The sequence below is a fragment of the Nuphar pumila genome, chromosome 4 (genome assembly GCF_984573655.1).
Source record: "Nuphar pumila chromosome 4, dmNupPumi1.hap1.1, whole genome shotgun sequence".
In the NCBI taxonomy this organism is placed as follows: domain Eukaryota; kingdom Viridiplantae; phylum Streptophyta; class Magnoliopsida; order Nymphaeales; family Nymphaeaceae; genus Nuphar; species Nuphar pumila.
In genome coordinates, this window is record NC_143252.1 from 10,929,559 (window position 1) to 11,001,647 (window position 72,089).

Here is a 72,089-nt window from a genome sequence, read left to right on the forward strand (position 1 = left end):
GTGATGGTCACTATGAATGGATCGTGATGCCATTTGGATTATTCAATGCTTCATCTACTTTCATAAGAATCATATATCAAATTTTCTGACCTTACATTGGCAAATTTTTGGTCGTCTATTTTGATGATATTTTCATTTACAGTCAAACTGAGCTCAGACATATGAAACACTTACGTTTAGTGTTCAACATCCTTAAACGAGAGCAATTTTATGCATTCATAGATAAGTGTGTCTTCTGGGCCAATGAAGTTTTGTTTTTTGGTTATGTGGTGTCAACCTCGGGTATATTTGTTGACCCTTTGAAGGTCAAGTCGATTCGAGATTGGCCTGTGCCAACTTCTATCACTGTCGTTCGCAACTTTCATGGATTAGCTTCTTTCTATAGGAGGTTTATCCCGCATTTCAGCAGTATAGCTGCGCCATTGACTGATTGCATCAAAGAAAAGACTTTTCAATGGAATCCGAAAGCTCAACAATCTTTTGAGTGTTTGAAATTCTATCTTTGTTCGACGTATGTGTTGGTCTTACCCAATTTCGAACTTGCTTTTGAATTATCGTGTGATGCGTCTAGAGTAGGAATATGTGTTGTTTTGAGTCAAGAAGGTAAGCATGTTTCTTACTTTAGTGAGAAGCTGAATGAAGCTAAATTGAAGTATAACATCTACGATAAAGAATTCTATGTGATTGTTAGAGCCTTAATGCACTTGAGGCACTATTTGATTTATCGAGAATTTATTCTTCATACTGACCATGAAGCTCTCAAATACGTCAATGGTCAGCATAAATTGAATACCCGTAGAGCCAAATGGGCCGAATACCTGCAAGAGTTTACTTTTGTTCTGAAGCATAAGGCATGAAAGGATAATGTTGTGGTGGATGCCTTAAGTAGAAAAACCATTCTTCTGTCTACCATGGAGTTATCAGTTTGGAGTTTTGAAGAATTCGCTTCGTTATATGAGTCAGACAGTTATTTTTCAAAAAACTTTAATGAAGTGAATAATCATCCTCATGATAATTTCTCTCTAGTCGATGGGTTTTTTATTTAAGGGCAATTTGCTTTGTATCTCAAACTGCTCCCTGAGACATCGTTTAATTTTTGAGATACATAGTGAGGAACATTTTGGTCATGATAAAACTATGCAGTTGGTTTCTTCAACCTACTTTTGGCCCCACATTCAAAAGGATGTGAATAAATTTGTAGAAAAATATCATGTGTGCTATATCGATAAAGAAAACATCACCAATGCAGGGTTATATTTGCCTTTACCTAATTCTGAGAAACCTTGGCAAGATATAACCATAGATTTTGTTTTAGGGTTACCTAAGACCACTCATGGTCTTGATTCTATTTTTGTAGTCGTCGATTGATATACAAAAATGACCTGATTTATTTTGTGTCAGAAAACCATGGATGCGTCTCACATTGCAGATTTATTTTTCAAAGAAATTTATAAATTACATGGCATTTCGAAAACTATCACTTCTGATAGGGATGTTAAATTTGTAGGGCATTTTTGGTGACAATTATGAAAAAAGTTAGGAACCAACCTCCAATTTGGCACTGTGCATCATCCGCAGACTGACGGTCAAACTGAAGTTGTTAACCGGTCTTTAGGAAACCTATTACGAGCCTTAATTAATGATAAACCTAAGATATGGTCACAAATACTTGCACAAGCCGAATTTGCTTTCAATAAGTCTGTGAATCGTTCTACTTGATTTAGCCCTTTTACTGCTCTTTATAGTTTTAATCCATGTTCTCCTGTTGATTTAGCTCTTATTCCTATTGTTGGTTCTGTTTTAAATTATGTTTAAGATCGTATTTCTTTTCTGCAAGATATTCATGAACATGTACATTTGAAGCTCCAAGACAACATAAGTATAAATCAAGTTACGACAAGAAGCATCGACATGTATTATTTGAAGTTGAAGATCTGGTATGGGTAACTCTTACTAAAGAACGTTTGCCTCCTGAATTACATGGTAAGTTGGTGCCTAAGCGCATTGGTCCTTGTGCAGTTACTGACGTCATTAATTCTAATGCTTTCAGGGTTCAGCTGCCACCTCAATTCAAGACTTCGAACGTGTTCAACGTCAAACACTTGGAGAGGTACCATGGTGATGTCGGGAGCGAGGAGCCGACTTTGAGGATGAAGCCTTTTCAACCTGGGGGGGATGATGCAGAGCATCCAGAGGTTCAGAGTTCAGAAGCAGAGTTGGAACCCAGTCCAACTCTCCAAACCCGATTCGGGCATCGCTACCCGAGGCGATCCACCCAAGTGCAAGACATCTCTTGTCTTAGTGGATGCACAATTTAGTCGATGCTCGCCTTGATCCTTCGCTTGATTCCATTACGCTCTTCATGGAATCACATTTTGGACATTTTGTTGTCAATCCTTATTTTATGTAATTTTTATTTTTATTTTTTTTATTTTTTTAAGTGTTGGATTTTACGAATCCAGATAGTTCTAGTGCCCTGTAGAATTATTTTACAGCACTAGAGGGTGTATGGGGTACTAAGGGTAGTTTTCTTTTTTCTGATTTAAAAAAACCCAATATCGTGAAGGGTTTTTAGAGCAAAAACATCATTTGGATCTTGGATCTTATCCAAAATCCAATTTAACCCAAATCCTAATTGGCACCACTTTGAGTTGGACACATATAACCCCTTTTTGAATCAGTTTGACCGTAGGAGGTCAAAAGGGGCTATTGGAGAAGCAATGATAGTCATTTTTTAAAGGAGCCCATGCATTGGGCAAGTGGGCGGCGACTTGGGGAAGTCCACCTCCTTTTGTGCATGATTGGAGCAAGTAGGCGACAACATTATGACACCTTTTTGAGGGCTTAAGAGCCTCATGGTGGTCGACCATGGGATGGTGGCTTTTGTTTTGAGAAAAAAAAAATCGAAAATGGAGGGAAGAAGAGAGGTTTGAAGGTTGAAGACAGTCTCAGTATTTTGACCGTATCTCCCTAGATACTAGTCCAAATTACATGATTTTTAGCTCGTTGAAAAGCTAAGATTCTGCTCTACAAGTTTAGTTTTTACCACTTGGCTTGATTTGGCTCACTTAAGCCAGTAAAGTCCATGAGAATTTACCTACTGACGACATCCAGGATTTTTGTGAGGGAGTGTTGTGAGTGTTCTTCTTATTTGGTTGATAAAGGACAAGGAGTTTTGTTTTGTGGAGAGCCTTGTTGGTGAAAGTCACGAAAGCTGCATCCCGAAGGAGTTTGCACCTTCACCCTACTCATCACTTGGTGAAGGATATGACAACTGCACCTTTACATCTTTTCTCTTGTCATCAATCGAGCCTTGTTTGATTTCTCGAACTCTTGTTCTTAAGTTTCGAACTTGTTTTTACTTTCTGCTATTTTTCGTAACGTGCAGTTGATTCTAAATAATTAGAGGATGAAATTTGATGTTGCTTATGTTCTTAAGAGTCATTGAAGTTGTTCTAACATTCTGCAAAAATCGTGATTGTGTGTCACCATTTCCTGTTGAGAATCGGGTATCTCGGTTCTGGAGTTGTCAGAGACACCTCCAAAGAAACAACCGTATTTGCCTCAATACTGGTCGTATTTCAATGTTATTGGGATTTATGGAAAGCTAAGACAATTGTCTACAACTTTATAGTTGAGGCCATTTCGTGAATCGGTCGTATGAATCTCTGAAAATAGTTGTCAAGGTGTCGGACTGACAGAAGTTCACTGTCATATTTCTGTTACATAACATACATGGAGGTGTTCTGTATTTCTTAATTATCTGGAGTTTTCCTGTATGAAAATTCATTTTGTTTAATTCTGTGGAAAGCTAGGACCTAGATCTAAAGTTTTCATGTTTTGAGTTTTAATTGAATATTCGTTTAAGTGCTTCAAAAATATTAATCTCTTTGCTGTTGTTGAATATTTGAAGCTTAATTCCTTTGATAATATCTCATATCATTTTTCAACTTCAAGATTTTGTAGAGCCTTGTAGAAAACTCAAAAAAATTCAAATTATATCTCGTTAGAAAGGTCTAACTTTGGCCTTTGATTTCTCAGTTGAAAGTTTTCACAAACTCTACTGTTTGCAAGGCAAAAAATCCTTTCAAATAGACTATCCACAGAATTTGGACGTCTGTCATAGGTTCATTTGTCAATCCCAGTTTCGAGTCCGTAGCTCGGACACCTCTAATCTGAATCTCGTATTTTCGGATTCGTTTGAAAGTTGCACGAGTTGCGCACAACTTTCATTTGTATCACATCTGTCGAAACAGAGTGTTCGGGTCCCGAAATTTTGTTTCTCAGAGTCTTGTTCGAACTCATTACCGTACAAGCTTCCGCGCGTATCAAGATCCGTTTGGATCTTGGATCGTAGATTGATGCATACCGAGTCCACAATGGTTATTGCATTATTTTAGCTACTGTAAATTAGAATTTTTGGTTAGAAATTTAGCTATATTTGCAAGGTTGGGGGTGACAAAAACTTGGAAGGATCACCCCCTAGATAGGAACCCACGGCTAGATGGGTGATTTTGTATACAGCTTTACTGTAAATTCTTTACAATTAATGAACCAGTAGGGTCAGCTTAACCCAGCTTGACTATAATAAAAAAAAAACAAACATATGCCCGTATGACCATCACTACCATGTCCGTCCATCTCGAGGTGCATGGCTCATAAGGGCATTCACTGTACATACCAGTACTGAGCAAATAATACAGCAAATATAGCAAGTCCCCACCTAAAGATTTTGGTGACTACTGGAAATTTCTTCCATACAAACTCTCTCAATCATTCACAAAAGACATAATTTTAATATTTTTAACATGATCAAAATAGCCAAAGAGGCAAATCGTTTCTAAGTCATCTATTCTTTATTGAATGGTTAAATAAGTCCAGCAAATGAATATCTTGGATGAGCCCACCCCTTGAAAAGGATGGTCAAGATTCACCAGCCCTGCATTTATTGTGGTAAAATAGAAATGACATATCTGGCATAACTAAGGGTGTCAACGGGTCAGGTTGACCCAGACCCGATCCATACCAAATCCTATAGGGTTTGGGTTTGGTGATAAATAAGAACGTCCAATTAGAATCCGGTTTGGACCCAAACGGTCCAATTAATATATGGAGCCAGGTATGATTTATGAAATTTCATACCAGACACGGGCCCGACCCAAGTTCCAACTAAGATCCTCAAATTTTCAAGTGAAAAGGATAAAAAATATTATTTCACCTGGTATGGTTAGAGTCTGATTCATGTACTCCGTATAGGATCCGGGCATGGTTTCTGTTATGGTGAGTTTGATTGAACCAGAGTCCAGACCCGGTACCATCAGGTCTGAGTTTGGTTTCACATGGGTCAGAATCAAACCCGACCCATTGACACCCCTAGGCAAAACCGGATTATTATGATCCATGGTCCACATCACAGTTTTTTTTTTTTTTTTTGGTATGATGAGGAACACTGGCCGAGAACTAGGTCACTTAATGGGCCACACTCTCTGAGAGGTAAACCCTTGGTGAAGTCACAGAGACCCAAGCCAATACGGAGCCTACCAGTTAAAGGCACCCACGTACCCGGTGGGAGTCAAACCTGGGGCGAAAGGGTCAGCACCTTCTCCCCACACTCGCTGCCACTCCAACCGGGGTGGGTGTCACATCACAGGCTAATATAACATTAGCACTTTATCATCTGTTATATTCAAATAGAACCATGCATATGTTTTTTTCTTCTTCTTTTTTTTGAAGAGGAGAAACCCTCATCGAGAACCTGGTCACTTAAAGGATGGGCTTACCTCCCTGCAAAGTAAACCCCAGGTGGGGGTCACCGACACCCAAGCCACCAATAGTCCCTAGGGATAATTTTCCATTTGGATAAAGTCTTATAGCAAAGAACGCACACCTTGGGAATCAAACTCTGGATCTCCTTCAACTTGAAAGCTTTTAAGCCAACCCACCTAGCCAGGTGTGCACAGTCCTTGCTGTCGCATATGTTCATCAATGATCATGCACCAACCATGGACATTTGTCTTTATGACATACCCATAAAATTAATTGATACTTAAACTTTCTAAAAAGTGGGAAGTCTGACTGACACAGCTGAACATGAGGTGGGGCGTGTTTCTCTCTCAGCATGACCACCATGACACTGCCAAGAAACCAAGGCTACATAACAGAAACAAGCCCACACAGCCAATGACCAACAATAATGTAAAAGCGTGCAGTACCAGCGATCTAACAAATAATTGAAAATAATAATGTGAGACAGCCAATGACAAATACAGATGAATTGTTTTTCACTGCGTAGTGTATTCCATTCCATAAATATTTACTCTTTTAACATTTTTGCACAAATTGTGAGCTCAAAAAGGATCCTAACCGCACCAATCAAAACCATCTGCCTCTTTCTCTTTGAAGCTCAAAAACTTTGGCCTACTTATAGAAATCAAAGTCCGTGTCTGGCTTCTTGACGTTTGTTCTATAACCCTTTTCAAAATCCTTAGGCAGAATCACATACCGGTTCTTTCGCACAGCATGCATTCCAGCTTCCTGACATATTGCAGCAATCTGCAGCAAATCCACAAGATCAGGCAAGTTGTTGATAAGCAATTGAAAATGAACATAAGACACACTAATATACCATGATTCTCAAACCAACGGAAGAGACTAGAGACATAAGACTTCAAACATGTCTGCGACCAAGAGTGCATGCACGCAAATATGTGTGTTTGTGCCTTGTGAAGCATCTGACGTTAATAAGTTCACTGAATTGTTTCAGTCCTACAATTTGATAGATACCATTTTAGGTTTTGCGTCAAAGCCTTCATACCAAATATATAAAAAGAACATATACCATTGGATAGAAAAGCTCTATATTTACAGAGCATAATAAATTCTACTTTATGAATGATGAATAAGGTACCCTTAACAATTAAAGGTACCACAACGGTATTTCAGGAATTGTGAGGGCGGCAGAACAATTTGATAAATTGTTAATATCCACTAAAGACTCATAATATAATATGTTTAAAAAGTGACACTTTACCAAATATCGCACTCAACATAATAAACAAAACAGTACAGAAAGTCTCCACGTACTCCCTCTACCAATATCGCACTAAATAAAAAAACAACACAGAAAGTCTCCACATACAGGCCCGACAACCTATAACATTAAAAACAGAAACAAAGAAGTATCAACCATTTTTATGAAATACCAAAAATATATAAACACCCGATGACAATGGTAGATACCCAATATATATACACAATTATCACTAAAAAAAAGCTTAAACAACAGGATAACAAGCTAAAACACAGGGGAAGAGATATTGAATAGAGCCTGACATTAGCATATGCATGTTGACTAACTAAATCTGAAAAAGATGTGGGCCATTTACATGGTATGCGTAGACATGACTAAAGAGACACATAAAATAGAATACATGCGTGACCCACCACAAAATGAATGATCTCACAAGAAGATTGTCAAAGGAATGGAACCGATAACACATAAACGAATGATAAGTAAATACTTTTACACCAATTACAGCTATATGCAATTTTATTACCTTCCAGAATGAAGAAATCAAAGGGAAATAAGAAATTAGTGTTATCCAAGTCTACAAGGTTATCATAAAGTGTGTACCTCTGCAGCACTAATTTTGTCTGGACGAGAAACATAATCTTCTAAATCAACCTCATCACTTAAGTTCATCTTAGCAGTGCAAACCTGTGCATGTCAAAGGATGCAGGGTAAGTGACATAATAAAGTTTTCCAAGTTTTAGTCACTTACGTTGAATGAATCAGCAAAGAAATTCGTTTAACAAGATTCATAATCACAATAGCATTATCATGATCCAATTAAGAAAGAAGAGGATCATTTTATTGGTAGTAATTAGTAATCAGGCAGATAAAAAATAAACCATATAAAAAACTTGTGTGTAGGCAAATATTTGGTCAAAGAGCTGTATCTATTAGACGTGTCCAGCATGGTTTATTTGTTAGGATAACACTTTTGGTTGTGTTTCCAATAAAACACAAATTTTTGAAGCATGAAATTTTGGTAAATTTGGGCTGGTGATTTTTGAAACACTTGAAGAAACATGCTTATATGTAACAATTACATGATCCAAAACAATCTACTAATCATGTAGATCATATCTGTAGGGTCTGATCCACAAAAAAACAATCCTTTGAAAAATATGAAAACATGAAAGCTTCTAGTAGATAGGGCATCAGGTCGATCTGACCAAATATTAACACTACACAGACACAGAACAGGTGGAAGTAAGATAAATGAGCTTTTAGTATACAAAATTTGTGATGAACTGTTCATATGCACCTAGCTTGCATGACTATAAAAAGATATTTATGCCTACAAAGCACAAAAACTGTCCAACGATAAAAAGCTGAAAAAGGATCGCATATTAAAACAATCAATAGGATGAACAAGTTCTGAAAGCCTGCTGTGCTTTGACTGAAAAATAGCCCAAACAATAGACTTCATATCTATTCAAAACTCATGACTGACCTGGAAAACAAGCCTCTTTTGCCGCCTATCTGGCAAAGGGAATTCAATCTTTCGGTCAAGTCTGCCAGGACGAAGAAGTGCTGGATCTAGAGTGTCGGCCCTGTTTGTTGCCATGATCACCTTTACATTCACTGTCTGGTCAAACCCATCCATCTGCAGAAACATTTAATTAGATGCAAAACTCAGTTTTCTGCAGCTATAAACTCAAAATGGTGTTAGCAAATATACACATGCATGAATAATCATCATGCATATAAGGATCACACAACCAGATGCACCTGAACCCTAACATATTTTGCATGCCCATATCAGATGGACAGGTTACCCAACCCCTTATTGCTTTTTAATTATGACACACCTGATTTAGGAGCTCCATAAGAATTCTCTGAACTTCTCTATCAGCCCCTGTCTGGGCATCAAAACGTGCAGTTGCAATAGCATCAACCTCATCAATGAAGATAATAGCAGGGGTATTCTCTTTTGCTAGGCGGAAGACATCCCGGACCATTCTTGGACCCTGCATACAAGAGCAAGTTCAGTCAAGACTGATGACATCTTTGCAATATGAACCTGGTGATATGAACCATGGAGATGCATCAACAAGTTAGAGTGTTTCAATAGTACCTGGTGATATGAACAAAGTTTACTTGTTTTATTGATTATGACTTTTCGCATTAAGCATTTCAAAAATATAATCATCAAGCCTTGAATTAGCATGCACCATTAACAACACTTCAGATAACTAACATAGTCCTTGAACGATTGCCGCTAATGTAGTCCTTGAACAATAGCAATCAAGGTTATCTATTCACAAAAGTTTTACTGTGATGCAATTCCTTGCAGTTTATATCAATACAGGGTACTGTGAAGCTCTAGAAAATTCCCACAGTAAAAAAGAACAAAAAAGCACACGAATATGTCAAATGCAGCAAAATCCAAGATCATTTATTTCAGTAAATTCATACAACAGGAAGATATGCAGATCCATGGACCACATTAACATCAAAATTACCATGTACATGAAGGATCAAGCCACATAATGTGTTGATATTACTGTGGAAACAAAAAAAGTAATCATTATGGTAATGTACAAATAAAAAATCAGTTTTTTTCTGCACACTCCTTAATAATTACCATATACTCCAGATCCAAGTTGCCTGGAATATTCAAACATGCATTTTGCATAGTGAAAATGACGTGCAATGCAAGTTTGAGCTAGGTAACCATAAAAAATGTCACGTCTGCTTAACCTCATTGTGCATTTAGAATTCAAAACTCCAGGCATATACAAATAGCTTTTCAGATAATGTGTCTCCATCATTATAAGAGAAATATTTGAAAGGATCAAAGAATGGTTCCACATAAATGGACTTATTCCAGAATCTAATGCTTAGGCAAGAGAAAGCACAAGTAACACAATAGGCATACCTCACCCAAGTACTTCTGAACAAATTCTGAACCAACTACACGGATAAAGGCTGCAGTTGTGTGGTTTGCCACAGCCTTGGCAAGCATGGTCTTACCCGTACCAGGAGGCCCATACAGCAGCACACCTCGAGGAGGATCTATGCCTATTTGCTTATATAACTCATGGTGTGTTAAAGGCAGCTCAACAGCCTCACGAATTTCCTGCTTTTGTATGTCACAGCCACCAATGTCCTGTACAAACATAAGAAGTCCTGTCAAGATCTGAAAAGAAAATGGAATCTTGAATCCAATTGAGGTGAAAAAAGAGCGGGTATTCGGATGAAACCTAAGCAGCCCATCCAAAGGCCACAAGAAACATTTTAACAAAAACTATCTGGAGTATGCTGCAACAGAACTATTTAGCAAATCATACAAACAAACAAGACACCATACTTAGGTCCTTCTTGTGTTAACTTACATAAAACCACAAGACAAATAACTGCAGTTAAACCTAACAAAGAAATATTAACACAGATTGCAAACACGAAGCACGGTCACTGTACTCATAATCCTCAAATTTTCTGGTTGCATAACTTGCATTCTCAAAACCTAAACTGGTCTGAAGAGAACTGCATAGAATCATTGAAATTATTCCATATTCCAAGGAAAAGATAAACCAAGAATAATGACAATAAACCTTCTACAATCAAACAAAAAAAAGAACAAAATCCAAATAACAAGGGAATTGCCTTAATCATATAAAATCTAAAGCTGCTTCTAGACTTTGTTAAAAAAATTACAAAATAAAATAGCAAAATTAGCAGAACACGACTTGGTGAATGAGATGAGGGAACTTACTGGTTCTAGTAGGTACTTCCAAACAAATGAGTCATCATATTTCAATATTGTTACAAAAACAATGCATTTATGATGGCAATTTTCATTCTCTGATTTATGAAGAGCTGACTGGATGGCTTCCCGAATGCGATCGAGGAGGTCGCTTTGAGGCTGAGTAGACGAAGCTTCCTCCTCTTGTAAGGCCGCCAATTCAGCCTTTCTACTTAGTGTGTCGGCTACGACATTGGTCTTCCCAGGCTTATACTCCAAGACCATGTTAAACTCTTCTAGGAACTGTTGTCATCTACCCTGCTTAGGACTAAGCTTCTTCTGAAAGTAACCAGTGGCTATGTTGTCCGTCTTGACGATAAATTGAGATCCCAGGAGGTAGTGACTCCAAACCCACAAGCAATGCACGACTGCAGTCATGTCTTTATGCACGCAATATCGCCGCTCCACATCCTTCAGTTTGTGACTCTCAAAAGCAATGAGATGCTCATCCTGCATGAGCACTCCACCGATTGCAAAATATGAAGCGTCTGTGTGGACCTTAAACGTCTTCGTGTGGTCGGGCAGACTCAATACTGGATCACACTTAACAACCCTCTTCAACTCTTTGAAGGTTGCATGACATGCATTCAACCAATCCCAATTTTGATCATTCCAAAGCAAATCTGTTAGAGGAGCACAGACTAAAGAATACCCCTCTATGACTCGACGGTAGTAATTCGTGAGTCCCAATAATGACCACAACTCTGACACAGAGGGAGGCTTCCACTCAACAATGGCATGAACCTTCTGTTGGTCCATCCACAACATGTCACATCCAATAACATGGTCCAAGAACTCGACTTTCGCTTGTCCGAATAGAAACTTCTCTCATTTCACATATAAGTAATTGTCCTTCAACAGTTGAAACACAATGCACAAGTGACACGTGTGATCTTCCAAGTTCTTATTGTAGACAATGATGTCGTCCAAGTAGACGACTACAAACTAGTCCAAATACGAATAGAAGATTTTGTTCATGAGGGTCAAGAAGGTTGCAGGGGCGTTCACCACACCGAACGACATAACTAAGAACTCATATGCACCATATCTTGTCACGCACGTAGTCTTGGTTTGATCTCCTTCTACGATCCTGACCTGCTAATATCCTGATCGCAGGTTTAGCTCGAAAACACACAGGCCTTGTTTAGCTGATCGAACAGGTCTGAAATCAATGACAGTGGATACTTGTTTTTTACCATCACCTTTTTTAGCGCCCGATAGTCCACGCATAACCATTGGGACCTGTCATGTTTCTTTTAAAAAAATACGAGTGTGCCAAACAGTGCCTTTAAGGGACGAATGATGTTGGAAGCCAGCAAATCATCTAACTATCTTTGCAGCTCTTTCAACTCTGGTGGAGTCATGCAGTATGAGGGCATAGTAGGAGACTTTACGCCTGACAAAAGTTCAATCTCATGATCTACTTCCCTTCGAGGAGGCAATCTCTTCGGGAGCTCGAAAGACATAAATTCCTTAAACCCATCCAACACGGGAATCAGTTCAGACGGGGTGCCTGCTTCCTTCAGAGGTTTTGCTTCTCAGAGGGCCACCAGAAAGGTCTCATCTCCCTGCTTGATGCCCTTCTTCAACTGAATCGCGAAGATCGTCCGCATTTGTGAAGTGTCAACAGGACAAGCAAGAACCATACACGGGCATCGCTCATCCATAACAAACACCATGTTCAACTGGGGTGAGACTGAGGCTTTGTTCGCCCGCAAGAACTCCATGTTGAGGATTACCTTGAAATCGTTGAGTGGGGCTACCGAGAAACTGGTTGTGCCCAACCAATCACCCATCTTGAGAGTCACATTCTTCGCATTGTCAAGGATTGACTTTGCTTTCAAGTTTACCACTTTCATGCAGCTCACCTTCTTCGTGGAGTTTAAGCCCAACCGCTTTGCCACTTTTTGGGAGATGAAGTTGTGGGTGACACCTAAATCGACCATGGCCTGTGTGGACACTGCTTTCACGACGACATCCACGTGCATGAGTGCCTTGCTGGATGAAGGCACTTCAACACTCGATTCCTTGAGCATCAATACTCTTTGTAAAGCGCTCATCCTTGGTTGGTCCTCTGGTGGGTCTTATGTCTGAGCTGTGTTCACATCCATATCATCATTTCTGTTATTTCCACGATAGTTCCTGTCTCCGCAATACCATCCCTGATAATTTCGGTTTTGGTTGTCCTAACGATTTTGCCTGTCTTCCCGACTATCATTTTGTTTTTTGCCCCTAGAAGTTATATTCTTCAGTTGTCTTCCTTTGAACACTAGTTTTCGTTGAAATTTTGAGAGTACTTCTACAGCTGCTAAGGTGCTAGCAAGTTTTCGAGGTTTCTGCTTCTGCAATTCTTGCTCTGCCCAAGGTTGTATTACCATCATGAAATGGAGGAGGCGATCTGTCTCTCCCGTATCTGTAATCTCCAACATAAGGGTTGAGCAGGTCTTGAGGTAGTCATGGATCGACCCAAGTCTATTTCAGGCTCGTCATCTTCTTGTATGCCAGATAATTAGCGTTCAACGAAAGGAAATGACTTTTCAATTCTCTTTTGAAATCATCCCATGGATCAATGACGCAGAGTCCTTTCTTTATGTCGTTGTATTTTCTTCGCCACCAGACAATGGTGTCACTAGCCAACCGCGTTGTGGCGGCTCGAATCTTAACCGCTTCATCCTCGATACAACTTGATTTGAGGAGTTCATCTGCCAAAGGAAATTTTCTACTTAGTGTCGTGAGCACCATTGAACTTCTTGAGCTCGGGAACTTTCGGACGGTTAGTCGATGTCTCGAGTGCACCATGATTGTTGGTCGTTGACCAACGTTCCAGAGCTAGGATTTTGCGCTCCAAAGCTTGTTTCTTTTGTTCCATCCTTACCCCTTGATCCCTCACGGTGTCAAATTCGGCAACGATGGAGTCTACTCTATCTTTGAGCAACACAACTCTTCCTTGGAGGTCTTCATTCACAGTTTTGAGCTTGTCATCGAGCTTTCGATAGCTGACAGAGGCTTCAAACATTGTAACCTTCATCTCCTGCATATCCCGCAGGAGTCTTTTCACCAATCTCTCTAACTTTATGGATTTTGCCGAAGGAGTTTCTCAGGCTTCTTCGGTGGTAGACATCTCAGTCTCATTTCCTTTCTTGCTCTTTGGCTTCGGTGGTATCACCACACCAGAATCTCCAGAATCCAACACACACACACACACACACACACACACACACACACACACACACATATATATATATATATATATATATATATATATATATATATATATATATATGTAGTATGGTCGTGTCATATGAAGCATAACTACATTGTGTCTCATTCTGCATCAGTACCTATGTGACAGTCCTCAACTTTCACAAATCTTGACATAGCACCTATTATGCTATCATGTCATAAAGTTCTGCTCCCACTTTTGCAATTCTTGATCCAACACCTAATAAGTTATCATGACAAAAAAAAGTTATGGCTTTCACTGACAGTTTTAGGGGAGAAAAGGTATAAAACCTTATTGCTCGACATACAGATTCTATTGTTTTCATTCTACCCTTTTGTGTGTGACTAGACCAAACTCTAAAATCACTAGTTACAACTTACAAGGTTCCTCTCTTTTTCTTTTTTCTTTTTTTTTGAGAGAGAGAGAGAGCTTGTTATCTTCCCATTCCCAAACTTTTTTCCTCATCTGTATTCATCGTGTTGTTCAATCATTCAAAAATATTTAGTAGGTGCCAAGGCCTCACTCAACGCCTATGACACAAACTTGATTTAGATCCCTAGTACGACAACCAAAGGCAAGCAAACGACTGCCCCATAATTACTAGAACAACCTACTGCAATAAGTCTGCAAAAACCACACAAAGACATCACAACTTTATCAAAACAAATGGCCCCCAGGAGGAAAAAAATGACAGTTGACTGCAAGAAGCAACAAGTTGTTGTAGGCAAGAGATCAAATCCATGAACTTCGTCTAGAGCATCTTGGAGGAAGATGATCAATTGAAGCAGAAAAAACAAAGATCCATCCTATTTGTCACTAACCCACAATAACACAGCTGTGTGCCCAGAGTGGGGACTGGTGGGGTGGCTGAGCATTGTAAGCAATTATCTATCTCAAGAAACAAAATCTGATGATAGGCATGTCAAGTCCACATTGACATAATTGAGCCTTCTCCACTTGAACTTCACTGTAAAGAAAGATCTCTTTCAGTAAGAACTGGCCTGGCCTGATGAACTGCTGTACTTTGTTGGAATGCTGATGAAATCTATGTAAAATGAAGACATTTTTTTATTCCATGAAAGAAATCCAAGCGGATGCAGTTAACCAGCAAATTCTGCCAAGCCTACACATGTATATCCTAGACTACAAAAGGCAGAAAGTGACTTTCTTAGCCTACCCATTGTCCAAAACGAGCACAACCAGTGTCTCCACTACAAGTGTAGGCTACACAGAGACCAACCCTTAGTTGCACCACGAAGCAGGCCTTAAATTAGTAAGTAGTTTATAATGTTGCTACATCAAGAACTGGCCATGAAATTTCTAACATTATATTCTCCATGACAATAGAATTAGGCACATTAACAGTAGAGCTAGGATGTGTTAACAATAGAACCTCGGAGAATGAATTTTGATGTACCTCTTCTAGCAAACAAATTGAGCATTTGCAGTTCCTATGATTCTACTCCTACCAACAACGAAACTGGGATGATAATTCTAGATGTTCTGTTCTTCCTAATTAGAAAATTAGAGATTGCTGGCTGCAACCGCAGATGCACTGACATCCCCAGTAAGAAGAAACAGTGGCAGAACCTGAGTTTGGCATCTAGTTTAATTCCAAGAAGGCAATTTAAAGCGTGCAGTTTCCCACATTTCACTAATCTAGACAAGAAAAGCAAAGGATCCCAATGTGATTCCAAGAAGTAATCTAAAGATTCTGATTTACAACATTTGTATCATTCCAACGACAAACTAGAGTTTATGTTCTGGCATCATAATCCTCCCTTAACAAATAATGGGCTTCTCGATTTCTATCATATTAACCTTCCCAAAACCAGAATCAAGGGTTTCAGTTCCTAACATTACAAACTTCCTAAATACAAAACAACAAGTCACAATTTCTGGCATCACAATCATCCAAAGAAGAAAATTAGGGTTATTTCAACTCTCACAAGATAATTACACTTCGCAATCCCCAACACTCCAATCTTTGCAACAAGAAAAACCTAGTGTTTTTCATTCACAACATTCTAACCTCTTCTCAAAAATAAATCTAGAACTTGTAATGTCTAATCTCCACAATCCCGATCTCCAAATACTAATACTAATACTAGTACCAACAACAACAATAATAAAATAACAACAACAATAACGAGTTCCAAATTCTCAAAATAAAATCAATGTAGTAATAACGAAATCAGATTTGATCTCCCCAACACAAAATTAGGGCAATTTCCATCCTCCAAATCATTCCAACAACAAATCCAGGGTCTTCCAAACCCTAAATTCATCCACACACACACTTTCTCAATTCCTACCATCATTACCTTCCCCACCATCAAAAGAACCAGAACAAGAAAAGAAGCAAAAACAACAAGAAGAAGAACCATGAGCAAATCGCAAAAAAAGAATAAACAAAGACAAAAGAAAAAAGGAGAATTAGGGTTTCGCGGCGGATCGATCAAAGAGGGCAAGAAAACTCACATTGTAGGTGACGTCGGGCTTCTCGGACTGGCTGAGGAGGGAGATGGAGGAGTCGGCCTCGGGCGGGAGGACGTCGACGAGGGCGTTGGAGTGACGGTGGAGGGCTACGGAGGCAGAGGGCTTGAGGAGCTCGCGGTTGATGGTGCTAAGGATGCGGACGTAGTAGTTGGACCCCGTCGTCGACCCCACGATCCCGTTGCTCCCGTCCACCATCTCCATGAACTGCCCGATGACGAGCGGCACCGACTGGATGCGCTTGACCTCTTCCTGCGCCCGCAGCAGCTCCCGCTTCAGGTTCTTCTGCTCGTCCTTCACGTACTCCTCCTGTATGTCTATGAACTCCAGCTGCCGCGCCAGCGCCTTCAGCCGCGAGTACAGATCGTCTTCCTCTGGAGAATCCCTCGAGTGGTGGTGGTTCTGGCCAGACCACGCCGGCCGGGGGTCCAACACCATCGCCGAGGCGGCCATCTTCTTCTTCTTGTTCCTCTTCTCTTTCTCCGGTGGGTCGGAGATCGGAAGGGGTTAGTTCTCTTTGATTTTATTCTCTTTTGCAGGGTCGGTCGTTGGGAAAGGCGACTATCTCAACTGAACTCTGATTTTGGTGTAAATATCGCAGATGTTTTCAAAATATCTTTATTTTAACGGATGATCTTATGCACGATAAGTTGCCTAAATAGCAAGCTATTGTCAATCAACGTAGCTCTTGTTTCAAAAAATTAACGGGATATTAACAGAATATTTACGTGATATAAGACCGGATAAGTATTTTTTTGTACTTTTGTTAAGTTTATATTTGGGGAGATTTTAATAAATGACAAAAAAGTTTAATTTATCGTGGCACTTTTCCCTCACCGAGAAATTCATACTGTCTAGGTATGTTACACTATGTCGCACGGATACTTCATTCCTTATTTTTTATATACAAGTCATATTCAAAACTTCATAAAAATGCCCCCGTTTGCCATTAGGGGTGTCAACTGGTCAGGTTTGGTTCGGACCCAGGTAAAACCAAACTTGGACCAAATTTTCGGGTATAGTATCGGGTTCATCACATCGATAAAACCATATTTTTATCATTTTTATATTGAAAAATTGTGGGTCTTAATCGAATCTCAGGTCAGGTCCGGTATAAAATTTCACCAACTATACCTGGGTCAATGTATTAATCGGACCTTCGGGTCAGGACCCGAGTCTGAATTGGGTCTTCTTATTTATCACCGTACCCGGACCCTGTATGGTTTGGTTCGGGTCTGGGTAAACCAGGCCCATTGACACCCCTAATCCCCATATCTAAGGTCCTATCCATGTGACATGCTTCATTTTTTTTTCCTTCACTCCCTCCATGACTCCATTTTCCTTAATCCCCTGTTTCTGAAATTGATTCCCCAAACACATTTTAACAGTCCTTTTATTCTCCTTTTAAGATGGAAGGTAGGAATATAAACCATTAGGATCTAGGTTGGATATTTGAATGAATCTGAATCTGATTAGTTGGAATCAGTAGCCAAAGTATGATCCAAATCCAAGTAAACCATTAGACTTGTTATTAAGTTTTGCATCCGAATTTGAGCATGGGATCGAAGAAAATCAGAATCAGAATAGATGTAAATTCAATTTTTGAAGTAGTTGGATCTGGATTCAGCTTTAACTAATGCTCAAATTAGGTCAGACTCAGTAATGTCTAAATCTGATACATTTACATCCTTAATGGAAGGTGATTTCAAAGTTATTGCATGGTTCTCTAGCCCATAGTGACTAAAAACCCAAATGGGATACGTGAAGTGAAAATTAAAAGTGGAAAGCATGATGGGGTTGTGAAGCGATTATCCAAGAGCATGATAAATGAAAAGAAAACACAAAGAAAGCAATGGACAGAAGCAAATAAGTAATGACATGAATACTAAGTATAAAATAATATTAAACTAATATGCAACATTGTTATAAAAAATTTATTAATTCAAACATGAATAATGTAAGAAGTGAGGGAGAAGCCAGTGGGAAGTAACAAGAAGTAAGAGGAAAACATTAAGAAAGCAAAAGGAGAATTAATTTGGGAAAAGAGAGGAAGCAAGTTTCTCTTTAAGAGGAATTGAGTTTTCCAAAGCTTCTCCTCCTTTAAAAGAATCGAGGAGCTTTCCCCTTTCAAAGAAAATTTTCAAAGCAAATTTCTTTATATAGCAAGAAGCTTCTGATAACTATGCTCCATGATCTCATACCCAAAGATTTAGAATCCTCTATTTAAAAATCTAAAGATCTAATGTACATGACTCGACACCAAATCAGATCTTCAAATATGAGATCCCCAATCAAACACCCCTCATAAATGTTTTGCTTCACCAGTTGGAAAGTTGGCAATTTGGGAGGAGGGATTTGCAACACGAGATTCAAATTCTTTTTGTATTGCAAGAAATTGGGTGAGGAAAAAAGTGGTTAACAAGTATGGATTAAAAACAAAAAAACAAAAAGGAAATTATAGAGAAGGTTTGGGTGCAATTTAAGGATCCCTTTTGCTTCACGGCATGTTTGGGAAAAGTTTTTTTTTGACACAAGAAAAATAAACCACAGTGAGGTTGATGAAAAATTACTAAATTCTGACTCGAAAAAAAAAAATCCATGCATGAATCTATCTATTCCTCCCTAGAAGTAATAAATGCTAAGATAAAGAGTGATCATGGGGAACCTCTAGAAAACCCTACACCATATCGACAATTAGTTGGAGTTCTCACTTGCTTGTCAATTATCAGACCTGATATTGCGCATATTGTTCACGTTACTAGTGAATTCCAATATGCGCTTACTTCTGCTCGTATGAGTGTTGTTTTGCGTATAGTTAGAGATATATTAAAGATTCTATTAGTAAATGGCTCTTTTTATCATACCTCTCCCTTGATTTTGATTGCTTACACTGATTCTAATTGGAGAGCTATGTCACATGGGTGCAGGTGAGGGGTTGCGACACTTTCAAAAAACTTGGGTGGGTGCGGCAAAAATATAAAAACAAGAGTGGAGAATAGGTGCCTACCAAAGTTAGGAGCCTATCGCCAGTGAACAAGGGTTTTTGTAGTATTTTTTTGCAAATTTGACCTCGTGGATGAGTTCAACATGGTTGATTGGATAGGAAACAATACTTGGATTGTGTTTTTTCTATGAAAAACATGAATGTTTTAGCTTGAATATTTATGAAAATTATAGACCATCGTGGAATCTATTCAAGATTCTATTCCTATAAAGTCAAGGATGTATAAGACATCTATATAGTTATATTTGAGAAAAACATAAAAAAAAAATACTCTTCAAAAGCCACGTAGACTAGCAGTAGGCATGGATCAAAAGAATGCAACTACACCCTACTTATAAAAACAAATCATATTTAGATCTTACAAATTAGTTTTTCATGTTTGTTTTTGATATATTAAATGAGATTGTCATGTTTGTTCTACACTATAATAAATTGGATTTTATATAGATCAAATTATCCAAAGCATTTCCTAGTTGGGTTTGATTTTAGATCTAATAGGTTGGCTCCAAGATCGCTATTGGTCATGGTTTAAGATAAACCCAATTGTAAATGTATTTTAACATATGAGTATTTGATCCAATGTTGAGTCCACTAACTCCAGTCCCACTTTCATTGATATATATCTTATTAAGTTAAATTTGACGATTTTCAGGTTGCCAGATGTGCCAAACTTTATTCGTCACCAGTATGCCATGTCACACATGCTGCGATGGTGCCTTGGTGACACGGCAAAAAAAATACCCATGACAAAGGAAAGTTGCCTACACAGGCTTACATGCATATGTGCTTTTTTATCATTAAAACTTTTAGTGGCGGTTGCGACCACTCTACCTTTGGTTCTTTTGGCTGTAGTTAGCACCTGCAGCTAAAGAGTTTTTTTACACATGCACGTTATGCATTGTGGGTTGCCCATTATCAATGATAGATGGTCCTAGTGAGTAGGCTCTTGTAGGCAGCTACTCTCTCTCTCTCTATATATATATATATATATATATAATCTAATTGTATTTAACATTAAATTAGATAAATTCAATCATATTAAAATGACTAAAATACTCTTAAAAAGTGGTATTTTAAAATTATATAATTATTTTAAAAAGTCAAAAAGGTAAATTTGATAGATTTACAAAGTTACTTTTTTGAAGGTGTTTGACTTTTCAATTCTCTTCAAATTCAAAAAGACCTATAATGCCCAAAAAGTAGTCATGCATTTATTAAAGTATCATTCTTTTAAATATATTTTAGTGATTTTCATAAAGTTGAATCTATATAGTATTAAACACAAGTAGTTTAATGTTAGATTAACCTATATAAGAATTAAGGACAATGGTGGAGCAAATTGTAACATTTTGAAAATGACTAAGGTCATTATTGGGGTTGAGTGTCATTTATTATATTGTTTACGATTTATTTTTATAGAAAATACCCTTATCACACAACTTCATGCAAAATGACTAGATTAGTTTTTTTGCTTTTTCTTATCTTTTTACTAAATTTTGATGGTTTTAATGTCTTTACTTTTAGGGTGGCACAAATGAAAGATTGTTGACCCATTTTCACTCCTATGATCGCCAGACCAGCTCCACCTCTAGATGATCAACCCTTCTCGAAAATCAAATATTACCAAAGACTTTTTGGTAGCGTTCAGTACCTCACCTTCACTAGGCTTGACTTATCTTACAGTGTAAATTATGTTTGACAGTATATGCATGCCCCTACAAACTATCATTTCAAACTTGTAAATGCATCTTGAGATATGTTAAAGGCTCTCTATATCTAGGAATTTGTTTGCTAGCACACAACCCACATGTTTTGTATGGTTTCTTTGATGTTGATTGGGCTGATCCACTGTTTCTTGGAGTGCAAAAAAGCAACCTATTGTTGCTCGTTCCAGTACAGAAGCAGAGTATTGGTCCCTAGCCTCTGCCGCTGCTGAAATCACTTGGATTACCTTCATTTTACGGGATCTTGATGTTTTTATTTCTCAAGCTCCTACATTATATTGTGACAATATCTATTCTCTCCATATGACAGTTGACCCAGTTTTTCATAACCATTCGAAACACATAGAGCTTAATTATCATTTTATTCATGAAAAGGTGGCCCAACAATAGCTTATTACTTATACTATGATCTTGATCCAGCCAACTAGCATGACCAAATCATCTCCCTTCTAATGTGGAAGATGGTTTAAGAGATAAGACTCATCATCTCCCTTCTAATGTGGAGTTAGGTTTTGGAGAGAAGATTTAAAATCTCTCTTTCTCTCTTTGAGAGATAAGATCCGTCATCTCTCTTCTAATGTAGACATTGGTTTGGTAGATAAGATACACACTCCATCTAATGTTTGTCATCTCCCATGCAATGTGAAAGGCAGTTCGGAAGATAAGAATAAAAGAATCTCATCTAATAAAGATCTTGCTCTACCTAATATACGTTCTACACAAGAGGTCGACCTATCCAATGAAGCTTCTAGATCACATTCAACGGTTGGCATGCAATCATATCTAGAAATGATAAACACCAAAAGAAGAGATAGAAGTAAAACTATATCCCAAGGTGTGTTATGGAATGTCAAATATAAAATAAGATATCCTGGGTCCATAACACCAAGAGTGAAAAATAGTATTTTGTTCATTTTCCATGGATGTAGGCAAATATAGCTGAACTATCTCTCTCTCACTAATCCATCTCAGGGACGACCAAAACTTGTTTATATATATATATATAAAAGAAATCATGGATACCCTCAAGTGTACCATATCCTCTAGTAGAGAACACCTCATGTTTTCTTGTGTGCTTTTTTTAAGATCTAGCCTTATATGATCTATATAGTTTGGTTGGTCAAAAACATGTTTTAGACATGTCGACTAAGCTGATTTTCTAAGGGCTACAAAATTCAACACTATGCAATACGCAAAACTTTACTAATAAGAAAATGTTATTTTTACATCAAAACCATCCAATCCAAAGTGCATTTTCTAATAAATGGACCATGCTGGTCCCATTTGTATGATCAAATTGGTCAAATAAAGCTCCAGAGAAAGTTGTTACTTGTTGCATACAATACAAAGTAAAGACATGGAGTGCTTATCATTGTTACCTTTCTTACACAAGCCAACCCAGCAGGAAAACACAAAAAAAAGCAAAACCATGCATACACAGGCTGCCATGATCAAGACATAGAGAACCTCCTCCTCTTTGGCTTCGCGATGTTGATGCTTCCGCTGGTGGCGCTCTCGATCTGCGATGTGTCCTTTGATCCATGTCGGAACGGGTTCAGCTTCCCCAGTGTTTTCGACATGGATGAGAAGAACGTTGGCTTCTTTGATGATTTTGCCGATGACGACCCCTGGCTCTTCTGCAAATCCGACATGAATGTCTTCATCTTCTCCAACTCCATCCGCAGAGCTTCATTCTCTCTCATCAGTGAGACGTCCGCGTTAACTTGGTTCCTGATCATGGTGGCATCGGAGATCTTGGGGTCCTCACACCTAAGCTTGAGTTGGTCATAGTACAGAGCATGTAACACTACCTGAACAGGGAGTCTCTTGTTCTTTGAAGCATGCACCCTTGCATCGTATGATAGGTTGAGGGGATCCATTACACTGCAGACTTTCTCTCTCTCAATTTCATCTAGTCCAGGATGTGCCTGTTGTTTTGTATAATTTAATTCAAAAATCATAAACCAATGTCACAAATCTTGTTCATGAGAAAAAAAATCTAGTTTTTCTTTAAGAAAATCTAGAAATATATGCATCTACATAAAAATAAAGAAAAATACATATATAATATGAAATATTAAAATTTGTTTTTATCACACAAAGGCTTGGGTGTTGGTGACCCCACTAAAATATTACTTTTTACATTGCAAATTTTTGGATCTTAATTGGCACTGGGTCAAATCAGAATCTAGGATAAAATTTCATAATCCATGCCCGATCCGTATATTAATTAGACCTTATAGGTCCCACTGGAATTTCTAATCGGGCCTTCTTTCTTACCAATCCAGGATCTTACTGATAGCTAAGGGTGGAGCCAGGAATCTAAACTAGGGTGGGCACAAACTCATAGTTAAAAAAAATTAATTACTAATAAACTATAGTAACAAATGTTAAAAAATTAAATAGTTATTTTAAGTGTTACCTTTATAAAATCAAATGTCTACATTACAAAAATAATTGGATGGTCAAGCTACCTTCATAGAAGTATAGCTATATGAAAGACAATAAATTTATACACAAAAAAAAACTAAAATCCTACTAGAAATAAAGCATAAAATGATGATAATTGCTAATTGAAAAGAAAAAAATAGACAACCCTTAAAACCCTAATTAGACATTCATGTCATTTGAACAACATAAATTAAAAACCTAAATCCTAGCAAAATTCCTATTGATACAAAAAAATTACTAATTAATATCCTAACCAAAATCAAGCATTCATTATTCAGAATTTCACTCATAACGGTAATTGAAAAAAAAAACACAGAAAACCCTTAAATCATAACTAAACATTTATGTGACTTTAAAAGAACGAAAACAAAATCACAAATCCTAACAAACATCATTCATAGATATCTTAATTTAAAAAAAAAACTAAAAATTCTGTATTCATAAAACCATGTTTAATGGTGATTGAAAAAAACACACTCAAAAATACCTATGAAGTCTAATTAAATATTCATGAAATTTGAAAAAACAAAATAAAAACCTTAATTCCTGACAAAAGTACAAAAATTAAGGAGTTGATAACCAAAATCAAGTATTCATTAATGAAATCTTCCTTAATGATAATTGAAAAGGAAAAGAGCACAAAAAACTCTTAAAACCCTAATTAAATATTCATGGCATTTAGAAAAATCAAAATAAATACCCTAAATCTTAAAAAAGCATTGATTTATGGTAATTAAAAAAAAACTCCTAATATTCTAACCAAACTCCAGCATTCGTTATTCATGGAGTCATCCCTAACCCTAATTGACAAAAAATCACGAAAACCATTAAAACCCAAATTAAACGTTCATGTTATTTATTAAAAATTAAATCAAAACCTTAAATCCTAACAAAGACCATATATTATAGGATAATTGAAAGAAAAAAAAACTAAAATCAAAACCCCATCAAGCATTCATTCATGTAAAATGAAAAATAAATAATTAAAAAAAGAAAGAAAGAAGAAGAAGGCATGACACTGGCCACAACCAACTCTGAGCATGGACTCATGCCTCACAGCCTCAGTCCTCGTGGCCAATGCCCATCCCCTGATCGTATCAAAGAGAGAGAGAGCATTGTCAAGGGGCATGTGTTTTTGGGTTGGGTACTGTCTAAACCTGGCCCAACCCAAGGTGGTCACTGTGCAACCCTGACCTGGACCTCCTGTTGGGGATTCTCGGGTAAGGTTGGTCTCACCCTGAATCCTATGTGGACTCCGCCCTTGCTGGTAGGGCAGGGAAACAGGCCGAGCCAAAAAGAACTTGTTCAAACTCATAAAATAGGCTCAGCAAGCTGAATATGAACAGTGCACTCAGCTCGACTTGTTTAAACTATTCAGGTAGTAAAAAATATATTTTACATATATTTTTACTTGCATGATTTTGTAACCCTATTTCTTTCCAGCTAGCAAGTAATGTATTTTCTTATATAAACTAGCCCACTCAAACTCAGCTCGTTTTGCTTTGGGCTGGTTATGAGCTCTAACTTGGCTTGGCTTGCCACTTAAACAATTCAAGCTCGTCTCCTAAAGCTTGTTTACCGGCCCTACGGTTATCGGATTAGGGATGGCAGTGGACCAGGGCGGAGGTGCAGGACAAGGTCTCCACCCCCGCCCCATCTCAAAATACTGCCCTCCATTCCTGCACGGGTTTTGATTTTAACCTTCATCCCGGCCTCCATCCCTGATCCAAACGGGGCGAGGGGGGACGGGCCCTGTTTTCTCTCGATCCACTGCCATCCCTAAAGAATAATCGGGGGTAGGGCAAGGTGGGGATTGGAAACACGGATCGGGTAGAAAAAAGAGTAAGTCCATTCCCGCAGGGGTTTTGATTTTAACCTCCATCCTCGCCTCCTCCGTCCCCGATCCAAACCGGATGAAAACCCCTCCATCCCTTTTTCATGCCCTCCATCGATCCTTATATCGGACTTGGTAGTTGACACACTTACATGCGGGCCCATAGTTGCTAACTGTAGGGGCCCACATTGGTTGGCGTTGATTGTTCGATTACGTGATTGAGGGAGGCAAAACCCCTACGATTACTTTGATACCAGTTTGGTGATAAGCCAAATTACCGACCTTGAGGTAGATGTCGACGGCGCGGTAGAGGTCATCGTCGTAGGGGCGGGCCGACTTGGGGATGAGGACGGCCAACCCCGTGAACTTGGAGATGCTGAGTCCGGCATCGGTGGCGATCTCGGCCAGGTATCCGTCCACCGTCTTTGCCACCCTCTGCATCGCCGGCGACGCCTCCCCTCTCAGCTCGTCCATGCTCTCTCTCCGCTCCCTGTCCGTGAACGCCGACACGATCCGCCGGACGCTCTCGCCGTCCACCACCCTCTCCCCGTCGTACCCCATAGCAACAGCAACTAGGTCCTCAACCCCAACGTGCTCTAGCACAGCCGCCACCCGCCTCTCCAGCTCCCCCCGCACCGCCGCCGGGCAGTCGAGGAACACCGCCGCCCGCAACAGGCAGCACAGGAACGTTGCCGGAAATGTCGTCCTTTCCGGCGGCATCGTCGCCACGATCCCGTCCATCGCCTCCCTCTGCCGCCTCCTCCGGTCGGAATCGTCGTCGTCCGCGCCGCCAAGTCGAGGGGCCGCGATCCCGCCGCGGACGAGTTCCCGGAGGGAGCGCTCGGCGTAGGTCATGACGGCGGCGGCGAGTGTTTGGGGCTTGATCCCGCGGGACTTGAGGGACACCATGAAGCGCTTGTAGAAGTCGACGGCCAGGATGGAGAGCTCGTCCATCCACCACCCGACCGGCGACCGCGTTTGGAAATAGGACTCGTTGTAGACCTGAAAATAGAAATAAGCAACAAGAGAAGGGCAAGTGTTAAATTCAGAAACAACAACAAAAAAAAAAGCAAAAATAATTATTTTATTCCATAATCGTCCCTACCTTTTTTAGGGTACCAACAACATCCTACCGTATTTGATTTCTCAAAATATTCCTTACATTTCAAAATCTCAGGACAATTGTGCTCTTATTTCTCTTTTCTTTTGAGAATGGTTTTGTCATGAATTACCAAAAAAAGTAAAGATGATTTTGAAAAATGGGATAAGGGAAGGATGGTTTTAGGTTTGCCTTATAAGAGATGCCTTCATGAAAAAAGGAAAAATGAAAAAAAAAGGAAAATGATATCTGAACTAATGAGTAATTTTAAAACTTAGAAGGAAGCAGAAAACATAGGAATTCATGCGAAACAGATCTAGTGATCGGGGCCGAGTACTACTTTATAGATGAAAGTAAGGGGTACATGCATGGGTTCGGTGAATCCTTGCATCCTATTTTCATCACTTGTAGGTATATGGGTGTCAACGGGTCGGGTTTACCCAGACTCGACACAAACCAATCCCTATAGGGTCCAGGTATGGTGACAAATAAGAAGATCAGATTATGACCCATGTCAGGACCTGAAGGTCCGATTAATACATGTATCTAGGTATAGTTTGTGAAATTTTATACCAAACCCAAGCTCGATCGGAGTTAGTTTCGATTAAGATCCATAAATTTTTAATGTAAGAATGATAAAAAATACTATTTTACCGGGTATGATTTGGGTCTGGTTCATGTAGTTTTTATCGGGTTTGGGTATGGTTTCTCTTATAGTAGACCCGATTAGACTCGGGTCCAGTCCCAATACCATACCCAAAAATCTGGTCGAAGTTTGGTTTCACCTGGGTCCAAACCAAACCCCACCCGTTGACATCCCTACTTATAGGTATGGGAGGTGTTAAGAGGTCAGTTTTACCCGGACCCAACCGAAACCAAACCCTATAGGGTCTAGGTATGGTGATAAATAATAAGACCTGATTAAGACCCATGTCCTGACCCAAAAGTCTGATTAATACATGGACCCGGTATAGTTTGTAAAATTTTATACCAGACCCAGACCCGACCCGACCCAAGTTCCGATTAAGACCTGCAATTTTTCAATGTAAAAATTATAAAAAAAAAATATGGTTTTACTGGGTCTGATTCATGCAGTTCTTATCGAGTCCAAGTATGGTTTTTTTTATAGTAGACTCGATTAAACCCAGTTCCAAATCCAATACTATACCTGAAAACCAGGTTCAAGTCTGGTTCCACCTGGGTCTGAACCAAACCCTACCCGTTGATACCTCTACTTGTAGGTAGAGCCAAAAGAAATGACAGAGGCATTTGACTGTCCCTAAACTTAAGGGTGAATTTTGGCTGTGCCTCCACCCAATGTAACAAGCATAGTCGATATTTGGAAAAATAATGCAAAAAAACATAAGGACGTGGTTATGTGTTTGGGGAGTGTTCAGCCCTTTAATAAGTGGGCCAGTACACTGGGGCTCCCTCTTTAATAGAGGGGACGCCCCCACTTTCTTTGTAGGGGTGTAAGGTGTTCTGCCCCTAACACTGGATCTGCTCCCCAAAAAATGTGACATATTAGGTCACCATTTCAAACAGCAAAATACTGCAATATTTTTAAAATATCATGATATTTTTAAACATTATAATATTTTTAAATTTTTGTGATATTTTCATTGAAATGTAAATACCATGACATCCATGTTTCTATCGCTTTTTTTTTGTGTGAAAAGAAATTTTTTATTTGTATTTTATTTCTTGTTATGTACATATTTGTCTATTTTTAACTAATTTTTTTGGCAATATTTTGCTGAAAATTTGTGAGGAATATGAAATTTTTTTAATTTATCATGAGAATTTACCGGTTATTATTTTGCAGTTTTAAGGCCAAGGGTAAGCCCTCGAAGTTTTACGCTGCCAGGAGATTATAAGTATGACAGACAGAGCCAGTGCAGTTAGGTCTATGATCCTGGGGTGGTTTTTCCGAGTAAAAATCATAAAAACATTTGACACTATGCCTTCACCTAGCTATTCTGCCAACTTGATCGTGAACCTAGTTAGCTCATGGCTCTTGCCAAGTCTAAGCCATGAGCTTTGCAAAGTACCATTTTTAACACTGCAAATGCAAGTAATTAAATACAGACAAATAATCATACCTTCAAGCTTGCGACCTCCACACACCTCTGAACAATTTTCAGTTCTTCAGCCATGGGCATCAATTCCTCACAGCTCTTAAGCACAGCAATGGCGTTGGAGAAGGTGGTCAGTGCGGCGTGCATCAAAAACTCCTCCGTTCGAGAGATCAAGTTGCCTTCGGCATATTTCTCAGACATTTCCAGATACTCCGCAGCGCAGCGCAGTGCAGCCACATTCCTCACAGTGATCTCAAAGTTTTCTCCATAACAGAACTTGGCCGCCTTCTCGAAGATCTCCGGCCCACCAGGGATATCCAGCAGTTCGATTCGCGAAAGATCAGGCTCCGAGGTCTCCATGATCAATTTCCTTATGTAACCACTCTTAGCCACCAGAGTGAACTATAAAAGAGCAAGCAAATTGATGTTACAAGCATTCTTAGAGAAAGTTGGATATGTAATGCAAGTATACAGAAATTTTTTGGTATTTCCCAAACGTTTCTGAAACACAGTGTTTGCTGTTTTCCAAATGGTTTTCTTGAAAGCATGTTTCCCACTCTCTTATAGCATTTCTGGCAGGGGCTTCGCCGGAACCTTGTGTTTGGATGGCCGGAACCCAATGGTATAGTTGTATAACTGGTAGGGGACAGACTAACCCCAGCTTGCCTTTCAAAAAAAAAAAAAAAATCTGGTAACCCTGTCTCATAGTAAGGGATGTGCATGCACCCATGGGTTTGGATCTGTTGACATCCTTTTGGCTTGATGACATTAACAAGTCACCCCAACCAGATGAGCAGAGCCCTTGCATCAATCCACTTTCACAGTTCTCACACGAGATGCACGGTTCCCAAGTGAAATGTGTGGTGGAGATTGAATATAACCATTGATCGGTTAATATGCAATATGACCTGATCTGATTTGAGTAGGATAAAGGTCCAGATGTAGATCCAAATCCAAATCTAATATTTAAGAAGCTAGTGAGAATCCAAAACCAGACATGAACTAGATCCAACACATTGCATCAGGATTGGAAATTTATATGATACTGAATCTGGTATGGTAAGAAAAGGATGGAATCAAGAAATTTATATGTAAAAAGGTTCAAACAATTTGGATTAAGACCCGGGTCCTGACCCGAGGGTCCAATTAATAGATGGACCCGGGTATAGTTTGTGAAATTTTATACTAGACCGGGGCCCGACCTGAGTTCCAATTAAGAAATGACAAAAAAAATATTATTTAGCGGGTATGGTCCGGGTCTGGTTTATGTAGTTCTTATTGGATCCAAGTATGGTATCTCTTACAATAGACCGGATCTGAACCCGATACCATACCCAAAAATCTGGTCCATGCCTTGTTCCACAAAGGTCCGAACCAAACCTGACCTGTTGACACCCCTGCCCCTGTCGTGACTCCTTTTAGGATCTCAATGCTGTAAGTTGTTTTGATCACACCCTTGGGGCAAGGGGAGACCCCTCCAAGTTTTAAGCTGTCAAAACAGCGACCCTAAGTGCAGCAGGCATAGCCAGGGCAGCTAGGTCTATGATCCTGGGGTGGTTTTTTCGAGTAAAAAAAAAATCAGCACATGATGGATTTAACATGTTTGATAGAAATTAATCTTTTGATCGTATTTTTATTTTTTTATGACAAACATGATTTTTAAAATTATAAAATTTTTGTGTTTTTACAGCTGTTGATTTTTTGAATTGTCAAAAAATTTTGCAAGCAGATTGAGGTTCAATGATTCAAGGATCTTCACTTAACAAACAGACCATTTGGGTCATATCTATGGAGTCAGATTTGATCAAAACAGCTTGCAAGAATAAGATCATAGTTGGGTGTTTGTTATGGGATAGGGATGACTGGATCCCGTTCTGCATAAAGGACACAAAACAAAAAACAGTTCCCTAAATTTTACCGTGACTTTGGAAAAGGAGAGCAAAATTTTTTCCAATCATCAAGCTTTTATCTGTGTATAACAAATATCAGTCTTGGCAAGAAAATCTCAAGATAGTTTTAAAATTTTATTTCTCAAACAATAAAAAAAATCTTGACGATATTAAATGTAGCATAAAAAAATAGTGAAGGCAGTGGACCGGGGGGGGGGGGAATGGGGTCCTGCCCCGCCTCCCCCCGTTTGGACCAGGGATGGAGGACATGAAACGGGGATGGAGGTTAAAATAAAAAAACCCCGAGCGAGGGGATGGAGGCAGGGATAGAGGGTAGGATTTTGAGACGGGGCAACGGTAGAGACCTTGTCCCCCACCCCTGCCCCAGTCCACAGCCATCCCTAGAAAACAAAATTTTATCAAATAAAAATAACTCAATAAAAATACCTAAAATATGAAATGAGATCTAATAAAGTATTTGATAGAATTTCATTTTTGTCTTAACATGATTATTGTTTTTTGTGAATGTAAGCAGGTTTTTCTAGCTTAGATACATGTATAAATGTCAACATTTATACACATAAAGAGAGCTACATCACAAGGACACAGCAAAAAGACAATGGACAACGAGGATAAAGAGAGAGAGATGTCACAAGGACATAGCAAAAACACAGGACATTAAGGAAAGAAAGAGAGAGATGTCACAAGGATAACAAAACGACACGGAACATTGAGAATAGAGAATCACAGAGAGAGAGATACATGTCACGAGGACACAGCAAAAAGATACTGTGACATTGAGGAGAGAGAGAGAGATGTCACAAGGACATGGCAAAAAAGACCAGAGAGACTTGTGTCATAAGGACACAGCAAAAAGACACCGGACATTGAGGAGAGAGAGATATGTCACAAGGACATAGCAAAAAAGACGAGAGAGACTTGTGCCATAAGGACACAGCAAAAAGACACGGGACATTGAGGATATATATATATATATATATATATATATATATATATATATATATATATATATATATATATATATATATATATATATATATAGAAAGAGAGAGAGACGAAAGAAATTCAACATTACCACCGCGCATGAAGATCAACAAAATGTTGAACCCATGAACTGAACAAGAGCAAAAGCCAAACAAATAAAGCAGAAGAGAAAAAGATCAGACAGACAAGACAAACAAAACGAGCTTACGCAGGAGCCGCAGGCCTAGAGGACGGCAAAAGAGAGGGAGCATCAGTAGAAGGGAGCAGAAGATCACTAAGATGCATACGTAGGATCGCATAAACATCTACCAAAATTTTATGCACCAGGTTATGAATGTTAACCGAAATTTGACAAAAATGAGCATTGTTTCGCGCCATCCAAACAAACCACCAAGAGGTAAGCAACCACGTCCGCCAGATCAACTGTCACCTCGTGTTACGCCTAATACAAACAGGGCCCAATATCAGATCTAGAGCAAATGACTCCTCCTTAACAAATACTTCTGGATGCCTCCAGGTCCTGCTAAAGAGTTCCACAAATATTGGGCAAGACCAGAACAAGTGAAACGTACATTCTTCTGCAGCATGACAAAGCACACACCAACTCGGGAGTTGAATGCCCCCCACTTCTTTAAATTATTGTGGGTCTGAATCCTATCGTACAAAATTAGCCAAGCCAGGACTCGAGAACGAGAAGAAGGGCCCTTCGCCCAAATCACATTCTCGGGTAACCAATCAGCCCCCAGGGGGAGCAACGATCTATAGACTTTTGAGGTGAGGAACTCTCCGCTTGGCGCCAGCGTCCACTGCAACCACTGACCAAAATTTTCGGAGTCCTCAAAATAGTCTCTGAAGAAGGCTAAAGCCTTCAACCACGATTTACGCAAGTGCGAGAATGCCATACCCTTGGTTCCCAGACGAACCGGGATAAGAACAGGAGCCCCATATTTAGCAAGAAGCAAACGAGCACAAGGGTTATCCGATTGGTGGGCCAACCAAAATTGCTTAGCGACAAGAACAATGCTCCGCAGTTTGGGTGCAGGAATGCCTAAACCAGTCATACGCCGAGGTAAGACCACTGAACGCCAACCAATCAAGTGATGCTTACCCTTGAGTTGACACCCAGACCAAAGATAACCTGTCAGCAAGTGCGTCAACTGCTTCTCTATTCCCACAGGCATCACAAGCATAGACATGAAATATTCTGGGATAGTGGAAAGAACATGTCTGACTAAAGTCAGACGGCCAGCAATAGAGAGATAAGACGATTGCCACGAAAGTAATTTACGCCTTACTTTTTGAAGCGTCGAAGCCCATGCAGTAGAAGATAGGTGCTTCACTTATAACTGCAACCCCAGGTACGTTATAGGCATGTCAATAGTAGTGCAATTAAAAATCTTTCTCCCAGCTGCAAGCATATTGGACTGAACATTGAACATGGTAAGAGAGCATTTGTTCTCATTTAGAGATAGCCCAGATAGAGAGAGGAAGAACTGAAGGATAAGCTTGAACCTAAGCATCTGTTGAATATTTGCACGACAAAAAATGATTATATCATCAGCATAAGTAAGAATATAATCAGGAAAATTCAAAACATGCAAAGGATCAATGAAACATGATACCGCAACTCGCTTAAGCAAGACCACAAGACCCTCAGCAACCACATTGAACAACAAAGGCGAGAGGGGGCACCCTTGCCGCAGACCTCGCCCCAGCTTGAATCGGTTCTCTCTAACACCATTGATATTTAACATGGCCTGGGCATTTGAGACCATCTCCCTTATCCAACCAGAAAAACGACAACCAATACCAAAATTTGCTAACATTTGAAATAAGAAGGGCCAATGCACGGAATCAAAAACTTTATGAAAGTCTAATTTAAGGACAAAATAAGGTTGACCGCTATGCTGCAATGAATGAACAACCTCAGACGCTATGATGAACGAGTGTTGAACCCTCTTATTACGGATGAAGGTGAACTGAGAGTCTGAAAAAATCTGGTGAGCCACCAATTTCAAACTATTCTTCAAAACCTTGGCAAACATCCGATAGAGAGCACTCATAACTGAGATTGGGCGGAACTGAGAAATATCAGTGGCCTCATCATCTTTTGGATTGAGTGAAATAATAGCTACATGAAAATGATAAGGCAGTCTGGAGTTACAATAAAACTCATCAAGCATGCTCACCACATCCAATTTAACACAGTCCCAAAAGATTTTAAAAAAGTCGACATGAAACCCGTCAATGCCGGGTGCTTTCTAACCCAACAAATCTTTAATGACCCTAAAAATCTCATCTTCAGAAAACTTCCTTTGCATAGATCTAGCTTGCTCATGCTGAATTGACCCAACAAGGACATTACCAAATACACTCTTCACAGTTAACGAAGCCGAATATAAAGCCTGAAAATATAGCAAGACTGCCAGATTAACGTGTTGATTGAGATAGGAAACACCATCAATGGAGATAGAAGGAACGACCTTCCTTCTATGACGATGAGAAGCATATGAGTGAAAAAATTTAGTGTTGCCATCATCAGCCGCAAACCATTTCATCCTAGACTTCTGCTTCCAACGAATTTTCTCTTTGACCCTCCAACTTTTCAAGAGCATAGTTAATTCTAAGGACCTGGCCTAGAGACTAAGAAGTTCCAAATCAGAAAGAGAGCCAGGAAAAGGCATAGGTTGATACAACTCAGAAATCTCATGATCTCATGATCTCATGCAACCATTTGCTGAAATTTCTCAACATTACGACTATGAAGTCAAGCTTTGATATCCTTAGCTAGAAAAGAAAGCTTCTTTTGAACTTGGAGCGTTGCCCAATGCTCATCAGAAGGTTTGTTCCAAGAATTAGCAATAATCGAGAGAAAATCTAGCTCCTGAAGCCACCATTCTTCAAACGCAAAGCTTCTGGTGGGATGAAATTCACCGCCTAATGAGTGATGATCTGCCCGTGATCTGAGATTGAGGGAGCAAGCAACACACACTTAACATCGGGAATAATGTCCAATAAGTTAGGGGTGATAAAGACCTTGTCAAGAACCCTACAACACGGGCAAGACCGCCTATTTAACCAAGAGAAGAGCTCTTCGGTTAAAGGAATAAGGTAGAGGAGATGCCGATGAATAAAGTTTTGAAAACCTCGCATAGAGGGATTATGAATGATGAGGTTATTAGAGTCATGAATCGAGAGCAAACAATTGAAATCCCCATAAGAAGGTGACACTCTGCGCTGAAAACGACAACTCTATCTAAATCATCCCAAAATGCAGGTCTCATGACGATGAGATTAGGGTCATAAACAACAGAAACCACTATTCTTCTACTAACTGCTTGCAAGTTGAAAGCAACAGATAGAGAAAAAAGACTCACATCCAGCTGAGATAAATTTAAAGACTGTTTCTCCAAGATAAGGATACTTCTGGCATGATTGACAGCAGACTTAAAGAAATAGTCAGCTCCCCGCCAAATGCTAGAGGCAATCACGAGCGGGATGACCTCCATCTTAGTTTCACATAAAGCAAGTAGATCGGGCTTCTCCTCCCTAACCCAATTAGCCAGAAACAAGCATTTCGAGAGACAATTTAAGCCCCTAATATTCAAACAAACAGTCTTCATGACACAAAATTTGGAAAAACCCGGGGCTGATGGTACCGAGATGACCTTCTTGGGGACCTAACATCGGTAACCGAAATAATTGATGAAGGCATCCTCCTTCTTCGTTGACCATTTATGATTTGTTGAACACCTCCGACACTAACAGACGACCTCGAGTGACCATTGAAAACGCCCATCTGCTCGCAGTCAGCTCCATCCGAGTAGCAGATGGAGTCCCCAGTAATAGCAGAAATAGCTGAAATCGTAGAATCCATATCAACAGTTATAGCTTGCAGCTCCGAAGAGGAGAGAGATATCCAACAACTTAGCTGCGTCAACAACCTCGACACCCAGGGGTTGCGGATTGAGACGCTGCTGAAGCAAAGGCATAAACAGGTGGCTATCCTGACCCCATGCTGGACTACCTGATGAGACACCATTTGGTGAAAGACCAAAAGATTTGGCAGATGAAAAAACCTTAATGGGATACAGGAAGAGAGAGAGAGAGAGAGCATAAACTTTACAAATACAGCTGGAAGTTAGAAGGCTCTTTGGAGATAATTTCACCTTGGATGAAGTCTAAATCAGAAATCCTTTTGAGGCAATTCAACGGTTCAATCTATCTGACATGTAAAGGCTACGAGAGGATCCGTCACCTTCAGTGCCACAGTGTTTGTAGTTTTCACAGCCACAGGACAAAAACACAGCTGTGAAGTCCTTTGGTGATATTTTAACTTTTCCCACGAATTCTAAATCAGAAATTACCTTGCAGCTTCTTTTAATCTACAAATCCCAAGTTTAAAATCCCTTTTCTAGTGCTTCAAGCTTTCAACCATCTCTTCTATTTAGGATTTAAAGGGCAATGAGATGTAACCAACGATACTGTTTATACATGTCTAATTTAAGTGCTTGATTTCATAGGGATCAGCTCTTGGATCTTCTGATTCCGACACAGGTTAGGTTTTTATAAAGTTTGAAAATCAATGACCCAAATTTTTCAGAATTTTCTAGATTCAAATTTTTTTTTCATCAAAAAAAAAATGATCAAAGTGTCAATCCCTTGTGCCAAACACATCCATCAGACTATTCTCTCTTTTATATATATACATATGTATTTGCTATTGTCTACTGTATGTACAGTCTAGTTGAAAAATCATAGATACAAGTTATACCCACTCAATTTGACCTCATAGATGTGTTATATATATAGGAAAAATATAAGGTGGTTTTATACTAAGATATCATACTATGGTACACACTCTTGATTGTATAAATCTCACCACCAAATGATAGATCTAACAGTACTAATGTATTAAACATGGTTTATTTATTATGTTAGAAGGTTTAATCATGTCTAATACATCATAAAATCTTATTTTTAAGACAGTGAAAATCAACAGCTCACACTTTATGAAAATAATTAAGGTGGTCTAGAAATGGTATAAAAAATCATATTTCTGTCAGCTTTAATACATGAAAATAATAAATAGAACATGTTTATTCAAAGGTTAGATTTTGCATTTGGAGCTTAGATATAAGAAACCACCGTAAGTTATAGTTACTGTACCACCATATATATATATATATATATATATATATATATATATATATATAGAGAGAGAGAGAGAGAGAGAGAGAGAGAGAGAGAGATGTGTGTGCTGAATAGGTTCCATTTCAAAGGAAACCGAAATCCCTAGTAGCCTCACTCAAAATCTATACATAATTAAACTAGCCAGTCTAGGACTCCGTAAACCAGAAAACCCAAAAGATAAACGCAAACGGTGAGAAAATTGGAGTGGAAAACCAGATTATGAACTTTCTCAAGAGAAAGTTGTGTGTGTTTCTTATCAATCTAGCTATCTGTGGGTGCTCATGAAAGCATGTAACAGGTAAGGGCATGGGTTCTGGAGATGCAGGCTGATGATTACTGCAGGTGGGTCCCAACTAAAAAGAGATCCAGCCGTACGTTCTTTCATGTGGGCCCACCTGCACTGATCCACTCCGTCCATTTCCAAGTCCCCATACCACAAAGCTCGTCATCAAGTACCTTGTGCATCCCGAAATTGGCCTCCCCAACTTGAACCACCACATCACTTGGAATTTCTTGAGAGAACACCCTGCAAAAGAAACCCCAACTCATCAATACCACCAGATTGGTATTAGAGCCGTCAGATTCAAAGATGTATGGTCTAGATCCTCCACTAAGCTTGCCAAGACAACCAAACACATGGTTGGTTCTCTGACAGGCAGTGGACAGATCCAGGCCATCGGTTTCCTTAATCCAACGGTGGTTGAAAGAGAAGAGAGAGAGAGAGAGAGAGAGAGGGTGACTTGCCATTTGCCAGTTCTCTCCATGACCAGGGAAGTCCTGTTGCTCTTTGTAGGGGCAGCCATGGCTCAGTAGTTGGACCAGAGTTTCAGCCAGCTTCTCCCTGTTGGATCTGCTTATATAGATACACACTGTTGTTTTTGACCCTTTATACCTGTTTTACATTTCTTTTTGTTTTAATAGAGACATTCCATTTCGTAGGATATAGTATCACAACACAAAGCTGACTCACTTTTGAGAATTTGTCGTGGGGCTCAACACGGCTTGGCTTGGCTTGGCTTGGCTTGGCTTGGCTTGGCTTGGCACAACTAAAAATTCGGGGTTAGGCAAAACCCTTACCAGTTATACAACGATACCATCGGGATTTGAACTTGCAACATCCCAACATAAGGTGCTGCACTAGCTGCTCCTACCAGACAAGCAGAAACCCCCGTTGGTACTTTCTCTATCTACCATTGATGGATACATATTTGCTACAATCGATTGTACCTACAATGGAGTCGGAATCTCATGGCGCTAATATGTGCAAATGTGTATCCGATTAGTTTATGCTAGTTGGAGCTGGATTTGGTAGTGCCTTTTAACGTACGGATCCAAATCTGGCTCCCAAATTGATTAGCCAAGATCCGAAAAGGTCAGATCCAGTAAGCCCTACATCCAGACTCAATCCAACCAGTTTATATTCCTAGATACGAATCAAACCACTGGGGTGAATAGTTTACTTTGAAGAGGTCCACCTGTTTAGCCAAGAATTTTCTATTATATTTCCCAAAATCAAAGACTTCTAATTTATTTCGGGATTTTCCTTTGTTGAGAACATCCCAATAACGAGATTTGTGACTGTGGTTTTACTGGAATCTTAAATGTTAGCACAAAGTAGGGATGCAAAATGGGTCTGATCCAGAATGGAGGTTTTACAAATTTTGGCTGTTCCTGAACAGACCGGATCCGACTCTCCCATGTATTTAGCTGTTTCGGATCCGAACCGTGTGCACCCCTACACAAAAGGCAAAAAGTCTCCATATTGTAAGCAACCTTCTTTTAAGTTGTTTCTTTCCATCTTTTTTCGTCATTCATTTTTTACATTTATGCTGTTTGACATAACCATGGATGGAGTTGCAGCTCTTGGCTGGGTCCAGTTTCTATGGGGTCAGAATCATCTCACTTAAGACCCGATCCATTGAATCAGGGGCACTTTGTTATTTCATTAATAATGGAGGTCGAGTTCCAACACGGTCCACACAAACCAAGAGAGATCACTGGCTCGGCTCAATCGGCTTGAGATCAAGGGTTGATATTTATTTTAACCGAGGTACTTTACCAAATATAATTTGAAAATTTTTAATTATCTAAAACCTGATTGACTCCCGCTGGCTTGTGGACAGTGACGACTCGAAGACCAAGAGCTTGGCTCCTGCTCGGCCACGTCACCTCTGCACACGTCAGATTGATCAAGGGTATGATGAATTGTTTAAGAGCAAAGCCAACAAGTTGGGCCCCATGGCCAAGCTGATGTGGGACCGGCCTCGACACGTTGCGTTATTTCATTGGCTCAAGACTTGATACCCCAAGATATGGGTTCTGGATTAGACTTCACATTACATGCAGCGTGGCTGCATGGTGGGCATGCAGCGACCTTCCTGACAACCATATATGGCATTTCCTGAGATGTGTGCGTTATCAATATCGTTAAATGTTGAGATGGATGGTCAGCAGTAGTAGTAGTGGAGTACGCAGTGCCGCTGCATGAAAGAATGGTTGGATATTGCACATTATCTATTCGTATTTTAATGATTATACTTACGAGAAATGTGATTGCATGAGTATCTATGGTGTCCATATAGACCGTGTTAGAGAGACCATAATGCTTGTGGATTGGCTCGGTAGGGTTACATAAAAGTATTTTTTATTAAATGTTCAAGTATAAATGTCACATCTACTAGTTTAAATTAAGCAAAAAAAAAAAACATTATAAGTATGTTTTTTAAATGGATCTGGGATCTCTAGGAGATAAATGATCTCTCTCTCTCTCTCTCTCTCTCTCTCTCTCTCTGCAACTAGCAATCTTTTTGCAGACAGCCGTGTCTGTGTAAATATTGATTGATTGAGATTGATATGAGGGTCTAATTACATTGCATTGTAAAGTTGGTGGTGCATATGCCTACTGAAAAGATCAAGTTCAATATGATTGCACAAATATTTACAAATATTTATGCATTAAACACCTGATCACCCTCCATCTTGGGAACAGGATTGTCAGTTGTAGGGCCTAAGGTGCGATGACAAAATTTGTGTTATGTGATTGCACCCGATCCAGACGTCTGCTTACCATTTCAAGATTGAAGAGGTCTGTAAAGTACAGGAAAAAGGCAGGGAACAGTCATCAAGAAAAATTACAAGAGTGATGGTAGTAATTGGATTTTAGATTTAGTAGCAGAAAAATTGCAGTTTATGAACATGGTCTCCATTCTGGGCTTAAAAAACCTCTCATGTAAATGATACCTGCCAAGCCCCAAGGGGTTTGGTGCAGTGGGAGGGAGCCTTGGCCACTATACGGGTGGTCAGGGGTGTCAGCCCTTGCGTTATGCCGAAGCAAGGCGAGGCTAGGGGTGTGCCACAGGTTTTACACTGTCGGAACAACGACTGTAAGTATGGCTGGCTTAGCCAGTGCGATTAAGTCTCTATTTGGGAGGGGGGTTACCCTGTTCCTTATGGGGAAAAAATGACACCTACCTGGGTCGCCACTTCATCCCAAGTTCGACTCCCACTGGGTGTCTGGGTGCCTTTAACTGATGGGCTCCGTAAGGGCTTGGGTGTCGGTGACCCCACTGGGGGATTACCCACTTCAGTAGGGAACTTGGTCATTAAAAAAAAAAACTCCGATGCAAATGGCCCATGAGATACAACACCGACTTTCATTAATTGATCATCAATGGCCTCACCGAGTTAGCCCTCAGTCACCAGCGATGCATGAGTCATTTCCGAGCTACTGGTCTTGAAATCCAACATTCCACACACGTGCTACGGTGTCCCAGAGGCAAACATAACAGTAGGATCCCATGTGCAGCATAGTCACAAACTTGGGTCAGGATCATTTCATGATCCATTTTGTGACCTACATTCATGTATGCTCTCCTACCATGCACTTTATGCAAATCATGGGACCTACCATAACCTCAAATCCGTTCATGCTCATTCATATCATGATGTAAATTTGACCTATGTTCATGTATGTAGTGCTCCTGCCATTCTTTGTTTAGATCATGGGGACCTATGATGTGTTAGTGACCTATATATGCACTCATACAATTCTCTCTTTTTGCAGATCATGGGACCTATCATATTCTCAAATTGGTGATGTATATGTGACCTATGTTTGTTCTGTATATGCCCTCCTACCATCCTCTTTTTGGAGGTCATTGGACCTAGCCGGTGATGCCCTACTCTATAAGTAGGGACCCCTCTTGAGTGTGAAGGCTGGTTCATACATCAAACAAAGACAAACCAAAGCTGTGCAATAATGCATCCAAGTTAGTGTTAGAGGAATTTCATCCACTAAATAAGGTCATATGGGGACCAACTTAGTAATTATATGATGTGTATGCATGTGAATAGATTGATGTCAATGTTTTCTCCATTGGCTGCTTTCCTGTTGGCGCCACGGCATGCCCAAGCTGTTTGCCATGTCCATGGCTGTTAATGGATTGGACCCGGCCCCGATTCGGCCCACTGGGCCTGATAGGTAGGGCTAGGAAATGAGATGAGTAACTCGTGGTTCAGCTTGTCTTCGGCTCATAAGGAGCTTGTTTCAGTTCATGAATAATGGGTGTTCGGCTTGGCTCAGCTCGTATAGGTTCTTTAACTAGTAATCAATATATTTTACATATATTGTATATTATAAAGAGTAGATGGTTGAATTGTTCGGCTTGCAAGCAATAAGTTTAATTAGAATTCAAATCCTATTGCATACAGCCTTGAAACAATGTATTTGTTCTGTAAATGAGCCAGCTTGAGCTTGGCTCAGTAGGTTTAGAGTCCCAATCCTAATTTTTCAAGTTTGAAAAGTGTAGTTTTGTTAAAAAAACCAGCTCAAGCTCGCTCGTGTAACTTGGGCTACAAAATGAGCTTGAGCTCCGCTCAACTCTCCATAAGAACTAGCTGTGCTTGAACACCCTCTGTTCGGTTTGTTTGGCTCATTTACCGACCCTATCAAAAAGGCTTATTGGGTTCAACTCACTATGATCTTGATTTGTCGACTTGTTTAAAATAGTTTACCAGAGTTTTAGAGAGAACCAGAGTCTAGCCCATTCACATGGTAATTCCCAATCTAATCTATACTTAGATTAAGGATCCTGCAATTGAATTGGGCACAGATCCATCTGAATCCAATCCAGGTTGGACTACAGCTTCATCATCTCCCATGACTAAACGTATCGTTTCTCCCTTTCTTTATTTTGAAGGCCTTTTCAGGTCACTATTCACTTTAGAAAGTATAAAGGACATGATCACCATAGCATGTTCTTGTCATAATGAGGTAATAATTTTCATGGTCTGTTCATGAAGATCAGATGATTTAGATTACTGAATGATATTGGGATTTTTGTAAACCATAATGTTTTTGATGTAGACCCCAATTGATGTCTCCCTTGTCAATCTCTAGAACTTTCATTAGAGAGATGAAGGATTCATCTTAGCTCCATGAGCAGTTATGCAAAACCACAATCAGAGCTAAGCAAACCACAGGAGAAGCAGAAAACAAAAGAAGACACAAGATTTATATGTTTCAGCATTCAGGCTTATGTCCATGGGCAAAGGAGAATAATAAATCTAACAGCATCATGTGAGAAAATATATAGTAGTGAGATATAGAGCTCTCAAAACCCTAATCCCCAATTCACCCAAAAACTCTCATTCCCAACTCCAAAAGGAAGTGACAATATATATTACGAAGGGCACAAAACCCTAGCCAGTGCATAAGACAAAGTTACAAAACCAAACGGGTCCATATTGCAGGGACTTGACTCCCGCAGCCTCGAAAGAGGTTTGTGGCGGACTTCAGGTTTGGGCTAATAGGTCCAAGCTCTCCACGACCACCACAAATCTCATTGAAAACTCTCATTGTACGGTCTTTAAAATATTTTTGAATTAGGTCATGGATCAAAGTGGGTCCAGGATTCGAGGCACCCACAAAACCAGTTTTTTGGTAGGCTCATGTTTAATTGAAAATATGCTTTTGTGGGCTATTCAGGAGTCTTGGGACCATCAGTGTGTCACTCTGACCCAAACCATGCATCTCTTGTTCAATCATAGTCCCCTTAATCGTGTTAACATTAATGCATATGAGTTTGAGTTTGATGTGATCCACCCATCCTGAGAAATCGAGTGGTAAATCATTAATCATCATTTACAAAACCAACATATTTGCATGGAATACAAGTTTTTTTTATTTATAATCCGAAGAAACTGCACTCGGCACAAAGACCTGGTCGCATTGGCTCAGCGTGCAATACCTACTATCATCTTGCTGGCAGCATAGGACTCCGAAGCTAGAACCCCTGCCCTCGGGGTCTATGCTACGCGTTGGCTTGCAGAGAGGGGCGACACTCATGGGAATCGAACCTTGACTGCCCGTCTAGCAGCCAATGCCCCACCCCACTGTGCCGCAAGGTCAAAGCTGGGTGAACTTTGTGGTGGACAAAGGAGACTTCAAGTGTATTACTAACCGTAGGCCTGCCAATGTAGGGTCAGTGAATTTGAGAGGGGAGGGTGCTCCTTGGCCTAGCAAAAAAAAAAAACTATAATAAACAAGTGAAGCAATAAAACAATAATCTATCAGGGTTCGATCAATTCAAAACTTCTTAAACAATTCCTAATAATCCTATATAAAGAGAAACCCTAATTTTTTTCATATACAGTCCTCAAGAACAGAGACCTAACCGCGCTGGCTCTGCCTGCTAGTAGAATCTAAATAATGACAGTATAACAGTTGGATTTATATCCTCATTCTAATTTTGGCATGCCCCTTTTCTTTCTTTTATTTATTTATTTATTTTAAGTCTGACACTTGATCTGCATCATTAGTCACCTGCTAAGGCACTTAGCTGATCTAATCCTGTGTCTCTGAATTAGGGCTGTTAGCTGCGATGGGATTTGGGTAGACCACAAGACCAACACTATTATGTTTAACAAAAGTGTTCATATTATGTGCAGCTTGGCTGCATGGTGGGCATGCAGCGACCTGCTTGACAGCCACCCATCTTGGCATTTCTCGAGATAGGTGTGGTGTCCATCTCGAGAAATGTTGAGATGGACCGCTGCATAAAAAGTGACCTCTAAACCAGTACTGACAAGCAGATACCAAATGCAGTTAAAAACAGATTGGGTATGGGTCACTTGGGGGGTCTGTCCACATCCACATCCATCTAAGGTGAAGAAGATATAGACATGGTTTGGTAACTAGTTGGCATGTCTATATGTCAATCCTTATCCACTTTTCACACTGAGGAGACCTTCTATATCCAGCCCATTATCATTCAGATTTCAAACAGTAAATTGTAAGTTGGATTTATGGACTCGTGCAGCATATCCAATCCAATCCAGTCATCAATGATACATTCACATGTATCCCAACTTTCATAGAAGTAACTCATTTAAATCATCCTCCGTACTAACTAAATTATATATAGTGCATCTGTAAGCACAGATAAATCCTTTACCTACTCATATGCCTTTTTAAGCAGTTCAGAAAGAACTGTTTAGGACCTGCATACTACTCTCTCTCTCTCTCTCTCTCTCTCTCTCTCTCTCTCTCTCTATATATATATATATATATATATATATATATATATATATATATATATATATATATATATAGTGATGCAAACATGCGAAATGAAATATGCTAAATGGGTTTTCCAGCTTTTCTGGTGTTTTTTTCGTGATTCCGACTCCCAAGGATTTACTAGGAATTGACACCCGGATCTTGTCCTTTAAATGAAAAAAATTGATATTTAGAGCCTTGAAAAATTACAAAGATTTTGGACCGTTGATTTTTTTAATCTTATAAAATCCCATTCATGTTTTGGAATTGAACATTCCAAGACATGATCCCCTTTGTTAACCAAGTTGGAAAACATGGATTTGTTTTTCTTTTCTTAATCTGTCAGTGGCGTTTCTTGATGAGAAATTCCTAAGCCTAATTAGACCAACTTCCATTTTTATCATTTATATCATGGGTTAGGTGCACTAAACAATCAAAGTGCTAAGGATAAGAAAAGGCTTCAATTCATGCAGTGGTGGACAGGTACTTTTCATTAGCTTAGTGGTCTTAATTTCCATTGAAAACGACAGGATCAGGTATTTATTGTGGCCTGTTAGAAGTTGTTTCTTGCTTGTTAATTTGCTTGAATTGGCAAAATATACAGCAGTAAGAAGTATTTATGCTGGAGTGTGGTTGGTTTAATTCAAGTATACTGTCCTTTCATTATATTTGAAAATTTGTGGTAAGAAAGTCTAAAGAGGGTGGCATATTTCAGTTATTAGCGCTTCACCAATTTTCCAAATCTTGAGGCTTCTCACAATTTTGAGCTACATTATTGATATTTTTTTAATTATCTTCATCCAATTTACCCCTTTAGCCAATGTTGCCAAAATCGAATTGAATCTGTCGATTAGAATTGAATCAATTCCTCACCAATTTCATTGAAATCAACCTACATCAGTGTTTTTTTTATATAGTTATGATATTTGTTGGCCATTATATTTTTTAGGTATTCAATGTGCATCTTAGAATTTGATTGGACCTATAAGTGAAACCCTTGTGAGCCCTGTTCTTTGTTGTTAAGAAGATATACGGGTATTCTCTTTCAAAAAATAAAAAAAAGATATACGGGAATTCAGTCATTGTTCTAGACATTGAAAAAGATGTACTACAGATCTTACATGTAAAAACCAAAAAAGTTGAAAGAGAACTTAGAGCCGACCCATTATTAATGCTGACAAGTTGGCCATCGAAAGTGAGATTCAAGATGGACCATGTACCAAAAAGCAAGGGACTGGTTCTATGTTGTTGTCCGATTGCGTATGTCCCTTTTGCAACAAAAGGACTTCCCTTAACGTCCAAGTAAAGAATACTACGGGAAGGATGCAGCCACTTTTTTTTTGTATATATATATATATATATATATATATATATATATATATATATATATATATATATATATATATATATATATATATATATATATAAACCTACACTATGGACAGGGTGCACACTACAAGAAAAAATAGTTTTACTGGCGGATGAATAGTGCCAGTGAAAACCTTTAGTAGTGCAAACTTGTGCGCCGGTAATATATTTTACTAGCGTAGCTTACAAACGATTATTACTCCAACCATTAAGACGTTTTATATGAAATAGGCGAACAATGAATGGCAATTTTGTAAATTTAGCACATTCGGAGTATAATTTTTTATCATCATTACTCAGCAATTTAAAGTATGCATTAGCTTCTAAGCAATGACTTTCAATAGTCTCATATATTCCATCGCCAAAAGAAACATGCAACTGCATCATGTATCATATCATCTATGTTATCTTCGCATGCATTAACATGCTCTCTTGTAAGTGGGATCATCGATTCACCATGATAATGCCACAGTGTGAAGCTTTGAACAATAACAAATCATGTCATGTTATCAATGACATTTTTGACTGATTGCAATGAGCAATTGTTGCATCTTATGCATGGGCCCCTTGTCTTTCCCTCAATAATTACATTGTTCTCTTGAGCAAAGGTGATTAAGCTACGAACTTCATTCAAATAGTCAACAGCACTCCTCCTATCAAATGCAAAACACAATCCAGATTCTAAATTATCCACATGTATAAAATATAAAAAACTTTTTAATTTCAAAATAATAGAATCATAAAGTTGGCATAAATATCTATCATTTTGAATCCAACTTCTGTAACCCATGGTGACTAGCTGATTCCTTCTTTTGATTACTAGGTTAAAAGAGAACAAAAAAGTGACATGTTAAATAAGTTATCATTTGTATTGATAAGTTACTTGATGAAGTTATAGCTTAATTTGATTAGGTTGGCAATTTCACTAAATGATTGTTAAAATGTTAAAAGAGATATTGATCTTGCACATATACACACATATATTGGAATGCAATGAATCATGCTTCTTGATATGTTGCGTAACATCCAAAATTGGTAATTAGGTAAGATTCAAAAATTGGGATTTAGCATAATTTTTTGTGTTTTTCCAAGCTAATGAATCAGCATTGCATCCATACATTGGAAAATTGACATCCATTATATATATATATATATATATATATATATATATATATCATCCTTGTGCTACAAGCATTAGATATAAAAACATGAACAAATTGCACAAACCAATTTTTGTCCATACCAACAAAAAACATTTGAAGTCAAAATATAAAGAGTAGGGGATTGAGCAAAAGTTTGATGGCACAAAACCTTTAAGATTCATGCAAACAAAAGCCTTCAATTACATGGAAGAAAAAAAGCTTATTGATGTCCAAATATCATAAAGACATGGCAATGATACATGCACACAAGGTCAAACACCAACCAAGGGATAATTAATCTTGAGTATTGAATTTCTCCAAAGTACAACCATAAACCTCAATCGTCATACAAGGGTGCCACTGGAACACACAACACACTAATACTCAAGTTCAGTCGTCAGAGCATACATAGAGCCCTTTAAGTAATCATGCATAGCTCCAAGTGGAGGCTTTTCAACTGAAAATTGTATTATCTTAGATCCCAATAAGAAGATGACACTAAAATCTTAGAATACCCATCTTACATGCATGTGCCTTTACAAATTTCTTCAGAGATTAGAAATTCTTGCAAATCGGATTAGACATCCTCAATTGTGTCAGTCTTGTGAATAGCCTATGGAACTCTAAGATCTTCCAAGAGACTGAACTAGGTAAAAGAATAATCATACATGAGAGAAGGTTTTGCATCTACAGACCAATCTGGCCAGAAAGTTGGAATCAAATACCAATGATATATATATATATATATATATATATATATATATAATATATATATATAATATATATATATATATATATGTGATGTTTTCCATTTTTCATGCAGTTTTTTTGTATGCATAAATAAACATACCTTTTTATACTTTTGAGAGTATAATTTCTTATACAGTGAAAAAATATAAATTCATTAATGTTTCTCTACTTTGAAAATACCAAAACTTCTTTTGTATATGTGCAGCTTCCTCAAGTTTCAATAGATCAGCCAAATTAATTAAAAAACTTCAGCAAAAAAATTTGTGTACACTTATAATTGCAACTTGGCATACATATACAATCATATATTATGTTTAAAATAGGTTGAGCTTCAACTAAATTTAAAATTAAAATTTTGAAAACATTTACCTATCATAGACCTTAAGGTTTAGACACACAGGCATTCATGTCCTCATATCTTAATTTTTCAAAAATCTATGAATATGTGTCATGGATCAGCCATATGCATATATGTATCCTTGTGACATAGCTGACAAACTTCTAACATGTTAAGCATCAAAGTTTCATATATGCACACATACATGCATACATAGATACATGTGTCAAGAAGACTAATATATTTATAGAAAATGCCTACTGTTTTATATTATAAATTATTTATTTATATTTCATAATCAGTATCACTACAGTTGGGAGAAAATGAAATATTAAACTCATAATATTTGCCAGAAAGCATGAGTTGAAATTTCACACTAAGCAAATGAATCCCAGCTGAAATCAAGTCATCATAAGTGCCAAGAAAACACACTATAATTAAAAATACTAAATACAATATTGTCATCAAGGCTTTGCTTGCCATACAATATTAGAACTGCAAAGGAAGGGAAATTGCTTTCCAAATAAAAGAAACTAAACAAACAACCATTGATACAACATGTGACTGATGTGACCAATCAACTAGACTTAGTACCCACGCCTTGATATTCAATAGAAACAAAACAAGATATCTTTAGAATGATGGATTAAACAAAAGAAAAAAATATATGCATGTAACCTTATGATGCACACTTCTATCGTTAGAGAGATCATATGAAAACCACTGAGATGACTTAAGTTCCAGCCTGAAATTGTCAAACTAAACTAAACTAAAACAAACGCAAACAATAACTAGAAGAAAAAATCCATCAAGCCAAGATTCAAATATCAAACCTCTAAAATCTAAAACAAAAAAAAGGATTTAGCATGCATTCACCCAATCAACTGGAAAAACATGGATAAAAAGACAACCCCTAAAATCTAAGAAAAAATTCAATAATTTCCAAACCCTAGTACTAAAATCAGTTTCATAGACAAAAGGTAGCGAGCATCAAGAGTACCTCTAGCCGGGCATAGACAGAAACGAGATGAATAGGCAGGGGATCTCCGATGTGGTAGGTTTTGCAGAGATAAGTCAAACGATCTTCCTCCCTTCATCGTCTTCAACAAAGACAAGAGGAGCGTCAAGATCTGCGTGTGTGCATCACCTGCACAGGAAAACTCCGACACGGCTAGGGGCAGAGTCGAGCAGCATCAGAGAGGGAGAAACCACACGGCATAGGAGAGAGAGAGGGAGAGATTGGGGTTTTCGTTCGGGAGGGAATGAAGACTCTAGTTTTCTGGAGGGAGGGAGAGAAAATAATTTTTATGGGTTTTCGGGAGAAAGAAAAGGCGGATCCTACCCGAGAAAATAAATAATGTCACTAAAAGTTTTACTGGCACAGGTAGGATCTGCACCAAAAAAACAATGGTTTTACTGGCGCATAAGAGACTACGCCAAAGAAAACAAAATCTGGCACAGATAAGAGATGTGCTAGAGAAAGTATTTTTTTGGGCGAAACTATTTTCTGCCCCAGTAATAATGTTTTACAGTGGCACTACCGCCTAGGTGCGCCAGTAAAATGCCTATTTCTTGTAGTGGCTAAATGAAACATGCTATTGGATTTTCGATTTTTTTTTCAAAATTCTTATCCCATAGATGTGTTCTGCATGATTGATTTACTAGAAATTGACATTTGGATCATGCATTTTAGATTAAAAAAGTGGTATTTGAAACTTCAAAAATTTATTTAAATTGTAGTCCATTGATTTTTTAAACCTCATAAATACATATTCATGCAACTAAATCAAATGGTTGAAGAAGAGATTCCTATAAAAACAAGCATATGGATCACATATGTACTGTCAGAATTTCAAAAAAATATCAAAAATCCAATAGCATGTCTCATTTAGCATCGTGAATATTTTGTAGGTTTTCATTTTCCTGTATATATATATATATATATATATATATATATAGAGAGAGAGAGAGAGAGAGGGTGTGTAGGCCCTGAGTATTACCATATGGATGTATTCAGCATCTTCTATTTGCTAGGAATCAACCCTTTTGGTTTGTATTTTTTCAATGAAAAAATATGATATTATAATATTTTAAAATTTAAAATTCTAATTTGTTCATTTTCAACTCTTAAAAAAACCTACTTACATGGAGGAATCGAATGATTCAAAAGTTGATCTCTACTAATTTGGCTGTATAAAATATGTCTGTATGGTCAGAAAAAAAGAATGCATTTTCGTTTTCAGAGATGGCAGTGCACACCTCTCTCTCTCTCTCTCTCTCTCTCTCTCTCTCTCTCTATATATATATATATATATATATATATATATATATATATATATATATATATATGTGTGTGTGTGTGTGTGTGTGTGTGTGTGTGTGTGTGTGTGTGTGCTGGAATCACATAATGCAAGGGGTTTTGACTCAATCTACTGAAGCATATGTTTTCATCATACTCAAATTAGTGAAAATCGACCCTTCGATTGTGCTTTTTCAATGGAAAACACACTTTTATGAGTAAAAAAATGTATAATGCATTTACAGCCATTGATTTTTCAAATGCATTAAAATCATACTTCCTGTGTTGGAATCCAGCAATCCAAATGTTGATTAGGGATTTAAATAGTGGATGTAGCTAATACTAAATCTGACTAATTGGATAATGACTAATCAAACTCGGATAGGAAAAGGCTAATACTAAATCTAAAAAATACATGTAATCTGATTCAGATATTCGTCGGATTCAGTCATGAAATCCTTAAACCGAACATGAATCTGATTGCTAATTGGATTCAGTTTTCTTAACTGAATATGACTAATTGATTTCTAAATTGGGTCAATTATTGGATATATACAATATGTCACTACAAGAAAAATGCAGATTAGCGACGGACGCTATCCATCGCTAATCCTTCACTAACGTGTTTAGCGACGGATTAGCGATGGAAAGCATACATCGCATAATCCTGGTCGCTAAAATATGATAGAATTTATTTGTCGTCAATCCGTCACTAAATAAGGACTGATTTGGTTTTGCAAAAGAATGTATTTTGTCGCTAAAATTTAACGACGAATACGTATTTGTTGCTAATGTTGGTCGCCAATTTACCGAGAGATTAGCGGAGGAATAAATTCTGTCGTAAAATATTGGTTGATTTAAATTTGTGATAGATATTAGCGACAGATACTTTCCATCGTTAATCCGTCGTAAATTTAAAAAATAAAATAAAAATATAAATATCAAGAAAAATTTCTCGTTATACAATTTATATAAACTGTGTATAAAAAATAAAGTACACATAAAAAATACATATACAAAGCAGGTGAAACAAATTTAACACAAGTTTTAAGTTAAATAAATTTAACAACCCAGTACAGTCTTTGCCAAGTTCTAATTAATTACAAGTACGTGAAACAAATTAAACAGATGAATCTAATCATCGCCAAGATTCGGGGCATCATACTATTCATTGTCTCACTCTTCCCCTTCATTCATGCCTCCATCAGCTCCTCTGCGTTGATCATCTACAGCATCCTACAAGAGAACCAAAATGTTAGTATTGATAAACAAAATACAATGAAATAAATTATATGCAATGCACCTAGTCTAATACAATCAAGGTAAATGGCTAAATGACATATAGACTAGCAATAAAGTGAAGAACAATAACAAAATTCAGATATGTGTTCTAAGACTGACAAAAAAAATCATAGTGATTCAATCATGCAGATATGTGTTCTAAGATTGTCAAAAAAATGTCACAGTGATTCACGCATGGATATAATGTTTATAAGGTTGTCAAATAAATGTGCTATATATCACAATCATGCATATAAGTGTTATAAGGCAATCAAAAAACTTTTATAGTGATGAAATCATACTTATATGTGTTTTAAGGTTGTCAAAAAACTTTCATATTGATTTAATCATGCAATCAAAAAACTTTTATATATGCTAATATTATGCTCATATGTATTCTAAAGTTGTCATAGTGATGAAAGAATGTTTGTATGTGTTTTAAAGTTGTCAAACCACTTTTATAGTGATTCAATCATGCATATATGTGTTATAAAGCAGTCAAAAAATCTTATAGTGATGAAATCATGCTTATATGTATTCAATCATGCATATACTAGCTTGAAATCTAACTACATGAAACAAATTATATGAATTTTTATACCTGATGGGCACCGGAACTCATGTTGAATTCAGACGAAGTTTCCATGTCCTAAAAAAAGTTGCACAACTCATTATGGATAAGGTTGAGAATGACTTCATGTGAAAAGTCACACATTTTGTGCTCAAGACGTTGTCAGACATCATCTCAAGACATAGCAGGGTCAATCGGACGATGAGAGTTGATGTTGGCGAGAGAACTCTGAGAGCTCTGGCTGCAGAAGACAATGACTGGTGTGGTGTTCATGTTACTCCCAAACCCAAACACATGACTCATTTTGGGTTCATCGATTGCAGTCACCCATGCTGCAGGACCAAAAGGCAGATACTGAGTGGAGTCATCGTCATATCGCTCTACCATTTGCGGCTCGTATGACTCCTACAAAGTAATGATTACAATATGATTTAATAATCAAGAATTATAATGTTTATGATAATATAATTCATAGTAACTTGTATATTACAATGTTTATTAATACAATAAATACATATCGATATCAATCTCGCCTTCTCTGATACAAACTCTCTCGTGCTCTTACGTTTATGTGTTTCAACAAACACATCCTTGTAAGGCACAATGCATCCTTCTTTTGTTTCCTGTAAGGTTAAAGGATAAAAAAATCAATTAAAAAGTATGCAGAAATACTTATAAATTTGACAATATATATATTGATGAGTTACCATTTTCTTTTGTTGGCTCCCAAAAGTCCTAGATCCGTCTGTGTGTTAATGGACATCGAGCATCTTCACTCGGTTTTGTGCAGCCTTTGTTGAGCGGTTTTAAAATTCATTGCTCGCCCACTTGTTGCACATTCCCTCTTAATAATCTCTCTTAATTGTAGAAGGGTCATGGCCCTTTCACTGCAGTGAATCATCTATCCCACCAGCTGCTTTTATTATTGCAGTCTTCATATTATGCAGCATGTCGGCAAATCGATTGGGAGCCACCTTCTGCCACACTACCCTCGCGTCCTTCTCCTTGTTCGCAGTCGTGAAGCGATGCAAAGCCTACAAATACTTTCAGAAAATTAACACACATAACTATAACAAAAAATTAAATATGAAACACATTAGTTATGATAAACTATTACATACTATGAATGAAGACAATAATTTGTCCAACACCTCCTTCGGGTACTCTTTTCATTGAGTGATCAGTCCTAAAAGATGTTGAAGTAGTGACTTCATAATTTCTCGTATTACTTCTTGTGACTCAAACCTTGCGCTGCACATGAATTGATACACATTAATAATCAATTGTCGATATACATTATTTATAAGATAAGTATTGGACAAGTGATAGTGAAATACTTACGGTCGACTATCGATATACACTATTTGAATGAGTCAGCGTGTGTCAGACTGAGAAGACCCTGCATCCGGCGTTGTCTTATGTGCAGGCAAAACATCATCTATAGAAAATTGAGTTAGAAATCCACACAATGCACATTTAAACTAATCAAGTATATAATTAGTTAAATGATATACCTATCGAAGCAGCCCGTGAAGATGAAGGCTGAGACTGACTACCACTGGATGCTCGACCACTGTGACCTCCACGAACCATATTCTAACAAATATAAATTTTAATTGGATCAGTTATACAACTCAGTATCGTCATTGATACATAATCAAATCGAAAATAACTTCATGTAATACATTCAAATCATTGCAATACATTCAAATCATTGCAATACATTCAGATCATTCAAATCATTCACATCAAACATTGCAATACATTCAAATCATTTACATTAAACATTGTAATACATTTTAATACATTTCAATACATTCAAATCATTTAAATCATTCACATTAAACATTGCAATACATTCAAACATAAGGCATGTATTATAAAATATATTTCACTAGATCGAGTATGCTTTCTCGTCACTTGTTTGACTTTCATATTATTATTCTTCCTCCTCCTCCTCTTTGTCGTCTTCTTCTTCATTGGGAGTCCATCCACTTAGTATATCATTTGGATCATATTCTTTCATACATGTGTTATCGGACAATGAAGATATGACATGCATACCATGTGCGACATCGTGACCATAACAAAAGTCATACATATCATCTGATTGATAGTAATCACCCTCTTCAGCAATTTTGTTTTTCTGTAACTGATCATACTCGGGGTATAGTTTAGACTTCACCTTGCAAACTGCCCACCATATAGATTATCGTGCACCACATCCAACCATGCATCAAAATTATTCCAAAATTCTTCACCATGAGGCATCTAATTCTGATAATCACTCACAAAACCCTTCATGTATTGGTGATGTCTAACGCCATGAGGTTCTGCAAATTAATTGTTTTTACACATCGTGCAGGGGCACCTGATCCGACCTGTGGGATCTACTGTACTGACACTTGCCATTGCAAATTCAATAAAACTGTCAACAACATCCATATATTCAAGTGATACCTCATTGTCAACTATCCTACGGTACATTCATTCATAGTTTGCAGTCATTTTGTCCTATGATATTACGGATATTATCCTAACTAGTTAAAAGAGAACCATAAGAATGCTATGATGAAGAAAATATCAAATTTATCATGCGTTCATGGTGGATATAATGATTTGATATCACACACACACACACACACACACACACACATATATATATATATATATATATATATATATATATATATATATATATGATGTTATTCAATCACAAGAACTATGATGCATGCATTGATAACTTAATATTTTCATGTGCAAAACCATTCATTTGAAGTATTGATAATTTATCATTCATTTTCATGTACAAACTCATTCATAACATGATACATTCATTTGAAGCATATTTTCATGATACAATTTTACATGAAAGGCATAATCAAATTGAAAATAACTTCATGCAAGCATGAATACAGTCACATCAAACATTGAAATACATTCAAATCATTCATATCAAAACAATGTCAAACATGTTTCTGCAACAAACACACTCCAATATCCCGCTAGCTACTACCATGACTAGCATGGAATCCGAACTCTAAAAATAAGAACACTTTTATTTTCATACATTAAAATCATGCTCAGCATGATCTCTGAACTCCATCAAAGTAGTATTATCCACAACTAAGTGAGTGTGTGAACAGAAAAGTGTTGCACCCAAGAAATTAAATAACATGTGATGCACTTCCATCACTTACTCTCCAGGGGTATTTACCCGATTTGCATTGCTTTTTCTTTTATATTTTTTTTATTTCTTTTTACATTGCATTTTTAACTTCATGCATTGCTTAACAATAAGCATCCCGCAATTAGCTCAGTTACGTACCTGCAAAGCATAAATATACAAAACAATATAATACAAAATAACCTACTGGCGAGAGAAAGACCATAAGACAGGGAGACAGGGAGGGGGCTCGGCCCCTCCCTAACGACAAAAGAACATGGAGGGGGACGAGCCCCTCCCTTGCATCCCGTAAGATAGGGAGACAAAGAGGGGGCTCGGCCTCTCCCTGGCGAAAAAAGAACAGGGAGGGGGCCGAGCCCCTCCCTCGCATCCCGTAAGACAAGGAGACAGTGAGGGGGCTCGGCCCCTCCCTAGTGAAAAAAGTATAGGGAAGTGGCTCGGCCCCTTCCTCGCAACCCGTAAGACAGGGAGACAGGGAGGGGGCTCGGCCCCTCTCTGGTGAAAAAAGAACAGGGAGGGGGTCGAGCCCCTCCCTCGCATCCCGTAAGACCGAGAGACAGGGAGGGGGCTCAGCCCCTCTCTGGCGAAAAAGGAAACGGAGGGAAAAAGGTGCTCGTCGGTCGATGAAAAAGGAAAGAGAAAGGGGAGTCAGAGGTTGCCTGGAAGGAGCCGGCGTTGGTGTCGGCATACGAGAGAGACCGGAGTCGACAGAGGGAGACAGGGTGAGGTCGGATGGGGATCGCCGGCAGGATAAATGACGAGAGCGAAAGAGAGGGGAGCGGAGGTGAGAGGGGGACTCAGTCGAAGGGGGAGGTCGACAGGCAGCGGGTGATGGACGACGGGCAGCGGACGATGGGCGACTGGCGGCGGGTAGGGGATAAAAAAGAAAGAAAGAGGCTCGCATTAGGGTTTTACGGGAGAAATTAGCGACGAAAAAATTTCGTCGTGAATCCGTCATCAAGTAGCGACAAAAAATTTTTGTCGCTGATCTATCGCTAAGTGGCGACTGAGTTTGAGAAAGAAAGTTTTCGTTGTGAACCCGTCGCTAATTAGCGACGGATTAGTCACAGAATGTTTTCTGTCGCTAATTTCGTAAATAATTCGAATTTTAGCGACGGATAATTTTCTCTAACTAATCTGTCATAAATTTGCGATGAAAAAAATCTGTCGCAAATTGTCGTCGCTAATTAGAGTTTTTCTTGTAGTGTGTTGACATCCCTAATGTTGATCATATATATGTGATAGCCTTTGATACCCTCGTGGGTAAGGAACCCCCTGGTTGGAACTTATAGGGTGTGGTTGTTTTGACCAAATCTAATCTCATGGATGTATCCAACATGCTTAAAATAATAGGAATTGGCTTTTGGATCGTAGTTTTTCAACGTAAAAATATGTTTTTTTAGGTTTGAGGATTTAGTACATTATAGTCCATTGATTTTTCAGTTCTCCTAAAATTTGATATATATGAGAAAAACATGACCCAAATATCAGTTTCTACTGAATATATAGGTCACATCAGGAGGGTCAGATGTGCAAAAAAACTGGAAAAAAAATACATTTGTTCACTGGGGGTTCCTTACATGGGAGAATAGCAAACATTATATATATATATATATATATATATATATATATATATATATATATATATATATATATATATATATATATATATATATATATATATATATATATATATATATATCTGTGTGTGTGTGATTTTTTTTATTATATAATTTTGGTGAATTATGGGTTACTAATTTTTAGTTTCTCTTGAAAACTTGTACAAATCTCAAAATTTGTTTATTTAATGCATGTACTCTTTGGAAAACATGAAAATTATATCTGCAAGGTATGATTCATAAAAAAATTTGCTGCAAACATTTAAAAATTAATCATAATGGCAAAGATAAACAAGTACATGTTGCCCATGTCAAGGTTATATTATGAGCCAAGGCAATGGCTGGTAAACCTTGCTCTTGAGTAAGTAGGGGTGTCAATGGGTTGGGTTTGGTTCAGACCCAGGTGGAACCAGACTTGAATCCAATTTTCAGGTATGGTATTGGGTCTGGACCCGGGTTTAATCCAGTCTATTATAAGAAAAACCATACCCAGACCTGATAAGAACTACATGAACCAGACCCGGACCATACCCAGTAAAATATCAGGCTTGGGTCTGGTATAAAATTTCACAAACTATACCTGGATCCATGTAATAATCAGACCTTCAGGTCCGGATCCGAGTCTTGATCAAGTCTTCTTATTTATCACCCTACCGGATATCCTACAGGGTTGGTCCGGGTAAACCAGACCCATTGACACCCCTATGAGTATAAGTCGAGCCCACTAGTAAGTTATCTTGAAGTTGGCATGTATGAATATTTTTAGGCTTTTTCTTCTTCTTCTTCTTCTTATTATTATTATTATTATTATTATTATTATTATTGGCAATTCAAAAACAACACCGGAGAGCGATGTCCTGACTGAAAGGGATTCGAGGACACAACCCTGGAAGAATCTCAAGTGCCCCCTTGCGAATCCATTCTCATAAAAGTGAAAACCCTCAGGAGATGGGTCTTGGACCACTCAAGGTAGCCACCCCTACCGATTATTATTTTGCAGGATGTTCACCATGAGATTTTTGGGAGCGTATCAGGTCTGAGGCAACTCTGATAATATTGTTACAGGTGCCCTGGTTGTCCTTCATCCATCAGATGTACAGCAACCCAAACACCACCGTTTCAGAGGCCGTTCATCTACGAGATCAATGGCTCTCAAAATTTTTTTGAGACCTAGGGTTACTTGTTATCACATGGAAGAACATATGTCAAAGGTGCCTATGAGTTTTTAGGTTGGTTATGTCAGTCCATTTTCCTCCTTGTTGGATTACTTTATAAATAACTCCATGTTATTGATACTTATTTTAATTGCTAGTTTTGATGTTTGGATCTCTTGTTTTGAATTGAGTTTTCTTTTTGGTTCATATCGCCGACCCCAATTGTTTGGGATGAAGGCGTTGTTGTTGTTGTTGTTTTCTTACACCGTATCACTACCACCATCATCAACCCTACCACTTCTCCCCCACCATCACCACCACTATTAATGTTGATTTTTTTTCTCTTCTTTAATCTAGTTTAAATAATTTGTCATCCAAACATTCACTTAATTAAAAATAAAGATAAGAATTTCTTTATAAAATGTGCCATAATTTATGTATGTAAAAAATAAATAAAAGCATATCTAAATCTAAATTCCATTATTTGTTCTTTTTTCGACATTTATCAAGGGAAAATCCCAGATTACATGGTGAGGAATATGAGAGATTCACACTCTTCTCTATAGCCTAGTTTCAACCGGTTGAAAGTGTAAACTCATTTGGGGTTGAGTTAAAGTCAAGTGATGAATTTGTCATCTAATTTAGACCGATGAGTAGTTTTGTCAACGTGGGTGTATAGAGATTGGACAAAGTTGGCATTTAAAAAAGTGTTAATGTGAGTTTATTACGTAGATTATCCATGCATTCAAATGGGTAATCTTTGAAAGACATAGTAACGAATGAAAAATCCCAATTTTTTTTTATTCCATGATGGTTTCAGAAACTGGGCTGGGTTACCTAAGCTCCTGCCCGTCCAGACCAGCCTTGATAAGCTTGTATAACACACCAGGTGGTTCCTGCAGGTTTGGCCTTGTTGATTAATGCGTCACTTTGGTTCGAACCAGTCTACAGCCTAAGAGTAGGGTTGGAGATCAGGCAAGTTTGACCGCTCTGAGACCTGATATCCATTAGGGTATGCACAACATACCCGCCCCATCCTTGGCCCACTGAAAACCAGACCCGATCATTTTCAGGTTTGGTTTCGACATGGTTTTAATCAGGCCAGTACTGTTGGGTCGGGTTGGGTAATGCTGCTCTAAAGTGGGACCTATCCGACTCACCAAAATAACCACTACTTACATAGGCATACCACATACACTTGGCACCGTGGATGCGTTTGATTGTCTCAGATCTCAACTCCAAAGTGATCTGAGATACATGTATTAGAGATAGGGATGGCAATTTCTGACACGACCCGCCAACCCGCTTCTTAGGCGGGTTCGGGTTTGGCTTAAACGGGTTCCTGTCATAAACGGGTCGACCCACCTAACCTGTTTATTAAACAGGTCAGGTTCGTGTTAGGGGTATGCCAACCCGCCAACCCGGCTGACCCGTTTAATAAATGGGTTAGGCGGGCGGGTCAACCTGTTTACCCGAACCCGACCCGCCAACCCGTTTACCCGACCCCGACCCGCCCGCTAACATGAACCCGACCCGCCAACCCGACCCATTTATTAAACGGGTTAACCCTTTCATGTCAGTTACCCATTTAATAAATGGGCCGGGTTAGTGTTTGCCACAGCCGACCCGTTTAATAAACGGGTCGGGTTCGTGTTGAGGTATGCTGACCCGCCAACCCGACCCGACTGCCACCCCTAATTAGAGACTATCTCTAGGCCTACCCCTATGGGGGTCAGTGATCCGTGTATTTAGAAGAGTTTTGAGAATTTCAGTTCGGAGGACCTGAGATGAATGTTGTTACTATCGGTATGGACCCTGAATCATTTGGTCATCGATTTGTAGAGCGGAAGCAGCGCGCAGGCAGTGCGTCGAGAGACTGCACCGAGGAGCAGAAGTGAAGTGTGGACGGCAACTCTTCAAGGTCAGTTCACCGTGTAGGAGCGGCTGCCCTGCCCAATCAGTGCTCACACGGCCGATACCGATACTCAAGTCAACTGTTATGAATCGGCTAAAAAATATTTCATGTCGGCAGCCGGAGGGGGTGTCCCTTCTGGCGCCAAGAGGGGGTGTCCCTTCGGCAGCGGGGGCAGCCGACTCTCTCTCTCCTATGCAGCAGCCGGAGGGGCGGAGCACTCTCTCTCGGCGAAGGGGTGCCAGTGGCCGACGAAGGGGCGCGGCCAGCGGAGGCGAGGCCGCTTGGCCCCCTTCCTCTTCTTCTCTTCTTCTTCTTATTATTCCTCTTGTTCATTCTTTTTCTTTTTTTCTTTTTGCTTAATTAGGGCTTTTTTTCTAATTTCTTTGATGATCTTGGAAGAAGAATTTCATAAGACTGGTTCTTGTTGCAGGAATTTTGTGGATATTATTCATGCTCATTGTGTTATTATTTCAAGTCTGGTCATACCAATTGTCTGTGGCTTCATTTTCAGGTGGGCTTTTGGAATTATTCCATCTAAATTGTTTGTTAATCATTTCTTGGTCATGATTTTTTTACGAGGCATTCAGAATCAGAGTTTATCAGCAACCACAGAAGTGGAGTTTGTGGTTGGTTGTTTGATAACATGATTTCTGATAGAGGCATATGCCAAATACTTTGTGTTAGTTTTCAATGACTTGCATTGATAAATGTATTATTTTTGTGATTTTTATGAACTTATACAGGGATTTGTGGTTTTTATTAACTTATTTTTGTGTTAGTATTTTATATATATATATATATATATATATATATATATATATATATATATATATGCTTTCTGTATCATAAATATTCATCAATTGAAGGTGAAAGTTCACTCTTTTGCGTCTAAACTTGTGCCCATTCCTGTCAAAACATTGCTAGATCATGAACCTGCTCTGAGCCTGTAACTTTTTGCAATTTCTCTTGCAATTTGTAACATAGCATCTGAGTACATCATCGTCAAACAACGGACATTTGGAACGGGTTATCTAGAATGGCATTCATCCATGTGATCACCACGCTTATTGACTTTGTTCTTAGCTTTCTATTGAATGTGCTCAAGAGCCTTTAATGTAAGCATAGATGGGCATTGAACAAAATCGTGAGGTCCATCATTAGGGGTGTCAAGGGTCGGGTTTACCTGGACCCAACCCGTACCAAACCCTATAGGGCCCAGGTTTGGTGATAAATAAGAAGACTCGATTAAGATTGGATCCGGATTTGAAGGTCCAATTAATACATAGAGCGGGGTAAAGTTTGTGAAATTTTATATCAGACCCGAGCCCGACCCAAGATTCGATTAAGACCCACAATTTTTCAATGTAAAAATAATAAAAAAATATTATTTTACCGGGTCTGCTTCATGTAGTTCTTATCGGGTTCGAGTATGATTTCTCTTATGGTGGGTCCGATTAAACCCAAGTCCAGACTCGATACCATACCTGAAAGTCAGAACCAGGTCTTGTTTCACCTGGGTCTGAACCAAACCGGACCAGTTGACAGAACCACAAAAAAATCGCTGGGCAACAATTTTTCACACAGCAATTTTTCATGAAAAATGCAGAAAATCATTGCGTGCCATGAAAACTTTTTCTGCAAAAAAAAAAAAGTTAACTGTGTTTTGGTTGGGCCCATCACTAGATCTGCTTTGCATTAATCCAGTCATCATGATTGGACGTAGGGATGGCAGTGGACCGGGGCGGAGGCGGGGGACAAGGTCTCCACCCCGCCCCGTTTCAAAATCCAAACTTCCATCCCCGCCTCCATCCTGGCACGGGAATGGATTTTAACCTCCACCCCCGCCTCCATCCTGGCATGGGAATGGATTTTAACCTCCACCCCCGCCTCCATCCCCGGTCCAAACGGGGGTGAGGCGGGGCGGGGCTCCGTTTCCCCTTAGTCTATAGTCATCCCTTAAAGGATTGGGGACGGGGCAGGGATTGGGATGGGAATGGGGCAGGGCGGGAAAAAGCGTAAGTCCATCCCCGCACGGGAATAGATTTTAACCTCCATCCCCGTTCCAAACAGGGTGGAGCCCTGTTATCCCCCAGTCCACTGCCATCCTTAATTGGACATCAAGGGTACCTTTAACTTGATCTGCCCTTTTTTACTTGATCCACTTTCAGAAGCCGTGCAGTAAAAATGAAATAGAGCTACAATCAACGGCCGGCGACGGGACATCCTAACCATAGTGGTGGTTTTCCTCATCATAAAAAAAACAAAACTTTCAACATAGAACCCGTGCACAATCCATGAGCATCCTGAGTAGTAGAGAGGATCATAGTCCTTTGACTAGAAGAGCTCAGTAGGCACACGCTTGCGGGTGGCTCCCCCCACTTTGTTCACCTGCCCCTCCACTTTGTGGTGTGTGACACACCATAGCACTTAGCATTGTGGCCTCTCTCACCTACAAAAACATAAAAACTGGCTTCTGCAAATGAGATGCAAGGTGGTGGAAATATTGTAGGGTTCGGTGTACGCTTGTCCCCTTGACATGATATCATCATCGGGAAATATGTTGCAGAACATTCACCTCCGTTTTGGCACTCCCCAGATGACAGCAAATCAGGTCATATCAGTTATATTCAATCCTCACTGCACATCTAACTTGAAAACGATGCATTTCACTTGGGAACCCTAATAGTGGATGCATGGTCCAGTGTTCACACTTATTCGTCCTTTTAGCAAGGGGGGCAGGCGTAGCACCTGGTGGCTGCTTGGAAATTGGCAGATGGGATTGGAGTTAAATGCATTTGGAATGGAAAGTGACATTATATTTACACTAAAGCATAGCAGATGAGATGGAAGTTAATGCATTTGGGATGGAAAGTAACATTTTATTTACACTAAAGCATAGAATTGACAGCTATCACCTCTAGGAGGTGGTAGGATTTGGCAGCTGCTACAAATGCCACTTTTCATCCCAGTTACTAGTTTCCAAACACGGCCTTACATATAAAGTGTTATGCCCCCAAAAACCCGATCTGCATCGATAAGAGTGGGTTCTCGATCAAGTGAGATGTTTGAAGTGGATGTCCCAAAAACAGAGAGAGAGATTCATGGTGTGTTTGATATACATTGGATTTCAGATCAAAAAATCCAATGTGGCATGCGGGTGTGGTGTGGACCCCACGTCAAGATTTGACGTGTATCAAATGCAAGATCTGATATGAATCATACAAGTTTCATGGAATTTTACCTATTTTTAAAAAAAGAAAGCTGGTGCTTTGCATTAGTTAGAAGTTATAGAGAATACAATTTCATATGAAATTGCATAGTAAGCCAATACATGCAATTATTTTTTTTAGTAAATTGTTGATGTACACTACAAAATTTCATACTATTAACTACACTAATAAGATCATAGTTAAGGCTTAAAAAAGACAGTAAATAAGCTTTAACTACGACCAATAGTTGTAATACTTAATGACAGTAGTCATTGATAACCAAACAACTTCAAAACCAAGCCAAAACATTTTTTATCATAACAAGGTCTATATAATTATGAAGTCTACACATCCAACATCAATGCTAACCATTTATGTTTATCAAAACTAAAAATGTTCAAATTACATGTCTAAAATAGAAAATGCAAAAATAAAGACAAAGTACTCCCAAGTACTTAAAGATTCACTGGTAGCCAAGTCCACAAATCACGTCTTTCTTTTTGCAGCACTTCTTGATCCTATAGTTGTAATCAAGTGGAGGTGAGTCTAAAACTCAGTAAGATTTTATTAAATATAAGACACATGACCGTTACAACTATAATGAGCTCTAAACAATTAGTCTGAGTTTAGTTCTCTAACTAGCACACATATAGTTTACACATTTTATCCTCTCTTTTTATTTTTTCTAACATTTTTTAAAATCATTACTTATTTTTAGAGTAGTCATTTCTCAATATCGTCATTTACACTAATCGGCTATTTCAGAAATAGCTTTATGAGTGTAACAACCCATGCAGACAACTTAGTATTGGCAAGACATATAAACTACTCCACAAACAACATAGTTTAAACTGGTTCAAGCTATAAACTTTTAATCGCTACAACTTTGTTATCGGTTGCAAGCCAAAAACCCAATATGCCCGTCGGTAGCTAGTCGAAGAGACCGAAAAGCTACACCTACCTCCAAGGTGTCGAATGAGCTATATGTGCCCCCAAGGTTGCCCTCAAGGTTTGTGGTTCATGCTATTGTCTACATGTATCTAATAAGCAATATTTTTAACCCCTAAAAAATACTTAAGATTTTCTCAAGATCCCAACCACAAATGAGGTACACACACCTCTAACAAAGCCTTGGACTATGCCCTTCCTGGTAAAGTTCTTATATTTCTCTATGTTGTTACTTTAGATGCATTATTCATTTCTTTTCATTTTTCAGTGTTAGTATATTATATCATTTTAAGTGTATATTTACTAACTTTATAAACACATGGGCATGATATCAATTCTAAGGATAACAATCTATTACAATATAAATTAATCATGACACAACATTAAATTACCCCTTCTAAGGAATAAGCATGACATTCTCTCAACAAGTCATATTATTAGAAATTTAAAACTCTATCATTCTTTTCTTTTCTTTTTTATAACATATTACATTTGTCAAACCATTATCTTCATTTTCACAACAAGCACATTCATGGTATGAGTCATATCACCTACTAACATTTTCATAACATGATCAAGTACTAGGATAAATATGTAATATATATCATAATCCTCATTTTCACAACAAGCACATTCATGGTACGAGTCATATCATCTACTAACATTTTCATAACAAGATCAAGTACTATGATAAACATGTAATATATACCATAATTCGCATGCATCCTATTGAAAGTATCAAAAATTTAGACTCTTAAGCATGCAATCAATCGATCTATTTATATACATTAAATAATCAGCATACGCATACTTTTAAAGCACATGAAATCACATCACAAGATGCATTTATGAACAAGCCTATATCCTATTTATCTAAAAAGTTATTTGCAAATGTGTTCTTACCTCGAATACAATAATTGATACCTCACCCTCTAGTCGAATCTCTTGTAGAAGTAGTCGGATTTGTTCAGTACACAAAGACTAACTTACCAAACTAGCATTTTCTTCAATTTATAAAATTATCAAACTACCCCTCTCAAAGCTGGTATGTTAAACCTCATTTTTGTTGTTGTGTGTTTGGCTATGAGAACAGAATAGACATATTCCTCTCTATATATTGATTCCAATGCACTAAACCTCACATGATTTTGAGTTCGAGGTAAAGAGTTGTGCTCGTTTTAACGAAATATGTAAACTAGGGCAAAACGGCTATTACGATGGATCCACCTGACCCTCTGGGTCTAATTTGTTGCTCTGGAACAAATCTCAAAACAGCTATGTATATAATTTATTTGCTATTCTTGAATAACTAAACAATGTTGGTCAAATTGTTAGGGGTAGTTTCATGTAAGTGAGAGGTTGCAAGTTTAAAAATTAACCCCATTCTCTTATACTCTTTTCCTTTTTTTTTATTCATTAAACCTAACCCAGAGCTAGCTTGGTCTGGGTTGAGTCAAAATTGAACCTAATTGGTTTCAATCTCTAATTGCCTCTAAATTAAACAGACTGAATCCAGATCCAATATGATCTGGTTTGGTTTGGATCTAAACTAGACCTGAGACAAATTTACTCTCTGCCTCATCCGTAGGTAAATCAAACTAGATCCAAGTCTGGTTTGGTATAATCTATTCAGACCCAATTCATTTCGGGTTTGGTACCAAATGAACTCAAACCAAATTCATTTCAGGCTCGGTCCACACTAGATCCAAACCCGATTTAGTTTGGATTTAGTCCAATCTTGGCCCAAATTTATACTCGACTATTTGGTTTGGTTCATGATAGGAAATCGAGACTATCTCAGTTTTTTCTTATATTATATATATTGTGTATATTATTTTATTTTATTTTTTAAACACTTTTGACTAAACTAAGCCTGAGTCAACCTCAGACCAAGCTGGTCGGGCTGCAAACCCACCAAAATCGGTCTGGGTTGTACCCAAACCAAGAGGTTTTACATGGTCGTGACGGAACCATGGATTTTGGCAAAAAAAAATAAAAGAAAAGGTTACAGACAGTACTAAAAGAAAGGACTCACAAATATTAATAGTCTTCCACTTGATATGTTCAATGAATGGATGCTCATTGGGTGTGACTATCAAGACCCATCCAAATGACAAACTTCACATAAAAAAACTGATCTAGCTCCCAAAAGCAAGACTCGTTGATATTTTAGCAATTCTAAATGAAATATGCAAGAGTGAACAAATGAACCAAACATAGGGTGTTCATGCATGGCTTACTCTCGAGTGAACTGAAGAGAACCCGAGTTAAATTTGCCTAGGTCGAGCTGGCTAGTTGACAAAATATTTGTATTTTTTAAATTGAAATTAATATAAATTGGACTCTCAAGTTTAAACTGGCTATTTAAAAAATAAATACATTGTTTCAAAGTTGTAACCATAAGCAATAACATTTGAACTCAAACTTGTTGCTTGCAAGTCAAACACTTCACAGTACAAAAGATGTGTAAGATATATTTATTACTAGTTAACAAGTAGAGCTGAGCCAAACACTTGTTTCTATTTAACTTTTTTTTTATTTTTACTCCAAGAAACCGCCCCAGGTGCATACATAGACCTAGCCGTGCTGGCTCATCCTGCCTACTAACGGTCGCTGTCCATGTCGGCGTAAAACTCTAAGGTCTTACCCCGAAACTCCAGAGAGTCGCCAAGCTTGGGCTTACGCAGGGGGTGACAACCATGGGAGTTGAACCTAGACTGCCCGTCAAACGGTCTAGGCCCCATCCCACTACGCCAAACCCCTTGGTTCTTGTTTGTATTTAACTTGCCGAGCCTATTTCACTAGTTTGGATGAACTCTTTACAAGCCAAACATGAGCCGAGAGTAGAGCATCTCGTCTGGTTTCTCAGCACTACATCTGGTCTATATAACTAATAGAAGAGAAAAGACAGTACAACTCCATCCTTCAAATGACTCAAAAACCTAATGAAAATTTACCAAAAAGAAAAAATGAAAGAGAAAAAGGTGCAATTAGCCCATGCAGAGGCAGAGAATCTTTCAGAGCAAAATGAAATAAAGCTTTATGTCAGACTCCAAGTCACGGCCATATGGCTGCACAGACAAACGCTACTATTTCACAGGTGACTCTTTTTTGTCTGCCAATCTGATATCTTATCCCCAAAAAAATAATAATAACTTTATACTATTTTTAAAATCCAGTTGCTTTGTTTCCTTTTTTTTTCTAATTAGTTTATGGTTGTTACGTACTTTGATTAATTTAATTAAGTGTTATTTGCTAAGCTTTTGCAAGGATACTTATTCTGTCACGTCCTCTTGGCTGGTAATGATGCTTAAGTGTATTAATATTTTAATTAGCTAGTATAATTCCTTAGCTTTCACTGTGGTGTAGCTTGCTTACACTTTTACCTTTTTCCCAAATAATGGAATAAATCCTTCCATTGCTAAAAGTAGCTCAACTTTACAAATATTTTTTTTTTTTTGGATAATCAGGGAGAAGAACACCAATTTTATGGTCATCGGCAAGATCGATCACTTAACAAGTACTAATACTGGCGATCTCGGGATAAAATAGGGGACACCTTTCCCACAAAGTAGAGTGCCCAACTTTTGCCTCTTGGTGAAACTTGTGATGTCCCTTCAACTTGAGATGTAAGAGCTGACCCCTAGCGAGAATCGCGAATCACTAATAGTTGTTGTGAGTGTGCATTAGGTCAATAAACAAATCCTTAATTTCATTATTAGAGAAAACTGTTCATTTTCTTTTCTAAACATTAAGCATAGGGATGGCAGTGGACCGGGGGAAAACAGGTCCCCACTCGGCCTCGCCTCATTTGGACCGAAGATGGAGGACATGAAACGGGGATGGAGGTTAAAATCAAAACTTGTGTGGGGATGGAGGCAAGGATGGACTTAGGCTTTCTCCTGCCCCGCCCCACCCCGTCCCCAATCCCCGTTAGTAAAATGGTAAAATACTCTTTAGGGATGCCAGTGGACCAAGGGGAAATGGGGTCCCGGCCCGCCTTGTCCTGTTTGGACTGAAGATGGGGGATGGAGGTTAAAATCAAAACACATGTGGGGGATGGAGGCGAAGATGGAGGGCAAAATTTTAAGATGGGGCAGGAGTAGGGACCTTGTCCGGGTCCACTGCCATCTCTAATTAAGCACTACTACCAACTCGGGAGCAGTTAGTGCACGTCACCTTGTGTTGAGAACTTGCAAGTTTGAACCCCAAATGGTATTGATTGTATAACTGGTCTGCCTAACCCAAGCTTTCTCTGTGGAAAAAAAATATTAAGCACTACTTTTGTTAAAAACAAGAGCTTCACTAATTTTCAGCAAAATCACCAAATGCTAGTATCTTAAAACGAAAAATTGTTTGATTTGGCCTGATGAAACGGTTGGAAAACGCGAGGGCAGGGGTTCAAACAAATAAAAATAAAAAGTAAAAAATATTCCATTTGGTAGCCAAAAAAAAAGTGAACTTTGCCTGCATGCACAAAGAGAACCATGGAATGTGGGTAGTTGACAACTACTTCAATCAGTATTTGGATATGGCTAAGTTAGGTGTAGAGCACAATCACTAATGTCGGCTATATTTTTTACTATATATTGTGGTTTTAGAAAATAATAAAATTCATAGAAAATCCTTGTACTTTCAAAGCATTGCCGATTTTCAAAGTATTGTGACTTTATCTTGACGTTTTAATCTTTTAAACAAGTTTATGTTTCATTGATTTTTGTCAATGTTATCAGTATCGGTGCGTACAGGCCGATACGCATCGTATCCGCAAAAACTTGATATGTTGCAGGCTGAATACAACTATTTTTTAATAATTGTAACAAATATTAAAAAAAAATTATTTTAATAATTTTAACACATGTTACGTTATGATTGATACATAATAACTTTTTATTATTTTGTATAACGATTCAGTTGAGTATCGGTATTGGCCGATACAGCTGAATCGGTGGCCCAACAATTCGCGGCCGATACCTATACTGACAACATTGATTTTTGTTCAAATTATAAATCGTGTATATGCCAATATATTCCTGAGATATCCCCATACCAAGAATTGTGAAATTTGTGAAGAGAAAATGGTAGGCATGATATTAGTAATAAATAGGCAATTTTCTTTGCAATTAAGCTTCTCAAAAATTTTAGGGAAACAGGAGAAGAGAAAATGGCATTCTTCTGACTTCTTTCAAATTGAAACAAAGCCTATAGCCGCCTTTATCATTGTTTATTTGCCCCAACTTGGGTGATCTATCTATGACCAGGATGAAGCTTGAGTGAAACTAAGTGGAGGTCCGAACCGACTGATGTGAAAGAACCCGAGAGTGCCTTGTAATTCGGAGAGCCACTCATTTACTAACAAAGAAGAAGTTGCACGCTTTCCATAGTTGACAAGCTAAACTTGATTTCTTGTATATCATCTTTTTATCACCATTAACACAAGTGGCAATGCTTTCTAATTGACCCTCAGGCAAATCTATGCAAGATAAGGATGAGAATTTTTACATATAAAGTAAGCATTGACAATCTATGTACAAGTTGTTCACGTTTTTTCCTTTGGATAATCATTAAATTCATGCTCTTTTTGCCGTTTCGAATCTCTTTTCCAATGATTTCATGTTATACCATTTAAAGTGCACAAGGTATAGGAGCAAAAGCAATTGAGAATCAAGACAAGGAATCAGATCAAGCTTATTGTTGCGGTTCTAGTCTATAGATATATACAGTCACCTTTTTCCCTGGATTTATAACCTGAAGAAACCGCACCCGGCACACGAAGACCTGGGCGTGCTGGCTCAGCCTGTCATACCTACGGTCATTGTGTCAGCAGCGTAAAACTCCGAGGCTAGAAACCCTGCCCCTTGGGGCCTAAGCTAGGCATCAGAGGGGCAATGCCCATGGGAATCGAACTTTGACTGCCCATCTATCAGCTAGGGCCCCACCCCACTACGCCAACCCCCTTGAGGCATATATACAGTCACCTACTAAGCCTAATATTTGCCTATTCTTTATAGCTAAGATAGGTGTAGCCTAATTGAGGGCAAACCCTTGCTTAACTATAAAAAAATATAAAAGAAGGGCTAGGTTTGCTAAATATAAGGTTATTCAATTTTAAGGTTGCCCTTGAATGAATTGGGAGATCCATAGACATGAGGATCAAAGTCGGATATGCATGAGGCCCACACCAATTCACCTTCCCTCAACAGGGAATCTCAAATAAGTGTGTGTGTGTGTGTGTGTGCATGCACACACGCACGTGCAGAGGGAGGGAGATCAGGCTAAAACCCCTACATTTAAGATTCTAGGATATCAAATCCTGGGGATCTCCAAATCTTTGTATATGAGATTAGAGGGCTCTAAAAACACACCCGAGGGGTATGAATTGAGATGGGGTGCAATGTGATTGCACACTTTTAAGTGTGCTGCTGCACTTGATCACCCATAATCTTTGGGATACAGCCCTGTCAGTTGTGGGACCCAACAGCAGATGGTCGATGATCATGTGCTGCAGAATACTAAAAGTGTGCAATCACATTGCACCTGTTCCTCCCTCTAGATGCATATATAAATACCCAATATATAGAAGCATATTCAAGACAAAGATGTCCAAGATATTTGATAATCAAGGCAAGTTCTTATCGGCCTATTTTGGTGCCAATGCTCTTGATAATGACAAACAGATGTCATTCAATATAGCAATATAGCATGGATATTTATGACCTAAGATACTATAAGATTGAGCCATCCAACACCTGCCTGGGTCGCCCATGTGGCAGCGGGCATGGGGAGAAGGTGCTGGCTCTTTTGTCCTAGGTTTGACTCTCACTGGGTGTGTGTGGATGCCCTTAACTGGTTTGTAAGGGTTTGGGTGTTGGTGAGACCACCTGGGGTTTACCTCACAGGGGGACCGGCCGACTAAGAGACCCGGTTCTTGGTGAGTAGGGATGGCAGTGGACCGGGGGAAAGCGGGGCCCCGCCCCGCCTCGCCCCGTTTGGACCGGGGATGAAGGGTATGAAACGGGGATGGAGGCGGGGGTGGAGGATAAAATCCATCCCCGCCGCGGAGGCGGGGCGGGGGTGGACGTGCACTTTAACCTGCCCCGCCCCGTCCCCGCCACGATCCCCGCCCCAACCCCGCCCCGACCACTTTTCCCCGCAATATCCCCGCCCCGCCTCATCCCCATTTGGACCGGGGATGGAGGCGGGGGTGGAGGATAAAATCCATCCCCGCCGCGGAGGCGGGGCGGGGGTGGAGGATAAAATTTTGAGGCGGGGCGGGGGTGGAAACCTTGTCCCCCGCCCCGCCCCGCCCCGCCCCACTGCCATCCCTATTGGTGAGGGTTCCTCATCGTTAAAAAAAAAAAGTTGAGCCATCCAAACACAACCTAATAATAGCCTGACTTAGGAAGTTCTTGTTCACAACTTGAAGATGATGCTTAGCTACATTTCAGACATGGTACCCTGAAATCATGTTTTCAAGCAATTTTGTGCACAATTTTTTTTATGGTGTAATTATTTATTAAATGATATCTTTCTTAAGGGTAAAATATTTGGAATTTGCTCATGGTACCGTGATGACATATGTTGCCTCTTGAAAATGTGGTCAAGTAACTCATAGATACGTTTATTATGGTCCCTTTCTACGAATTGCATCTGGCATCTTTTTTTACTTGAAAATATGATTTTTTGAGTCATGGAATTTTGGTATATTATAGAACCATTGATTTTTTAAGTCTTTCAAAAACCTGTTTAGGTTTTGGAATTGAATAACCCAATGCCCATTTTCCACTAAACAAACCATGTATGTCCTATTCGTTCATTCGTTTAAAAACTTATATATATATATATATAGAGAGAGAGAGAGAGAGTGAGTGAGTGAGTGAGTGGTAGCTGCCTACAAGACAACGGCGGACCAGGTGTGACTGTCAAATCAAGCACAATCTG

General features: G+C 38.7%; 2 protein-coding genes across 2 annotated transcripts; both read right to left on the reverse strand.

The window, feature by feature from the left end:
* Positions 1-6,008: 6,008 nt before the first annotated feature.
* On the reverse strand, positions 6,009-17,101 carry LOC149839356 (26S proteasome regulatory subunit 6B homolog). The gene is made up of 6 exons (XM_090002499.1): positions 16,519-17,101; positions 9,948-10,178; positions 8,878-9,036; positions 8,520-8,672; positions 7,634-7,717; positions 6,009-6,552 (listed from the first exon to the last, which is right to left on the reverse strand). The coding sequence occupies exons 1-6, from the start codon at positions 16,984-16,986 to the stop codon at positions 6,418-6,420; spliced, it is 1,230 nt and encodes a 409-aa protein (XP_089858625.1). The 5' UTR covers positions 16,987-17,101; the 3' UTR covers positions 6,009-6,417.
* A 5,413-nt stretch (positions 17,102-22,514) lies between these two features.
* On the reverse strand, positions 22,515-37,670 carry LOC149839357 (root phototropism protein 2-like). The gene is made up of 5 exons (XM_090002500.1): positions 37,555-37,670; positions 37,267-37,336; positions 28,748-29,125; positions 25,829-26,548; positions 22,515-23,189 (listed from the first exon to the last, which is right to left on the reverse strand). The coding sequence occupies exons 1-5, from the start codon at positions 37,611-37,613 to the stop codon at positions 22,713-22,715; spliced, it is 1,704 nt and encodes a 567-aa protein (XP_089858626.1). The 5' UTR covers positions 37,614-37,670; the 3' UTR covers positions 22,515-22,712.
* Positions 37,671-72,089: the final 34,419 nt, after the last annotated feature.

Excerpts from the sequence above, each read along its gene's own strand:
- LOC149839356 (XM_090002499.1), bottom strand. The coding sequence starts at position 16,986 with ATGGCCGCCTCGGCGATGGTGTTGGACCCCCGGCCGGCGTGGTCTGGC. Across the intron at positions 10,179-16,518 it reads AGCCCGACGTCACCTACAAT|GACATTGGTGGCTGTGACAT; the intron begins GTGAGTTTTCTT and ends ATGTTTGTACAG. Across the intron at positions 8,673-8,877 it reads TTATGGAGCTCCTAAATCAG|ATGGATGGGTTTGACCAGAC; the intron begins GTGTGTCATAAT and ends ATGTTTCTGCAG.
- LOC149839357 (XM_090002500.1), bottom strand. The coding sequence starts at position 37,613 with ATGGCTGCCCCTACAAAGAGCAACAGGACTTCCCTGGTCATGGAGAGA. Across the intron at positions 29,126-37,266 it reads CCAATTTCGGGATGCACAAG|TTCACTCTGGTGGCTAAGAG; the intron begins GTACTTGATGAC and ends GCTCTTTTATAG. Across the intron at positions 23,190-25,828 it reads CCGTCGACATCTACCTCAAG|GCACATCCTGGACTAGATGA; the intron begins GTCGGTAATTTG and ends ACAAAACAACAG.